The sequence below is a fragment of the Jatropha curcas genome, chromosome 3, assembly GCF_041381405.1.
Source record: "Jatropha curcas cultivar XTBG-Jc1 chromosome 3, XTBG_Jcur_1.0, whole genome shotgun sequence".
NCBI classification, from domain to species: domain Eukaryota; kingdom Viridiplantae; phylum Streptophyta; class Magnoliopsida; order Malpighiales; family Euphorbiaceae; genus Jatropha; species Jatropha curcas.
The window spans coordinates 3,556,003-3,607,679 of NC_143153.1; the positions used below are offsets into that span (position 1 = coordinate 3,556,003).

Consider the following 51,677-nt stretch of genomic DNA (forward strand, 5'->3'; position numbering starts at 1 on the left):
GACCATGTGGGCAGGTGTGAATGGCTGTGCAGGGATATTTTATTTTAAATTGTGTGAGATTCTCATGGCATGAGCAAGGGAATCTTATTTTCTAGTCAAGAATATTATTTTTAGACATAACACATGACATTTATCGTTCTTTATATATATATATATATATATATATATATATATAATTAAAATTTTAAATAATATTCAATAAAAATTACCATGTTTAAATAATTATAAATAAAATTATCTAAAAATAATAATTGGAAACAAATTATTAATAATTATTTTTACGAGGTTTAACGAATTTTGAAAATAATATAGATAGTTGAAGGAATAAATAGTTTTTTTAATTGGCAAAAATATTAAATTTTATTAATTTATAATGTTCAGAAAAAAATTATTTTATTTGAATATTAATTTGAGCCAATAAGCCTTCCAAAAACACTCAAAACAAAATCTAGTCAAAACATCAATACTCACTAAAACCATTAACTACTATCCCATAAAAGTTATAAAGTCAAAACAGCAAATGCAATGATCTTTAGTTTCACCAATAATTCAAAACCATTTCTTGAGATGAAAAATGAATAAAAAGAGTTAGCAAGCCAAGATCACATAGAGAGAACCCTAAAATTCAGCTCAATTCAAATTATATCCAAGCTAAAAATGGTGCAGTTATCTCAACTTTTTTCTTGGACATATAGTCAGCAAAATGATTTCTGCCTCTATTTATATGGTGAATTTCCATCTGGTCAAAAGAAAAACATTATTATATCGAATTTATTAAAATGTTCCTACCAACGCCAACGACGCTTTTGCTTCTGAATCGCCCACTGCATTTTTTTGAGTCAAACTCAATAATCAAAGGTGAATTCTTGTAAGGAGATGACCAAAATAAGCAAGTCTTTAATTAAGATAGATGGTTGCTTTAACATATGTAAACTTATAATCTTCTATAGAGTCTCATAAGCAAGGATAACAACTGTAAAATTCGCCACGATAAATTTTATAAACGGATCTTCTCAAGTTTTTTGAAGTAAACTATAACAAGCATAATGCTTTTGAATTTTTTACCTCTTATGATTGTTTATCCATGATTTTCAAACTAAAATTGAATTTATTCGGAAGTCTATTGAGTTGGATTAGTTGTTTGGATAAATTTATCAGCATATTGATAAAATAAATTGAATTTACTCAAAAAAAAAATTTATTTACCCATGAAGAGAAAGCTAAAACTGAATGTAAAATAGGTGTTTTCTTTTTCTTTCTTTTTTTCTTTTCCAAATGATAGTTAAATTAAAAACATATGTTCAAAATCGTTAATTCCGTTTTTTCGTTGAATTAAAAACATATTTAGTTGGTAAACCGTTGTATGATAGAAAAACGACAAATTAATTGTTAGTAACAAGTGTTCTTGGTGCAACGTAATGGGACAGCCAACTATTTAATTAAAGATAATAAAATTTAATAATCTCGAATCCGAAGACTTAAAAAAAAAAAAATAGTTGGATTAAATTATTTTGTAATTTATCAATACATGTATGTCAGATAGAGCTCACGTTGCCGTTTATGTACAAATCTTGATTAACTAATCTAAGCTATGCAAACGACAAATTAAAGAGTAGTTTGATGATAGTGAGCATTCATTCTAGTCCATGAAATTTATTGTTCTTATCAGGATTAAATATTGAGAAGTGGAAATTAAAATAGAAAAAAGAAAGAAAATTGAAAGTAAAAGTGAATATGGATTGTTTTGAAAATAAATATAAAATTCAAGGGATAGAGATTGAATTTTGAAAATTTTAAGGGTTTGAAAAAAAAATATAAAATATAGGAGAATTGAAATTTAAATATATTCAATTTCAATAAATTAAATTTAAAGAATTGAAGTATTCTTTTTTTTTCTTTTTTCAATGTAAACACAAAAATTTAGATTTAAAAATGGATCACAAAATAAATTTCAGAACCTTTATAGTCATTTGTTCAAAACTGAAAGTTAATATGTACACAAATTGGAAGAAAAAAAAAAAAATACAGATATTATATTTGATCAAATAGATTAAAGTTAGTTAGCAGTTCACATTAAAGTCGGCCAACCAATAACAATATAGGGCCAGCTTAATTTATCAAATATCAAAATATAATATATTATATATAATTATAGGAAGGAAATAAATTAATTTAGATATTTTTTAAGTCTAGATAAAATTTTGAACATACCCTTAATTTACTTTTCACATTTGCTGATATTTTAAAATGTAAATATTCATATACGAAATTTATTTTTAAAATAGAAATTAAGCAATCGATCACATAGAAAGCAAAAAAAAAAAAAAAAAAAAAAAAAAAAAAAATCTATAGCCTCAAAAATACTTTGAAGAAGTAAGTGCATACTACATAATTTGAAAATTGAGAGTTTCACAAAATAAAGATCTTATACATTTTAAAAATCAAGCAAAGCTTCTTCAAAAAAATAAAAAATAAAATAAAAAATAAAACAAAGAACAAAAATCTAATAATTGAAAAGGAATGTACATTCCACGTGGAAACCACATCTGATATCCATAAATATGAATAAAAATATCATTATTTTTCCTCCAAAAAAAAGTATTATTGATAAGATTTAAATTTTAATACTTTATTTCTAAAATAATTTTCATTGGCACAAATTATATATAGCTTTTTACATTATGATAAGGTGACATTATGAAAAAAATTTGCGCACGCTAAATCCAAAAAAGGGAAAAAATACCTTTCATGCTAAAATTGAAAACAAATGAAGCAAGAAAGGTTGCGATTTGGATAAATCAAAATATTGCATCATAATTAATAATTAAAATAAAAAGAATGCATCCATGAACCTATAAATGGAGCTTAAATAGTTTCATTTATCTATACATTTTTTCTCAAAAAAGAAAGAAAAAAAAGGTACATAATACTAAATTCAGCTGGTCTAATCCGATAGTTTCAAGCCGATTTTACATCGGTTAGTATTAATTTCAATTTCAATGAAGTAGCATAGTTTAGAATTTTTTTCTTTTTATTGAAATTGATTAGAATCATCGTTATTAGGTTTAACTTAATTTTGATTTCAACGATAATAATAAATATATAAAAATCAAAATTAAACTCGAAAAACTTATAATTTCTTTCTTATTCAAAATCAATACTTTTAAATTAATTTCAATTTTTTTTTTCAATTTAATTTCAATTTGAACCAGACGGGCTAAGAATTGTATAATCTAAAAATTAATAAGAAAATAAGTAATATAAAGAAAACCAACAAAGAAAATATCCACCGAACAGAAAAAGGTTCCTTATTTTAAATAATTGTTTCTACAAAACTCTTTTTTATCCAAATACTAATTTGAAACACCTCAACAATCAACATCAATGTGAAGAAGATGGGCGCTACTCGATACTCCAACGCGGAAGGTTCTTAAAAATATCGGCGGTCTTAGCCCTTAAGGGCTGTGATCGTTCTTACGCCTTTGCTCTGTGACTTTGTCTGATGGCTGGATCCCAAGTCAGGAAGTTGCTTGGTCTTGGATCTTTCCTTTCCTTAGGCACCTTTAATGGGTCACGTGTCAGCTCCATGTAAACTTCTTTTGTTTCTTTCTTGTTCTGTTCTGGGCCAACTCACCATGATTCACTTTGATCTCTCAGCTAATTAATTTCTTCTCTTAAATGATTCCACCTTCTACTCCCGTAATTTCTTCTGCAATTTGGAATTGTGAACTCCAGGTTCTTCTTCATTTCCTTTTTCAGCTGTGTTAGAAACTAAACCTTTTTTTTTTTTTGATACTTATCTGCTGATGCGTAGATTCCTATTCTCTAATTAGTCATCTCTTGTTTCTAGAATATTTTAGGTTTCGTGTAAGTTTTTTTGTTTATGTCATGTTTGTGCTTTTTTATTAAAATTTTCTGTATTGGGTATTGCATTTCTCATGGTGGGTTATCTAGAATTAGTTCATATTTTGCTTTTTCTTGGTGCTTTCTTCATCTCTTGATTCTCATAATTATATACTAAACTTGGGTTTTTGAGTTCTTAAAAGGGCAGATGGGTTTTAGGGCTGTCCGTTCTTGGACTTTGAGTGGTCTTGTTGTGGCTTTTTTTGATCTTGCTGTCGCTTATACCTTGTTATGTGGGTCGGCTTTTGCGTTTGTTCCATCAAAGTTGTTGAGTTTCTTTGGTCTTTATATGCCATGTCCCTGTAGAGGGTTATTTGGGTACCAAAACAATGATCTGTGCTTGCACAGATTGCTGATTGATTTACCAATAAGAAAAATTAATACTGTAAAAGAGTTGGCAAAGAATAGATTTCCTTATGATTTTATTTTGTTTGAGCATAAATCTTGCAATTTGCATGTGGAAGGGATTGGAAATAGAAAATATGGAAATGGGGTAATTGAATTGGAGGGAGAAGAATGTTCTAGTGCACTTTCAGGTCCAAAATCTCAAGGTTCTGTTGATAGGGAAAGTGGGTATGATGCTAAGGGGAAGAAGATTATGAACCAGAAGCATAAGTCTGGGATTCGAAGGCGCAGAAGAGCTGCTCTTGGTTATGGAAAACTCTCTGCTGCTTTGTCTTCTAATGGCACACGTTCAGTTAGTTTAGGTGTTCCCTTCGCTCTTTATGATGATGGAAGCGGAATGAGAAGCGAAATTGGTGAAAGTTTGGATCTTGGAAGTGGAATAGAAGATCGTTTCCTAGGTGAGTGAAATATGCACCTTAAAATTGTCCTTCCTCACATCACCCGAAACGGGATTCCTTTTCCCTTTTTTACCTCATATTTTCTTCTTCAGTTTTATGCATGTCATGTTGAATTTGTTGTCAATGATTTCTGCTATATGTATTCACTTATTAACTACCAAATTGGAATTAAAACAGGAAGAATCTAGATTTTTGATAGCTTGATTAGAAGATTAAAATATCAGCATCTTGGGAAACATATGATTAAAAAATATGTGTTGCACCAAAATGCTGATGAAAATTGGTAATGCTTGTTTAGGTGATCAAATTGTTGCCAGTTTGAAATTAGATGGATCCCATGAGAAGGGTAAAGACATCAGCAGGGATCAATTACGTGTTGAAAAATTTAACTTTGATGTGGAAGGCAGTGCATGTGATGTTGGAAATGTTGCAAATGTGATCCTAGTGTTGGAACAAGCACTTGAAGAAGAGAAAGCTGCCCGTGCAGTTCTGTACCAAGAGTTGGAGAAGGAGAGGGCTGCTGCTGCAACAGCAGCTGATGAAGCCATGGCAATGATATTGCGGTTGCAAAAGGATAAGGCATCAATTGAAATGGAAGCAAGACAGTATCATAGGGTGATTGAAGAAAAATTTGCATATGATGAAGAAGAGATGAAAATTCTGAAAGAGATCCTTGTTAGGAGGGAGAAAGAGATTCATTTTCTAGAGAAGGAAATTGAAGCTTATGAGCAGATGCAGATGAACTTTTCAGGAATTGACCAGGTGGAAGATGATTCAAGCTATAAGATAAATAGCAAAGAACAGAGGCGTTCACCTTCCATCGATTCAAATGAGACTCCATTACTTATGCCACAGTGGATTGAGAAAAGTAAATCCATTGCTGAGAAGGAAGTGGCAATCAGTGCAAAATGGCCATCAAATTATGAAAATAGTCATACTTTTATTTTGGGGAAAGAAATAATGTCAAAGCATAAGGAGTTACCTTCTGACTTTTCTTCACAAGGAATGGAGCAGAAGACTGTTAGCATTCCAGGGAAAGAAAAAACAGAAAGGGATATCAGCATGATATTACCTGATTCTGTTTTAACCATTGGAGAAGAGGTAGAGAAAGATGGGGAACATTGGAATCAAGAGGACTGCAATATGCATAGTCCCATGGTTGAAACAGAATCAACTGTTTATGATGTTCATGTTATTGATGATAAAACTGTACTCTGTAAGGAGAATGACGGAAAAGAAAGTCGACCATTGAGTTCTACTACTTCATACAGGGTTCAGACTGGTAAATTTTTGACTGATAGTCCAACTATTAGCATGGAAGAAATTGAGCCTATAGTACATGAAAGCAGTTTTGATATGCAAGGCAAGTTGCTAATGTCTGGTAGTTCAGTATGCAAAACCTTTAATATCGACTCACGGAGACATTCTCCGTCTCCAGTTGATGATGAAAGGTTGAAAATTGACAATGAAGTTGAATGGCTTAGAGAAAGGCTGCGAATAGTGCAAGAAGAAAAAGAGATGTTGACTTTCTCTGCAGAACACAGGGAAAAGGTAAATGTACAACTGAAACTTGTGGAGGATATATTAAAGCAGCTTCAAGAGATTCAACAGCTGAGAGAGCCTAAGCGGCAGGCTTCTTTACCCTCATCGTCTTCCAAGGTTTGTTATAAAGAATACATTGTTGGGTAGCTATGAATCTTTCTGCTTCAGAAAATCATAGCGGATGATTATGTTTCGTGATTTTTTTTTTTTTCTATCCTGACCAAATACTCTTTACTTTCAGGTAAACTTGAAGAAAAGACATAACCGAAGTGCATCTGGGGAAAACTTTGCTAGTGATTAAATCACTTTGTGGAATCAGCAGAGCTGAGAAGAATCTGCATTTCATTGCCTCCTGTATCCTATTAACAGAAGCCAGAAACCTGTATATATTTTGTATCTCTGTAAAGCCACAACTGTTTGATATTGTAGAGTATAGAGAACCTTGCTTTGTAAATTTTGAGAGTTGAATAAAAATTTGTCCTGCCTTCCATAGTTAGTATGAACTTGGCTTCTCTCTCTCTCTCTTTTTCCACAGGCATATTTCAATTGATTCAAATGTTCTTACACGATATATTGTTGATAACCTTGTGTTTGTTGTGTTTGTTCTTCTTGTGTATATTTAAAAATGGATATTCCAGGAAGCAGGATAATGTTAAAACCACACTGATGTATATGTTTGTAATTTGTCATTTAAATTTATAATAACAATTTTTTTTTTTTTTTTTTTTTTTTTTTGGAGGAAACGAATGTAAAGATTTGTTTCTAAATAAATTCTGAAGATTTATTCCTAAAAAATGCGGCCTTCTAGTGTAATTTATCCTTACACTGATGTCCTACTTGTAGCTTGTAAAAGGGATAAAAAATTCAAAGAATGGAAAAATTCAAAGTTTTTGTTCAAATCATATATATATATATATATATATATATAACCCTAATATAGATGATTTAGAAACTAGGGTTTGATGTTCATCCAAGAAGGGAGAGAGAAAAGAGTTATGGAGAGAAAATAAGAAGAAAAAAGAAAAAAGTATATTCTTTATTGATAATTGATTAATGCAAGACAAGTCATTAATATACTACTGCTGATGTGGCTTAGACATCATCGTGTATTGCCATGCAAGCACATATTTAAAGTAATAACTTGAAACTAAATTACAATTAAGTCTCAAAGTATTAGTTTCATAAAGTCCCCATTCACTAATCATACTATCATGTCCTAACAGATAACATATCATGTGATTCTTCATAGTAAACATTTTTTTAATTATTTATTTATTTTGTTTACATTATATGGCTTTTTTTTTTTTTTTTCCCTTTGTTTAGCAGAAAAATCTTGCATTGCATCCAAATAAAACAATTAGAAGCTCTGAATCACTTCAGTAGGCTTACTTGAAAAGTGATTGAATCTTTGTTTTCGTATGGAAAATTTAGAAAAATGGTGGACGTATGTTATTACAAATAGTATGGATCTTAGCGATAGAATAATTTTGAAATTAGGGTTTTCAATAGTAGGATGAAATTTATAATAAATAATGTAAGAAATAATAAATCAATTAACTAAATAAACTAACAATGAAAATAAATTAAAATGATGTTATATTATTTGTTTTCTTTGGACAACTTAATTAATGAAATTAATTCATGATTAAATGAAAATAATTAATTTTAGTATAATAAATACTACTGTTAAATAATATAAAAAACGGTAATCAATTAAAAACAATAATTTGAATATTACACACCAACTAATTATTACTCCTCTAGCTAAAATTCCATATTGTTATACCCTTAAAAGGCCAAACTTCAGCCACTGCTGGAGCATAATTACCTAGATACAAGCCACAAGCAGGACATCAGCCATCAATTACAATTCCCTTTTGCTCCAAGGGCAGTTTTGTAAGAACAATGTTTCAAAATAATTAAAAATATTTAAATTGTTCCACACATTTTAAATTTTTTTAATTTTATTAGGTTTAAGAAATTGACAATAATGATAAACTGAAAGTAAAAAAAAAAAAAAAAAATGTATTTTACATCATAACATTTTTAATGCATAAAATTCCCTATTTATTACTAACTAAAACAAAATCTTGAATGGCTTTAGTAATATTTCAAATAATACTCATGATTAAAACTAATATCTTAAACATGCATAGTAATACTACTTTTGTGACTAATAACACGTTTTTACTATGAATCATGCAATCCTTATTATTTTAGCTCTTTTGTATCAAGAAATAATAAGATTTTATAAAAATCATATAATAGTACATCAAATGAAGTTTAATTTAAGATATTGGAGATAACCAAATTTTGGTGGACTAATTATTACTTGAGATACTGGAGATATTGTTGCATGAGCTATTATGTTACGGTTCTTCATAGGAAACAATTTATTTGTTCGTTTTATTTATATTATATTTATTTTTTTCCTTTGTTTTACAGAAATTGCTTCAATTGGACCCAAGCAAAAGAATTATAGCTTCTGAAGCACTTGAGAACAATTAGTTGGAAGGTGTTTGAATCTTTGCTTTGATATGGAAAATTCTAAAAAATTGTGGACACATGTTATTGCAAATAGATATGGATGTTATCAGCAGAAGAAAATTCTGAAACTAGTGTTTTCAATGGGAGGAGGAAATTTGTAATGGTGCATTTATAGGAATGTGACCTTTTCAAAGTATTGATATTATAAATAATATAAGAAATAATAATCAATTAACCAAATAAATCGAGAAAAACAAAAATTATAGTTATATTATTTGTTCTCCTTTAATAATTTAATTAATGAAATTAATTTGTGATTAAATGAAAAAAATAAGTTTAGTTCAATAAGTACCATTTTTAAATTCCTTTCAAAAAAAAAAAAAAAGTGCCATTTTTAAATAATACAAAAAATGATAGCCGTTCAATTTAAAGCAATAATTTGAATAATATACAAGAACTCATTCTAATAATAATTACTTCCTCTGTCATACTGCTCTGCCCTCAACCTACCTAGCAATTTCAATTTTCCTCTGTTAATTTTTCCCTTTACATTGTTATTCTTTTGTAGATTTTGCAATTGGCAATAACATGTCATGTTGTAAAGCATTAGTGCAATTTCTTTTGTTCCCATCTTCTTTCTTTAATTTCTTATCTGGATAGTCATTGTTTTCTTTCTGTATTTGTAACTTTTTACTTCTTCTTCTTCTTCTTCTTGCATGTCTGTTGCATTTAGAAGTTTTGGTGAGTTGGTTATTGGTCCACTAGATCTTTAGTGCACTGGCACCGTCCTGATGATGACACCACCTTTGGCTAATTGAATCAAAGAATGGTGTTATTAAATTGCTTTAATTTATTCTAGGACTGGTAGATAGCAATTGAGGCAGTTATTCTTACACAGTTATATTAAAGAATATAAATTCTTTTTGCTTACGAAATACAATCAGTTCTTTCATGTCTTTTAGAAAATAGACTAAGATATCCTTGTAGTTTACTTCCGTCAGACTATAAGGTATTTCCGTCTAATTTTTGTATTTTTCCGCTAAGTACTTTATGAAATGACAAAAAATGCCTCTTTTATTTTTAAAAAACACAGGGATAAACTAGTTATATCTTTCAAGCCATTAGGATCATACTGTAATTTTTTTAGTATAATATTTAGCATCTCTCTTTTGACCTTTGTGTTTTCTTATCAATTTAATGAAAATGATGCAAAAATTGGATAGAAAGACTCAATAGTATAGAGATAAAAAAATAAATTGATATGTTTAAAAAAGACAATAATAAACTAGTTGTATTTCGCAAGTTACAGTAATCGTAACGTAATTTTTCCTTATATTAATTGATAAGATTGTTTTTTTCTTCCATAAATTGAAAAATGAATCTTCCAGGAACCTGGCAAATATAAACTGAAAACTATGGGGATGTATTTGTAATTTGTGTTTGTTGGATGAAATGAAGTATTTGATAGATGTGCCTTATGGTTGAAGTGTACAAATAAACAATAATTAACCTAGCCTCAATAATAGGTAAAACGTTGACATCATTGGAGTTGGACAGTCTAGAAGTTGAATGATAAGGGATTTGTTGGTAGACATTTTCTGCATAATGTTTGTGGCAATGAAGCATGCCTATTTTATATTGTTAATGACAAGGAACATAAACTAAAAATAATCTAATATAAATTATATCAGTTCAACGTATATCTTTTTGACTAAGGGTCTGTTCGGTAAAATTAACTGTTTAGGTGTCTGATTAGCTGTTTTTGATAATTGTTAACTGTTTTAATAATGTTTAGCTGGTAAATTTTGGTAGCTGTTAACTGTTTAAGTAGTTTTTCATAAAATGTCAATAGCTAAACATTATATCAATTAACTTTCTTAATACGCTACCTTAACCTCTAAAAGTTAGTTCAAATATTAGATTACCAAACACTATAAAAGATATCGTTTAGTATTTTGACTTGTCAAAAAACGCTAAAAATTATTTAAAAAGCTGCCAAACACAACTTAAATGTGGACATTCGGTTAATCGAGTCGAACCAAACTGAATAATTTCAATCTTGATCTAACCTGGTGCATTTTTAGGTTCGGTTTGAATCAAATAAGCTATATTGGGATAAAAATAAAATCGATTAGTTATATAATTAATCAAATCATAAACTAAAAATTAAATAGTTTTTCTCAATAAAATTTTAATATATCTAACCAAATCGGATCAAAATATATCGATTTAATTTGATTTTCGGTTAAAAACCGAAACTCACGCCAAAACTAGACTTTTCCTAATTTCCGTTACTTACCAATGTCAATGTGCTTTATATCCGGGGAGAAATGATTGATTCATGTTTAACGATGATCAGTTTTATTTTTTCAAAAACCCATTACCACGTGCTCCGGTGATTGAGTTGTATTCTTTGCCTTTTGAGTTTTCTTCTCTCAACTTTGTCTGTAACCGGTTGTAAAGTCAAGTGGTGGACATGTTGAAATGCTGTCATTGAGGGGCTCCTATATCCCATATTATTACCTTCTTTGTTGGAACAAATTTTCTGTCTTTTAACTCAATAATAAATATATAATATTTGTAATGAGTTTTAAAAAGTTCAAATTTAAATTTTCGAACAAATTCTATAAAATATTATATTAATTTATGACTCATCAAAGGGACAAATACTAGAAACCAAAATATATTACTCATTCAATTTAAAAAATAATCAAAAAAAGAAAATTGTATTTGTGTAAAAAATTAATTGTTGGCAAAATTGCATTTTACTACCAAAATCAAAAGGCAAATTAAGTTTTATACCTTGTTTTAAAGTTGATTTTCTTATCCTTTTAACATTTTACAAAAAGTAGACCATGTAACGTTTAGCTTTTAACCTTTCGTGAAAATATTATATTGCAACAGTTAATAGCTAAACGCTATTAAAATAGCTAACAGCTAATTTTGCTGAACAGTCCTTTTGGTTTATTTGTTATATGAATTATGGTTATTGTTTGATGACATCAGAAATCAAACTTAACTAATTTTGTGTGTGCCTTAACGAGTTTTTTCTTTTCTTCAGGAGATTAATGATTTCTTTTTGTCAATTATTATAAAACTTTGTGATTAAATTGCAAAAATAGGTTATTTATGGACTTTTAATTAATTGAGTTTATATTGGAAGGCAAATTGAGTTTTCTTCCTAATAAATACGGTTACATTCAAAAGTTAATGGAAATAAAATTATTATCACGTGGCACAATTTAAGTGGATGGTTACGTAGTTGTAGCAAACACACATTCTTTTTCTAGAAAAAAAAATTAAAAACAAAAAAGAAAGAGGAAAAGTTAAGCTCGTTTGTTGCGCACGCGTAGCGTAATTACATGAGCACCTAATAACTAACGTTCTCCGTTAACAAACGGCAGTTTGGATGAAAAGAATCAACCTCCACCGGCTTCCTCGCACAAATTAAGGTCAAACGAGACGTTAAGGGAAACTATCAATGAATAATGTTCTATGTTTTCTTTAAACTATTAACAATACAATTCATTTAAATTAAAATTTTAAATCGATTTTATCAGGAATTTTTATAAAAAATAATTTGATTTATTTTTAATTAAATTTATATTTACTTTCACTCGATAACTTGGTCGATATAATTATTTCAGTTAAAAATGATCCAATTAATCTTCTAATTGAAAATTATTGTTAAAGTTAATATGAAAATTAAAATTTTTAAAGCAATTATATCACATACTTTTAAATGTTAACATAGTTGACTTTCAATTGGTCAACGTGTTTATTTAAGTATATTATTCATTTTCATTCAATAAAAATAAAACTGTTTTAGTAAAAATAACTAAATTATTCTTTTAACTGAATCTTTTATTAAAATGGATATAAAAACTTTAAGAAGGAAATTCATAATTACTCTAACTAAAGATTAATTGCAGCATTATCATGTTCAAATCATTTAAACTTTTGATACTTATAGGTATTCAAAATCTATTTAAATTTCATTTTAAAACTCATATCTAAATTTATTTAAAATTTTAATATCTGCATCTTTCTTGAACCTATTTAATTAATACCTAAATTTGTTTTAAATGCAAATTAATTATTATAAAGGAGAAATATGAACAAAAAATAATTTTGGAATTCTAGTCATTTAAAAATTTTTAATATTTTTTTGGTAATTAATTTATTTGACATTTAATTAATACTTGCACTTATTTTAAATGGATTGGATATAATGGCAAATCCACCCGCTTCCGTCTCTAGTTACAACTATTAACTAACGACCTGAAGCGCCAAACAAGAACAGCAGCGTTACGGTAAGAAGAAACTGACGGAAGCAGAGAAAGCGGGTATTTCACAACACATCGTCTCTAAAGAAAACGCAATTGAAAACGACATGCTTTTCCTTCTCGTTACCTGAAAGCAACCGCTGCAGCTGCGTCCCTCTGCTCCCGTATCTGTTTAGTAGCAGCAAATATTCTATTCCATTCTAGAGAGAGAAACAAAAGCAAACAGTTTTTTATTTTATATAAACACAACCTTTTAGAGAGAGAAAAAGCAGCAGAAAGTATCAAAATACCAACGTAAGTTGAAAGCAATTTCATTTTATATATACAAATAGAGAGACGGACTTGCATTTCCTCTGTATATTTGCATATAATCACAGTTTCAGAATCCTAAATCGCTTGAATGCGATTTCTGTAAAAAAAAAAAAAAAGGTATAGAGTTGTTAATAACGCCATTGATGAATGCTGTTTCTTATTTAATTTCTTTTTGTTTTGTTTGTAAATTGTGATTGTGATTTCTGGATCTTGATTTTGTTATGCCAATTCATGTCTTATATTTTATCGATTTTTTATTTTTTATATGGATTTGAATTTTCTTTTGTCTGTAACAATTGTTGTTTTAATGGGGAATCTGTTAGATCAGAGAAATCTATTTAGACATTTTTGGCTTTATTACTGTTTTATAAATTTCTGAGGTTTTTTCTTTGTTTGATGCAGATTTAAACTGAATTATAGATATATTGGACGTTGAAGGAGAATGACAGGGGAGGCGATTTCGGTTCAGGAGAATGAGAGGGCTAAAGGTGTGGATCTGGAGACTTCTGAGGACGAGAAACGAAGAACCAAGGTTAGATCTCTGAAGAAAAAGGCAATGAGTGCATCAAACAGACTCACGCATAGTCTTAGGAAGCGCAGCAAGCGCGTGGCGGATTGTCGATATGCGGCGATATCGATCAATGATGTTCGGGACGCAAAGGAGGAAGCCGCTGTGAATGCGTTTCGCCAGACATTGATAGCAAAAGACCTCCTTCCTTCTCGCCATGACGATTATCATACCCTATTAAGGTAATGTAGTCTCTTATTTGATGAACTTTACTCAGCACTAAGTGTGAAATTCAATGCTTAACTTTTTGTAATTGATTGTATGTTAGACGAATGATTCTACTGGTGTTTGAATGTCAAAATTCTTCTGACTTCTCTAGTGACTAATTCAGAACTGGAGAACTGTAGTTTGCATTATTAAACGGACCTTGCTTATTTAATGGATTTTGGTATTGGTGCAGGACTTGGAAAACATTACAATAGTAATTGAATATAATTGAAATTGCTAACAATCAAGTAATGCTGGGGATTACTTTCTGGGCCTTTTTTTTTCAAGACAGAGCGGATATTTGGAAACAAGTTTGGGATTAACTTGTTGCTGTTGTTGTATTGTGGAGATCTGGAACATAGATTTGGGCCTATTACTGAGTGGAATATAATTAGCAACATGATGGGTTTCAATGCTGCCTGACTTTTAGCTTATGTAGTAACATAATTCCAAGAAAAAGCTCTTGCAGTTGTAGTGCTACCATTATTCTAGAGGTTATTTTTGTCTCAAGCAATTTAAGAACTGTGGGATGAAGTTCTGTTATAACTATCTCTTTGTACATTTTGCTCTTTAGAAAATATGTAATTTACTTGTTCACAGGGCTGAATTTCTGTTATTGCAGGTTTCTAAAGGCTCGAAAGTTTGACCTTGATAGAACTCTCTTAATGTGGTCAGAAATGCTCAACTGGAGGAAAGAGAATGGAGTAGATTCTATCATACAGGTAAAAGTATAATTGTAGCATTGCTTCTTCATTTTGAAAAGTGCAAATTGGTTGTAGAAATAGTTACATGACGAGACAATTATCTGATGCATGAAAGCAAGCCTTAACTCTGGCATTACACAAATAATGCTCCCTTTCTTGGTTGACTATTAAGTAGTTGCTACTGGAAGTTTTATACTACCCAGAAATTGTTTTTTGAGTTGGGCGGGACATGGAGTTGAAATAAAATCACTTGATTGTTGTCATAAAAAATATAAAGATCAATAAAAAATTAGTTTATTTGGCATTTGTTTTTACAAGATGAAATTAGTTTATTTGGCATTTGTTTTTACAAGATGAGGAATTGGTACTAGTGAAATTATAAGATACGAGGAATTGGTACTGGGGAAATTATAACCCAAAATTCACTCCTAAACAATCTCATTACTTTCAGTTAACTGGGAAATGACTAGATAGTGTGGAAAAGAATTGATATACTATAGAAGTGAAAAAAGTGCAAAAAGTAGATAGGTTGCACTAAATTTGGTTTTAATAAATATATTGCTCTCTGTTTAATCTAATCAGGTCCAATATTTGGTTTTAATTTCTTTTTTGTAGAGTTAAGATGGTTTTACCTTATAATTATTGATCCATCTTATTATATGACTTGGCGAATTTTTATGCTAAATTATTAGGTTATACTGCAGAGAATCATTAGTTGTAAACTTTGTATAAGTTGCCTTTTGCTCTCCAAATAAAATTTCCTGGCTCTTCCCTTGATAATATCCTACCATTTATATTTATTTACTAGTTGTTTATTTTCATTCTACAACTTTCTATCTCATAGTGTGACATGCTGTTGCTTGCTTAGGATTTTGTATATGATGAATATGAGGAAGTTCAACGATATTATCCTCATGCTTACCATGGTGTTGACAAAGAGGGTCGACCTGTTTACATTGAAAGACTTGGCAAAATTGAACCTAGCAAGCTAATGAGTGCCACCACAGTGGATCGGTTTCTAAAATATCATGTTCAGGGATTCGAGAAGACTTTTTCTGAGAAATTCCCTGCATGTTCTATTTCAGCCAAGAGGCACGTAGATTCTACAGTAACAATATTGGATGTGCATGGCCTGGTAACTGCAGAACCTCCTACTTTTATTTATTGCAATTCCACACTTGAAACGCATTTTTAATATGCTGATGTTACTTGATATTTCACTGGTTGTGCAGAATTGGGTGAGTTTCGGAAAAGTTGCACATGATCTAGTTATGCGCTTACAGAAAATCGATGGTGACAACTACCCTGAGGTGGTTTGATGTTGAAATGAAACTAAATTAAAGGTTGCCTGAGTTACTGGTCTATTCATTTGATGATCACTTCTGGTATTTGCTCTTTTTGTAACAGACATTACATCAGATGTTCATTGTTAATGCTGGCAGTGGATTCAAATTTCTATGGAACACAGCAAAAAGCTTTCTTGACCCAAGGACTACTGCTAAGATAAATGTATGGGCTCTTGTTATTTGTTTTCTTTTGCTACCCAAAATTATCTGAACTAATACTAACTCATTATTATTTGATTCCCTAGGTTTTAGGCAATAAATTTCAAAATAAGTTGTTGGAAATTATAGACTCAAGGTTAGAATTTATCTTTTTCCATTTTTTTTTCGAATATATTTGATATATAGCTGAAAGTTTTTCTAACCCGTGCTGCATATTGTTTTGGCATTTTCTTGCAAAACAGCCAATTGCCAGATTTTCTTGGTGGATCTTGTTCATGCCCAAATGAAGGTGGTTGTCTTAGATCTGACAAGGGACCTTGGAATGATCCAGAAATAATGAAAGTATGATCCTTGTGGGTTTCGAGCAAAATTTGAGCCTGTTCAGTGGGCAGCAGTGATCATTAAATATTGATGTTTGAAAATTGCACACTTCAATAATTGCTTGATTGTATCATATGTTGTTGAGATATCTGTAAACTCAAGTCACCTTGTTTTGCTTGCAGCTGGTACATGCTGGAGAAGCAATGTACTTAACAAAAATGAAGAGTTTTTCTGATGATGATGATTTTGAAATCAAGTTGTTCGCCTCTAAGGTGAGTTGTAGAACAATTATTCAATTCATCATAATTTATGAGCTTCATATATACGGTTATACAAGGCTTATTCACGCAGGTTTCCAGAAGCGAAATATCTTCTGCTGATTCAGGATTGGATATAAAGCCAAATACCTCAGGCTTCATTCAAGAAATGCCACTTTCTGAGGAAGTAAGATTCTACAGTTTGTTTTTTGGGTTTCTGGATTTTGTTTGAATGCTAGTTGTGATTGATTAATTTTTTTATTAATACCATTTATTTTTTATATGTTGAACTGGGTAGGTCACTAGTAAACTTGGCTAGTTTCATGTTTGAAATAGTATTGAATTTCATACATAGAATAGTCAATTTTATTTTGTTGCAATTAAATCTGAAATACACCTTTTCTAAATAAAATTTGTAATTGGTGGAGTTCAACTAAAATTTTGTCAATCTAATCTGCTTTCTTTCCTGTGCAATCATGAGATAAAGAGAGAGAGAGAGAGAGAGAGAGAGCCTCTTTTGGTTTTGAAGATGGAGCCTATCAATCTGTAAAATCCAATCCCTTTGCAATCCAAGCAGGAAAGCATAAGAATTTTGTGAAAGAAGTTCAAAAAAATCACCCTTCTCATTTTAATTCGAACAGTTATTAGAGTTGTTTGCTAGCAGAGACCATGACTAACAAAATCAAGAGATAGCATACATTGAATGGGAATTCAAGTTAACCTCTGTTTTAAACACCAATAATCTAGTCAGGGATGATGATCTGTGGTTATGTTCAACAATCATACTAATCAATGAAACAATGTTTTTGACATTTTCCTCCCTTGGGCAAAAGTTTTGTTTCTCTTATTCATCTTAGAATTGATATTAATTTGATCAGAGCAGATATTTGATACAAAGGATTCATATAGTCAGCCCCAACTAGTTTGGAACTAAGGCTTGGTTGTTGTTATTATTGTTGTCAAGTGAGTACTGGTGTTAAGGAAAGGTGAAAAGCAGTCATAGACAGTACTTTGTAAAACCTATTTGTGTAAATTCTTCGTTTTGAAGTAATTTGGCAATTTATATCAAAGGATTTTTTTGCTTCCTCTCAGACTTGTGCAATAATTGCAAATTTGGAGGAATGTTAAAATTAGAAACTAAAATTTTTACGTTTGTTGGAGAATGCATAAGTAGGCGAGGATGCCATTTATGTGTCTATTGCTATTCCATTTTTTATTCATTTGGATTGAGTGGGAATTATTCTGCTTTCAGTGTAAATTTGTCTGAAAATATGGTTTGACTTACAGTTAAATGATATGACCTACAAATTTGTAAATTTGTCTCAACTATATTCATTTTTCAGTTCTCTTCTGAGCTGTCATTTTATTGTATAACTGTTACACTTCTCTATGCTCCAAATTATTCTAGGGAAGAACGGCTGATCATGCTTCTGTCTGCAGTCTGGTTGAACACATCCCAGCAAGGATTGAAGATTCTAGTTTGACAAGTAGGTGATTTGGTGATTTTCTTCTTTTACCTTTTTCCTTTGATACTTTTTCTGTGTATTGTTGGTAGTCCAGCCAAATAACTAGTTTACCAGCTATAGTTTGGCATAGTCATGTGCAGGGAAAGCTGTGCCCTGTCATCCAGAGTTAGGTGGATATATAAGCCTTTAGCCTATTCTTTGCTTGATTGTGCGTGACGAAGCTTATCTAATATTTCTGGTGGTATTGCCATTTGAATTTTCTCTTTACTTAATATTTGGGAGTAGACAACAGCGAAGTTCATTTGTGCATTTTGACTTGTATCTAATTGTACATGGTGCTGTTTGTGAGAAAAAACTTTTAATGGTTTCAGCAGCTAGAATAGGGCCAGCAATAACCTAATAGTTAGATGGCACTGTACCTTAATCATTTTGGCAGCCTTAAAGGTGCTTAAAATTTAAAACTATGTGTCTGTCAAATGGCATGGAACAGCAAGGCGTCATTCAAAATTTTTTTTGCACATTTAGAAACTAATAGGAGAACCTGACTTGGTAGTATAAGGACTGTTGAGTGTACGTAATTTCAGGTAGTCTAAGTTCTAACAGTTGCTGATTATACTTGGATAGATTTGTTGAAGTTGATTTCCTATTATTGCATAGTCATCATAATTAAGGTGTAATGATTTCATTTATCCTCATTTTCTCCTCTCACTGTGAAAAAGCTAACCATTTGGTGTTATCTATGAGTATTCCTTCTGCAAGCATGCATTAGACATTCATGATCTGATATTTCTGACAGATAATTCTACCAATGACGTCAGCACAAGAATGGTGCAAAATAGATTCATTCCCCATGTAACAAGTTATGTAGTTTACTTCATGTTCAAATTGCTAGCATGGATATATCTTCTACTTCCAAGGATGGGGAGAGTGTTTACATCTAGACGCACAGAGAGACCATTACCAAGCCAACCCAACCTACCACTTGCAGATTCAACTTCTCAAGAGCAACACATTCCACGGGAAACGAAAGAGGAAATAGTTCATCCATGCTTTCAGAGGCTGCAAAATTTAGAAGCAATGGTAAATGAGCTGGTTAATAAACCGACCAAAATTCCTCCTGAGAAAGAGGATATGCTTCTTGAATCATTGAGTCGGATTAGATCTATAGAATACGATCTACAGAAGACAAAGAAAGTAAGACATCATTTATTTTTCCCCTAAACATGGACAATACAGAAGTGTATATCACTAAAAATATAATAGTTTTTGGCCTAAATTCTTTATTGTTGGTTGTTAAAACTAAGCTTTTATTTTGCAGGCACTGCTAGCAACAGCATCAAAACAGGTGGAATTGGCTGAGTCACTGGAAAATCTTAAAGAAAGTGCTTTAGCTGTAAGTTCCTAAAATTCATTAGATGTAGCTTTTCACTAACATAACCTAGATTTGGCCTTCTGCTCTAGTATATCAGTCTAATTGCTCCATACATCTAACTGCCATCAGTCTGTTGTAAGCTGGGGATACATAATCCAGAAGATGAATAAAATGAAGTGTTGGAATTACAAATGTTTGTAGTTGCAGGGTGGAATTTATCTGTTGGGTCTTCCGCAGCTGAGTATAGGAAAATTTGGGAAACATAAGGATTTGCTATAGCAATATAAGCCTTCACATAATTGTACAAATCTTATGTGCATTCACTTCATAATTTTGGCTCAAAAATCCCCAAAGATGAAACAAGAATGAAAATCGTATGCTACAAAATGCTGCTGTTAGATTTTTTTTTCACTGGCCACTGGTCTAAGGCGAGAGGGCAGTTTCATTAAAACCACAATCTCCACATTTTGCTTAGTTTAACAGTGGCAAGATTTAACGCTTGTGAGTTTTGCCTGTAAAAGATTATTTTATCTTCCCATTTTTGTAATACCGAACTTATTTTATACCAGAATGGTTGTTTACCATGTTACACAAAAGTCCTTGCTGACTGTTCCAAGACTTTGCCAATTTCAGGGAGTAAACTCTTGTTGGCCAAGATACTGCAAACCTTTTCCCCCAGAAAGATGAGATGCAATTTTTTTTAAAGCAAGTTTGCCAATGTTTCCGTCGCACATGCCTTGTCATTCTCAAGTATTCAGATATTGCCAGATACAAATTAGCTTTAGCAGATTCAAATGGATGAGCACTATAGGTATCTCTTTCAGTTGATGTGGCTATTCATTCTATCATTTGCACTTGCAGAATCTCATTTTCCTTTTTAAATTTACCTCAGGTTCTTAGCTTATAGAGGAAAAGAATGTCTCGCTCTTCCCCTGGCCATGGATTTCAAGCTATTTCAGATAAGCAACAGAACACGACACTCGTGTACCATATTCATATTTCTCTGTACATAGCGTGACAATATTTTTTCCCCCCTTTTCAGACAGACAAAAATATAACCACATTGATACTTGAAAACCCGAAGCTCATTTTGGAAAGAGCTTTATACCTTTTTTTTTTTTTTTTTTTTTTTTTTTTTTTTTTATTTTATGAATTGGGGCAATTTTAATTCACAGGTCATTGTTTCAACTTTCAGCCATAGATATCCACAATAATGTATCTCTTTTATTCTGCTAAAGGACTCGGCTTGAATTTTCACTTTTTAAAGCATTATTGTGTAGTATCTTTTGCTAAGTAAAATGTTTATCATTCAAGCCATGAATCCCGCGCATTTTACGCTTACTGTCGTTTTGTACTTGTCTTGAACCAGATGCTTGTGTAATTTTATTTGCTTACAGCTATTCCAGCCAGTTGGGATGTTACGGTAATAATCTAAACGTCCAATCAGTTTAACTTAAAAGAAAATGAAATCTTATTGAACAAACTAAATTAGAAAATAACTTTTCACCAAATCTGTTTAGCTGATTGGTTAGGTTTGCAACATACTGATTACTCACTGTCAACATTTTAATTTTTCATAATTTTATATGATTAGTAAATTTTAGGTATAGATTTTCAATTATCACAACTTTTTATTTGTTTACATGACTCAAAACTAATTAATAAGAAATTAGAGATAATTTTTTCAAAGAAAAGAAAAGGTAAAACATTTTGAAATTTTTTATTCTCGTACTGTTCCAGGCCGGTTCGAAATCATGAGCCCACGATTCCGGTTCTCCGACTACGGTAATATCACAAAACGATATGTGAAAATGCTACCCAAATAAGTTTGGGTTCTAAACAGGCCTACAATAATACAAGGCCCAAAAATAAAACATTATATGAAGGCTGGGTTCAAAACATTTTTTGGGTTTGGGTCCAGTTAACCAACCCCTCATGCGCCCAAGCTTAGCTGGCACGTTTTCCACCTAATACCAGCCACCACCACCTCCTCCTCCGCCGCCGCCACCACTTGCACCACCCAATACCCAACAACAAAACCACACTTTCCAAACCCTAACCCTAACCCCCCACATTCGCACAATGGCCACGCCATCACCGTCTCCCTCTCCACCACCGCCGCCAGAATCACCATCATCAAAACCTAAAGGCAAGAAACCCCACCCTGTGCCCTGGACCCACCAAGAAACGGTCCATCTAATCCAAGCCTACCAAGAAAAATGGTACTCCTTAAAACGAGGACAACTTAAAGCCAACCAGTGGCAAGAGGTGGCTACAACCGTCGCAGCACGGTGTGGCTATGACTACAATGGTCACCCAACCAAAACCGTCATCCAATGCCGCCACAAGATGGAGAAGCTCCGGAAACGGTACCGCGAGGAACGACGGCGTGTGTCTGTTACCGGCGTATGCTCCTGGCAATATTTTGACCTCATGGACTCCTTGGACCGAGGTCCAGTGCCTATCCAAGCACGGCCTTTGTCTTTAATACCACCCAATGATACTGAAGAAGAAGAAGAAGAAGATAGTGAGGAGGAAGGAGAAGAAGAAGAGGAAGAAGAAAATTATGGGTATAGAAGTAAATCAAGGAGTATTAATTATATACTGAGAAAACCAACTATTGTTAATCGTTTTGCAGGAAGTGATTCTGGGTTTATAAGGGCAGCGGTGGCTGCGACAAAGAGAAAGAGAGAGGAAATGGCAGCAGCTGTGCAGGTAGTAGAGGAGGAGGAAGTGGAGGAAGATGCGGCGGGATTGAGTTTGGCAGGAGAAATAAGAGCTTTTACAGAAAGAATGGTAGGAATGGAGAGGAAGAAGATGGAGATTATGAAGGAGACTGAGAAATTGAGAATGGAAATGGAGAATAAGAAAATGGAAATGATTTTAGATTCTCAGAGGAAAATTGTTGGTACGGTCTTTGCAGCTTTTGGGCTGAGAGAGGACTAAGAATTTTTAAGGTTCAGTACTCTTCTAATTTTTAGCTGCAGTATTAGGATTATGAATATTATTCCTCTTGATAGTCAAATTTGAATTACTACTGCCAACAACAAGTTTTTGATGATGATGATGATTTTATTCTATCAGATGACGGAATGAAATAGCTGTAGTTATTTGATATAATTTCATCTGAATTGTCTTTGCTATTCTTGATTAAAAATGTAGTGAATTGATTTCAGTGACTTGAACAGCAGCTAACAATAACATGACCAAAAATTGAAACTATAGTTGCTGAAGGTTATGTGTTTATGTGTTGGAAATTGCATCTTCATTTTCTTTATCCCTATTGTATTTGTTAGATAAGAGTGGAAAATTATTTGCTACTTTTTCCGAAACATTTTTGTTATCTTTCTCTTACTACGAGTTTGCAGATTTCTTTAAGAAGAGTTGTCTGTCTAAATACTGCTTATAATTGGATTGGTTTTGAACCATATTCTTCTAGTTCAAGATCCTGCCCTGCCATCCATCACGAGTCATAAATTAGTGCTTCTTGAATCTGAGTATGAAGGTAACCATGCTCTCTTGACTTCATTTTTAGCACTTCAGGCTATTAATCATTAGGATTTCTGCCTTTAAAACCTAATAATTCCACATAATTGGTTTGGTAGTTATTTTGTTTTAAGCAGATGAAAACTCCAATCAGTGTATGCTGGAATCTTTTTTTTTTTTTTTTAATGCATCAATACTTCTATGGTGAAATATCGTCTTAACTGCCAGGATTGGTTTCTGGTAGAGAATTTTTTTGGAAAGTAAAATTATTAACAGGCCGAAGTTCGATTACATTCTGGAGAAGAGTGTAGTATTATATTCCGCTTATTTAGCTCTGGCAGGTAGCTTTGATTATTGCCTTTTGAGGCATTTAGTTATAGCTTTAGTTATTTTCTTTCAGTAAATTGCTAAAGCGCATATCCTTTAGCACGTTTTGAGCAAGATGAGATGGTAGCACATGCCAAGTTGTAGGATGAAACTGAAAAAATGTTACCCTATATTTTGTTTACCAAGATGAATCGATCGAACCCAACTGTATGCCTGCTCTCTTTTTTTTTTTTTTCTCTCTCTCTCTCTCTCTCTATTACCTAAATTAAATTTGATTAGAAAAATCCTGATTACCAGCTGAAAGGGCTACCATCATATCTATCATAAGGTAACCATCCTTCTAGAACTCGAATCAGTTTTACGGAGCATACTCCTTATGATATAGTATCATAATCCAAAGTCAAGCCAAGCTTACAAAAAAGGAAGACATTCCTAAATGCGTGTATTTAAGATGTTGACAAGAGATCATTAATTTAAAAGTACAATTAATAATGAATCTTCAAAACTGGCTTTCTCATCAGCAAATTAAGCAGGGCAACTCACTACATTTCCACTGCATTGCAAAACCAATAACTGGGAAACAAAAAATTGGAAGACAACAATTGGCTATCAGAAATAACAATTTGGCCCAGATGGCGAAAGGGGAAAAGGGATCGGTGATTTTCATTAAGAAACTATTAAATGTAATCCGTAGTAGCAAAAACTGCTACCACATGCTTTTACACGTTCAGTTGTTTACATATGTACAAGGAGAGCTAGGCTTGTTGAATCCTGCAAATTTAGATGCCAGTAAAAGTCAGTTAAATTTTAGAGCAGAGATTTTCATTCACAAAATTTCCGAAGGCTTTTTTTTTTTTTTTTTCCCATTAACAATGAGATAACTACCAACATCATCTGCAAGTGTAAGAAATACATGCACTAATCTACTGGGGCACAAAAAAAGAAATAGGCCCCTCTGCACATGAGCAGGGAAACCAGGCCAAAGGTGGTGATAAGTACAAGAACTGGAGAGATGAGACCCTGTACACATACCTATATCTGTCTCCATCTTCCAAAAGCCCTAGACAAGTGGTAATTTACATGATTTCCCCCAATTTTTAATTTAAAAAGGAAAAGAAAGAAGAAAAAAGGAAAAGAATTTGGCCCGTAGACAACCCTTTAGTAAATAACAAAACCTGCAAATAGCAATCATCACCCCCTTCGCATGTTGCACTGCCCTTGTGGAGTTATCAGCCTCATCTGCATGAAATCCACAGAACAATACATCATTCTCCCTTCTTAACCAACTATTATAGCCGTTTGAGATACCCAATTAAAAACATGCCAACACTGAGATTAAACCAATTGAAGTATAATGCACATGATCAACAAACCTATGAAAAACAAACATTGGAATGTAATGACATCCTAAATTACTTGACAAAGATAATTTAAATATTAATTTGTAATTTGAGAGAAGGAAATAAAAGCAGGAAAATTTTAGTAAAATCTACTCTAATTCAGTTAGGATGAATAGCAAAGTAGTTCATAAAACCATCATAACAAATATAGTCAGATTAGTGGTGCATGCTAACTAAATGCCTATCAAATACAGAATTGATGTGATAAAATGCCAAATTTACCTGTACATCGCTGCTAAAAGGGCATGCAAACCAAGGCTTAGCAGCGCCGACTGCTTCTGGAACCGTTCAATCAGTTCGATTGCTTCATTCCAACTGAGGATTAGTAGGCCTGATATACAAACTGCCTTGTGCTGATTGAAGATGCTGCGTTTGTTGCTGCGAATGCTGCTGCAGGGGCAGCTGTTGCCGTGGTGACTGCTGTTCTTGTTGTGACTGCTGCTCTTGTGTCTGGAATAGTTGTTTAGAAGAGGATGGTGGTGGTGGTGGTGGTGGTGATTGTGGCAGTGTTGATTGTGATAGTTGTGATTGCTGTTGCCACTGTGTTCCTAGGCTCCCATGTTGGGACAAGCCTCCTGATAACTGCCTCTGCCCTAAACCTTGGTGGACAGATGCCACAGGCTCACTTCCAGCTGATTTAGTTAGAGGTGGGCTCCCAATAGAACCCACTTGGGAGGCTTGATTTGGCATCACAGAATCACACAAGGGTTCTGATGGTTTCCATTGTGAAGCAACAGAGGCAGCGGGTACCACATTAGCTGAATCATTACATGCTTGAGACACTGATGTAGATGTACTTGTATTGATCTGGGAAACATTGCTCATAGGCTGCTGTTCTATATGGCAGTGATCAGTTTGAGACTTGCTTGGCAGATCAGTATTCAACTGATGATTCTGTTGAAGCATTCTCTGAACAGTTGGTTGAGCTTGGCCAGCCTGTTTCTGATGCATTTGTGGCTGTGGTTGTGGCTGCAGATGCTGATGGTTTGAAGGAATAACTGCCTTTGGAAGAGTTTGATTAACTGTAGATGGTGCATGACCAGAAGGTACTGAGAGGGCCTGACCTTGAGGAGTATTATTATCAGAATGAGAAGGCATCTGCTGCATTTGCTTTGATGACGGTGGTGCTGAGGCAGAAAATAACTTCTTCTGTGGCTGAGAGTGGCTTGCGGATTGAGTAACCAATGGTTTGGATGGTTGTATTGAACTCAAGCCAGTACCAGAATATAAGCCTTGACCTGGCATCAAGTGCATGATGTGTTCTCCTTTCTCTGCACTTTGGTTTCCTGGAGGCACAGAAAGGCCATTCATATGAGAATGATCAGCAGAAAGGTTCTGATGCACCACCATATTCCCTCTTCCCATTCCCTTCAAAAGTTTAGATTGCTGCGGGGAGTGTGAATGTTGCCGCTGCTGAGGATGAACCCGGCCAGATTGTTGAAACTGCTGATGCTGCTGTTGCTGCCGCAGTCTTTGCTTCCCCATCTGATTAGTCAACCCACTGCCAACAGGTTGAGAATTTCGGTTGATTCCATGATGGGGCAATGCATGTTTCTGTTGCTGCTGCACCGACATGGGAGTCATTGGCGAAGTTGCTGTTAATGGGGAAAGTGATACTGGCTGTGATGAAGTTTGTGGCTGAATCTGGGAACTATTTTGCATAGACGACGATATGGGTAGTTGGGGCTGAGGTTGAACATGTGGCATTAAGGCACCAGATGCAGCAAACTGCTGTTGCTGTTGCTGTTGCTGCTGCTGCAGAAGCCGCTGCTGCCTTTCTTTAGCCAAACGAATTGCATATGCTTGCTGCTGTGACCCTGTAGCATGATTGGAGCCCTGAAGATGAGGATGATGAGGATTACTCATCAAATGGGATTGCTGTGGAGGCATTTGATGTTGCTGTTGGGGATGAGCGGTATATGTCTGCACAGCTGGAGGAGTTGTTTGATTGGCAAAAGCAGAACTCAATCCATTAAAAGCAGGAATTCCTTGGCTGCTTCCTTGTGTGACCTGCATTTGTAGATCTGGTACTGTCATCTGTCTTTGATGCTCTGAGTTATGGCCACTCTATGAGAAAATTAAATGCTTTTGTCAAATAATATAGAAGTACTGATGCACTATAATGTAGAGAGAAAAAAAAAGTATGAGAGTGAAATTGCAGTATGGCGGCATAAAAAACTACTACAGAAATTTATTGATGAATTTGGATACGAAAGATAAATCGAAAAGATTAGGTTTAATAAAGTTATTTTTCAGATAAAATTTATTATATTTATCTCAAAGGCCAAAATATGGAGTTTGACACCTAAAAAAAATTTAAACATGGAGTTCATAAATTGGAAGTCTATATTTGCCAAGAATCATAAAAAGTATTAGAGTATCATAGCTTTTGCATATATCAAGTCTTTGTACAAGACATGTTAACATATTAAGAAGTCTCAATTGGGTCATGTGAGCTGATGTTTTCTCATAGGCGTGCAATACATAATACACATTGAAAAAAATAAAACCGATAAATGAAGATTTATATCAATATGCCTGAATAGATAAATTCACGGAATCACAAGTACAAAAAATTTGAGCATATGTCAGCATTCGTTTCTTTGTCCATTTTCTATCATAACTGTATATCTACATTTGCAACAACTATCATATCAAGCTCAACAAAAAAATAATAATAATAATTAAAACTAATAATAGTTATGTAGCTTTATTATTTGTCACAAAATCATACAAAATCACATGAGACAGTGACTAGTATACATAAAAGGAACTTACCCGCATGATGTGCAATCCCTCACGAGACCTCATCATTGAGTTCCCTTGACCGGAGCCACTTCCAGACGGCATAGTTACAGGGCTTGGCATCCCAACCATACCAGAGGAAAGCATACTACCAGAATTCATCATCGATGATGAGGCCATTCCCTGAAAGCCTGGCCTTGGCACTGACATGCTTCTGTTCATCCCAGGAATCATGCCTGCAGGATTTCCACCAGGAAGAACGCGGACACCTCGATCAGCTCCGGAAACAGGCAAGTTAGATTGCTGCAAATTTCTGTTAGACAACATTTGATTATAATGTTGTATTCTCTGCTGCTCATCAACTGGTAAAGATGTTCTTGGAACAGCATATCTACCATCCCTGACAATAGACCCAGTGTCTCAGCATGCAGAATATAATATTTAAAACACATACATCTATAATGATAACCTCAAGCAACACCACCTGATAGGAGCATTTAGTGGACCAGATGGGGACAAGTTATTGCCTAGAACAACACCAGGAGATGCTTGCAGCGAGGAATTCGCCCCAGATGTAGGAAGAACTGATGGTACAGAACCTTGATTTGGCATGGGTAAACCACTACCATGTGAAGTTTGATACGCAATGGGAACATCTGGGCTAGATGCATTTGTATCACAGAGATCAAGGGGCCTACATTCACCCAACAAAGTGAAAGTACTATTACAATTGCTTGCATAAGACAAGCAACCACATGTATGCCAAAAATGATAGAAAAACAAGATTAGGAAACTTGTGAAGATAAACACTTGGAAGCTGAATGTGTAGAAGGCTAGATAGCAAATGTGTACCAAGCACGAAAACTTACGTTAAAGCACCTCCATTTTGGTTTGTGGGTACTTGGTCGAGAGCCGTAACGTGAGAATGGTGAACCGGTACTATCTGTTTAGGATCCTGGTATTCATTCTTCAAAATATACATAAACCAAAAATCATAGTCAAGAAATAAATTTGTAAACAGAAGATGAGAGCAAATAAAAAAAGAACAGTAGATCATTTCAAATGTCAAACATCTGCTTAGGACATACAAACAGAAGAACACTGCATAATTTAATTTTCTCTGTTTTCACTTGCTTTATATTATATAGGTTACAATAACTGTTGCCAATGAAACATGCTAATGTAGCTTAGAGCACTCAAGCTTGTATCAAGCCATGCACTCTCAAAACCATGGGATAATTGAGAGAAAAAAATGCAACACAAATTTTCATCACGTATATGGAGGCAATAAACCAAACTGTAGCCGGGGTCATGTTCGGATTTGTATGTCAGAAGTAGACCTGTTCATGGTCCCGAGTACCAGGCCAGCCAACTCTAATTTACTGGACTTGGACATGTAATTTTTCCCTCACCCTAATCTGGGCCAAACTCGTAGTGAGCTCAAATTTCATATGACAGGCTTGCATTTATTTTAAGGCTTGAGCTTGGCCCGAACATATTACATAATTAATAAGCAACATAAACTGATCTCTCATACATGCGCATGATGGATCATAGACAAACCTGACACCTCCGGAAATGGTACTTTTTCCCGATCAAAATAATCTTTTCAAAATGAGATTTGAGAGTATCCTCTTCCATCGGACCTTGTAATCGTTGAAATAACTGTCTGGCACTGCCCTGTACGAAATGCAACAATATAAAACAACCAACCAAATGGGCCAAAAAGCCTCATATTATACTCAGAAAGGAAAGAGTTTATCAAAGGTGAGAGTGTTTATCAGAGTACAAATAGTCTTGCCTTCGGGATGCCAGGCAACGTTGATGGATAAGATTGAGAAGATCCTGAATCATCAGCACTATCAGCCCCATCACCAGCACCCTTATCCATTAAACCTTTGTGACGCTCTTTACATTCTTTAGGGTTGCGAAATATACACTGAATATGCGGAGGCAACCAACAGAAAATCTTTTTTTATCATAAAAACAAAAAGGGGGAACAGCTTGAATATCTAGAAAGTAAAAGGATAAAATGTGCTTTAGAGTAGGAGAGAAAAGGAACAGGAAAAGTTTCGAGGCAAAAAGGAGTATGGTAAATACTGTTATCCACAATAGCCAGAAATGTATGCCAATGACAAAGCAAGCAAGGAAATTGAACACACATGATTTACCTTAAATTGAAGGGTGCTGTTGATGGCATCACTTACAAGCTCCCAATTAGGACCCATATCATGAACCAGGACCACCAGTGCCTGAGTCAATAAAAGTATCACAAGGTACTTAATCACAGCTTTGAATACCACAGATGATCAGATTCTAGATTCTAGAAACACACTCGAGGTAAACCAACCTGATCTTCAAAAGGTGACCATGGACTTCCAGATCCTGTCTGCCCAGGAGGCACCTATAAAGGAGATAAAAATGAACTCAAAATGGGACACCTTGTAAACACTGAAAGTTGGGAACCTTGCCACGGCAACATCAAAGTTTACCTTAAGCGATTTAGGTTTTCTGCCCCTGTCTCGACCAACAACCAATTTCATGATTTTATTTGTGCTGGGCATATTACTCATTTGGGAAGCTGCAGGAGAAGGAATAGAACCACTCATTGGAGCCATGTTGTCAAAAGTATCTAGTGATTGCTTCATTATCTTTGGTTTCTTCGCAGTATGTTGCCCATATAATAAACCTTAAAAGGAAAATATTTGAAACTTTTAAGAACATAAAACACTATGTGCACATGTTGAGCAGAATTGGATTCCTATATATCCACTCACCACTGGTTCCATTAGAGTCAAAATGATGATTCTCCAGTCTCTTTTTGGAATTATCCCTCTGGAGGAAGAGAAGAACCAGGAAAAATAAAGAACTGTTTAGACAGTTGACTCTAGAATGCAAAAATTTGTTCATAATAACTGGATAATACACAAGTAACATTAATCCAAAAGGTGTAAGACTACATAAATAAATGTCTTAATGATATATTTGCAAAAGAATGGACAAGCAAAAAAAAAAAAAATGAATTTATTGGAAGATTTCTCATCTCCATCACTGAGCTAATGGAATGGTCATTGGTCAACTCTAACATTTGGTCCTTCAGAAAAACTTTCAAATTACAAATCCCTCCAGCCTCGCCGAAATGAATAAACAGGAAAAACTCACAAATTTGTTTATGGTTTATCCAGTATACCTAACAGTATGACATACCACACAAACATCCGTATGATGTATGAGAATATTAAGCAAACGATTAAGGATGATTTTTTTTTCAAGATATCACTCTGCAAATGCATACAATAGTCAAACAGGTAGGGAAAAAAAAAAAAGCAGTAGCAGTGATTTAATAGATAATTTGATGTGACAAGAAGAAGAACAAATGCTAACTCTAGCAACAATCTAGGACAATCATCTGACAAGCTGATGAAAGTTTTTAATTTCTTGACAATGAAACAACTTTCCAGAAGATAATTTGGAGTTCATTCTATTTTTCTCTTAAAAGTTGTTCTGAATCAATGAACTATTTAAAAGAAAAAAAAAATAAAAGTTTCAGGAAGAGTAAACTAGCAACTTAATCACCTGTTCATTATGAACATTTGAATCTAGAGGCCAAATTGGCTCGTAAGCAGAATCCTGCAACCAAGTAGAATTATGCAACTAAACAAGCAGTCCAGGAAGAAAAAGAATCAAGGAAAAACTCTACAATACAAGTTCCAGTGTCCCATGAAATATAAAATCCCCACATACCATATGTTTAGCCTTCTTCTTCTTTTTAGGCTTTATTGATGTCTCTGCACAGTCATATGGTAACTGCTTTTCAAAATCCCCACCTGACTCAACCTCCACACTCTTCTGAATTTGGGATCCACCATGCAAAGTACTCTGGTCGTCCTGAAAAGAACTAGTATCTCCACTCGAAGCATCTGTCCTTGCAGGAGTATGTAGAACCCCAGCAACTCCAGCACCAAAAGGACTTGTAAACCTCTGCCTAGAAGCAGCAGTGCGGATGCGCTTTGTTGGAATTGAACCAACATGAAGATTACTTGCAGGCCTTTTCCCCATCGATGTATTCTGTTGAGAGCCAGGTGTGAAATGCCCGTAAGCCAAATCAGGTCCCATTTCATATGATCTTGCAGAATGCGACTTCACCAAATTTTTCCTTTTCTTCTGGTCATGTTTCGCTGACTTGCTACTTTCAAAGACTCCATGCAAATAATATGTACTTGTTTCTCCTTCCTCCTCATCATATGCATTCTCACGATATCCAAACTCTGAATTTGATAATTAATTTGTAAAAAGCACACGATTATTGAAGAAAGAATTCATATGAGTAAAATAGCTTCAACATTACCTGCTGCAGCATCATATATAGAAGTATCAACTTCCTCTTGCACGCTACTGCCAGTCTTCTGAAAGGGGGAGGAAACCATTTATTGAATAAGCAACAATAAAAAAATAATAAAGCAACAACAAGAGCATTGGATAGAGTAAAAAATTCATCAGAAGTTTGTATAACAATTATGTCAATCCCTTTTCTCATAAAGCAACTATATCATCCCCCAGAATGGCCAACAAAATGTGGATTCATCAACATAAACATCAAAATATCCAGCCACATTGTGCAAGTCATTTTTCAATATCATTCTCTCCTAATTCTCAAAAACTGTCTTTCTATCAAGGGAAAGCAAATAAAAAGCATTGACAAAACACACTACATTATTTATTTACCTCACACTGAACCAAATGAGATTCAATTGACATTCTGTAGGTTTCCATTGCCCCTGAAGGAACCGCATAGAATAGGCTTTCCTGCCAAAGTACAAAAGCTCAAGGCATGATTAATGATACGAGTAACCATGTTTATATGTATAATAAAGATATAACACAATATTACAAGATATCAACATCTATAACCTATAAAACTAACAACAACCATGCGCATAAAACACTAAAATAGGATGGCAGAAGTCAACTTTGTGGGAAAACTTAAAATGGAAAAGATAATGCAGGATGTACATACTTCTGTAAGGTGATCTTCCCACGACATTCCAATAATGCCTGAATCAGCTATTCTATCAGGAGTTGCTGGAGCTTCTGCTTGAAGAGATGGAACAATAGAGCTGTTACATTTTAAAAATCTTACAGCATATCCCTGTATTGGACGTGCAATATTCTTTCCAGAATTTTGTCTCTCTAACTCTTGACCAGTCTCCTATTGGTAAACAGAAGATCAAGAGGAAATGTCAATATCTTGGCACACATGAAATTAAAACCAACCCACTTCTGCAACTCAGTGCAACTACAAACTCATAAGGAGAAAAGCAAGTTTATTGCACGTAAATCAATGTTCAACAAAGAAATACTTAAATCATCCACATTTGGAAGAACCAGATAACCTCACTGTATTTTTCTTAAAAAAGGATTCCTCTGCTTACTAGAAAAATTGTCTTCATATTTATCAAGGATCCTAGAAACTACAGTCCTATGACAAATCAAATAATACTATAAGTGGAAACAGAAGGTAAAAAGAAATAGAACGACAACCAGGTGGATACATATAAAGATTGACTGGTTATTAGTCTCTCGAACAGGAAACAAACTAGCACCTTATCAAGTTTTCCAAACTTGTCTTTTGAAAAGTCATTCCCTTCAGACCTCCTTGGATCATGTTTGCAGCTTTCCAAACTAATGCTTTGATCCTCCTTATTTAGAAGCATCTCTGCTGAATGCCAGAACTGCATGACAGCCTTTGCAAGAGCATAAGCAACCTTTTTAAGCTTCCAATGTTGATTCTGTTCTTCAACTCTCAACCGAGAAGTAAAAGCAACCCGGCGGCATATTTGAGCAGCAGCAGTCATTTTCCAAAGACGCTCCTACAAGCAAATATTGAACAACTTAAAAGAATTAAACATCATAAAATCATCAATCCTCAGCATGGAGAAAAAACTTCCGAAGAGAATTCAATACAAAATAATGCAGAATATTTTTTTTTTTAACTGTAGCATGTATCAATAGCCATACCTGTGCAAAATCATTTGCCAACCATGTCATTTCTTCGAGCACAAAGTCCCAGTGAGATTTTCGGCGACTCTCCAAGGGAACAATTCCAACAGATAACTCTGCAATCCTCTTACGTTTGGCCTGTTAATCACAGTACAACATATCTTCAGAGCTTTATAAATAATTAAATGCCATTCGCACAATGTTTAACAATCAAATCATGCAGTATGAGAGAGCATGAAGAACCAACCTCTATAATCCGTGCCTCTTCCAAGATAGAATCTTCATGAGCCTTGTCTATCATTATCAAAGGACTATCAGAACAAGACTGAGGATCACGAGTGATAGAAGAGTTTTTCTTTGACAAGGTTGATTCATGGGACTCTGGAACAGAGAGATCAGCAGAGCCCCGAGATCCACCAGAGCACACAATTTCTTTGTTAGGACTGGAATCATCATCCAGCACATTACACAATTTTTTATCAGTCTTGGATGCAGCATTGCCACTCCGCTCCAGTACATCAAAGTTAGAACATTTCAACTCTTTTTGCAAATCAGAACAACTCTGAATTTCCTCCTCAATTTTGAAAGAATCATTGACAGAGTTGTTTTGAAGCATTAAATTGTTATCTTCCTTTATGACAGCACTCTTGTCCGTAGCTTCAGTCTCATTCTTTTCATTTCCCATCTCACCAGCCACTAAAGTTTGCATTCTTTCAGATTCTGATGTTCGGTTCACAAGAATTCCATTACTATCATTGTTTTCGCCATTAATACACACATCACTCTCATTATTTGCATCCAAGCATAGGCTGTTTTGTGTGCAAGAGGATTCTGAATCTAATCCTTTTGTTCCTATCGTACCATTGGCATTTTGACCTTCATTGCAATCTCCTTTCAAGTCACCAAATCCATTTAACTGGGTAGAATCATTTTCATTGTTAGGTTTATCTGCAGTTGCATTAGGTGGATATTCAGGAGCAGCTGAGATTACCTTTTCTTTTCCCCCAACATTATCACATTCTCCAGAAGCCATGTCCATCGGTGTTTTCTGAGCATCAACTTCTGACAGTTGATCACGTTGGTTATCCTTTAAAATGTTAGTCTCAGTAGCATCCAGCCTATCTTCAGGCAAACTACCTTTAGGCGAACTGGATTTTGCTTCCATAACCAGAGCACCATCCAGCTCCATGTTTGACTTGACATTTGTCATCTCAATTTGAGAAGCCACATCACCATTTGAAGTGGTGCATTTTGTGTAAGAAACAGAAGGAATAATCTGGTCTTTCTGATTGTTTGTTTCAGATATTGACCCCTTCACATCTTTCAAAACTCGATGAACATGTAAGAGAGATCCATGACCACCAGAACTTTGAACTACATCAGTTGAACTTGACCGTGCACCATCACGGTTTGGTCTGGACCTGTTCCTTCGAGCATATGGGCGAACAATAGCAGAATCTTCTGATTCCTTGGGATTTTGTGTCCCATCCATCTGAGAAGACTGTTCGGATGGAATAATATTGCTTCTCCTATTAGGATGTTTTGTATGCCTATTGCCTTCAAGAATCTCATTCTCACCATCAAAATTATCAGCACTATTGGGTTCACAAACTGTGTGAGCCCCTGGTCTGCCGCTACTTTCCACAGAGTCCCCATGAGGTGATGCAGTCAGTGCGAAACTACCTTTAGCTTCACTGTAGTTACAAGATGAAAGAGAGAAGAAGAAGCATCAGCAACCAAATAATTTACGTATTTACAAAACTACAATACAAAGAGATAGAGCAGGAAAACGCATATACCTAGTCACAAAATGTTCAGTGTGGTGATCGGTGAGAGAAGTAGACTGGACACTAACAGAAGCTGCACTCCCAAATTTAAAGTCTAATGGATTGCCACCCTGCAGGTATTGAAATATGTAAATTGATTATTTATAATATAAAAAGTACAGAAATAGTAAGAGATTGACTGAAATGCCATACTTTCTCAAGAAACTCTAGCTCCCTTCTCCTTTCCTCACGAACATCATACTCCTGTCTGTTAACAATAAATATTTTCTCTCATTTATCCAGAAATAACAAGAAATGCAATGTCATATCACTGGGAACAGAAAATAACGTATTAGGAGCAATGACAAACAGAAAAGTGTATGCTATTATCACCTAAGCTCTGCCTGAGCTCTCTCAATTGCTGCTCGGCGCGGAGAGGTTTTGATGCCAATTCCAACTCCGCCGTCAACAACCCCTCCCATGGAATCAACTTCAGCATTTACTAAGAGACCAGATCCTGAACAACATCCATGCATTCCTACCTCAGTTACAACCTTTCCCCTCCCATTGCTTCAGAAACTGTCAAATTTCTCAACCAAACATAAGAAAGAAATGTTGGCATAAGGTAAAGCAATATCAGCACCAAAAAAGCACTTTCCCGTCAATGAGCCGAAAATGTAGCAAGGGTCATAGCGTAATGAATAAAGTCCCCATTTAAGTTAAAATTGAATGGCTCAAACAGCCAATCTTGACTTATTTGAACTGCAGTTACTTATTACTGATATGGAAAGCATAAATATGACTTATTCTGGAAATCCAAGATGAGAATGTAAGTAGTATAAATACCATTAACAAAAAGTAGCAAGAAGAAAACATATTCAACAAGCCACCTTTGACCGAATAGGTTAGGGAAAAAACAAGCAGGCATGTGAGTTCATGATAGGTAGCTTATAGCTAATTAATGTTCATCACACTAGTCATGCATGCTTCTTACTATTCTACTAGGGGCATACGAGCCTTATTAAGCTACAGAAATGTAGATTGACTTGGACATGCTTTTGTTCAATATTTGAGATGATTGAGAAGTTCTTAATGAAACAAAAGTAATAAGAATTCAAATTTATGCAGCAGCTCCACAAATCTGGCTGTTTGAATATGTCAAATATGTTCGCAGAAGGATCCAATGTGAACAAACAAAGTACATATGTTTTAGCATCTCTGCAACTACGCCTGATGCTCTCAACAATAAGTGTGCTTAATACACACAATAACTTCACAACCAAATTAAGTATTAAAACCATTAAATACCTAAAAAAAACACAATAGAAGAAATGAGAATCAATGTTGCAGGCATGAAATATCAACAATGTCATAAAAAAATTATAAGCCCTTTACCTATTAACTGCAGTATGAAAAAGTAAGCATCGTATGCAAGCACTTTTATCTTTACTAGCATATTACTGAGCTTAGAGTAACACTCATTCAATCCATAAACCCTAAAACATCATTTTGTAATTGAACAACAACTGTTACACAGCTAATTTACCATGTTATATCCACTGCAAACATCACAAATATCAGAACAAGCTTGCACAAATAGAAACGCATTAAGTACCAGAATCCATATCTTATGATTAAGGACGAAAGTATGATCCTAATAGTTCAAGTTCCAAATGTCTTTTGTTTAACAAAGGACGTGGATTATCCATTGAAACAAAAGCAGTAACTAGTGATTGCATGACAACGGTGAATGAGCCCAGGAAGTTGAACATGTGCATGCAAACATGCAATAAGAGCAGAAACATGTTTAGCGCCAAGAAGTCCCTTAAAATTCCGACACAAGCACCGCTTTAGAAACTCAAAAATGCATCGAAAGCAATTTTCAAGTTTAGAAACAATAGCAAACCAAGTGACTGCATTTAATTCCTCCTTCACATGAATTTCTACGACTCAAAACATAAATCCGCGAGCACTCAACGAAAATGCGTAACAAAACCACAGGACAAACGAAATGAAATCTCCTGTACCTCACAAAGAAACCCTAATTTCATCAAATCGACATATAATTTGCACAAATTCGACATTGCACCCCAATTCTAGGGTTTCCAAAGCACAAGGAAACAAACCCAAAAATTGGAGCAATAATCACCTGAATTGCAAAATTGGGGAGCTAGGGCACAGCACTGAGACAATTAGGAAACGTCCCTCTCTTGCAACACTTTCTCTCTCCTAGGGTTTTGGAGCAGTGAGCAAATACCTCAAAATAAACAAGGGAAATTTGCCCTAGAATTAGACGCGTTGCTGCAAATGTCAGCCATGAAGACGTGCTATGAAGTCTCTGTAATTCTCTCTGTGTCTCTTCAAAAAGTCCTTTCACTTTTCAATTTTTTTTTTGGGCAATTATGTATCTCGCTCTGTTTTTTTTTTTTTTTTGTCCTTCTTCTTTCAGGTTTGCTTTTCGAAGGGGGTACTATGCGAGAGCTCGACCTCTCCCTCTCCCTCTCTCTCTGTGCCTGAGTAATAATGGGCTTGGGTTTTTCGCGAAGAAGACGACGATGAAGGGGCCTTTTTCTGTGCCATTTTGGGCTTTTATTTTTATTATTTTTATCCTTCATTTTCCGTAGTTGCTTTAATGGGGATGAAATTTGCAACAATTTTACTTAAATTGGCATAAATGATTATGTTTTTCTTTTTATTTAAAACAATGAAATAATTAATTTCTAATATTTTGTACATTTATACGATTAATTAAAAGGATAGTATATTAATATAATAGAATTTTAATGAGCTTTGGCTTAATAATGGATATAAAAAGAGAGAAGAAAATAAAAATATATAGTTTTCTATTTAAAAACTTTTTTTATTGATGAATTTATATAACATGCTTCTTCAGTCGCAACGTTCCATGATAATATTTCATTTTTCCTTTTTTAGGTGTTTTAAAATAATAGTTTTATTTTCAAAAATAGAATTTTTTTTTTTTTTTTTAACTTTGCCATAGTATTCCTATATATATCCATATGTATAGTTAAGTAATGTTGCATAAGTATCTCCATAAATATGAGCAGCCCCCATGAATATTTACTACATCTTATGCTTTGATTGACAAAAAAAAAAAAAAAAATCTCAAATATGGTAATCCATGTAGTCTTGCTTTATCTGGCTTAATTAATTTAGTCAACTCATTTAATTAAAGTACATGAAAAAAAAAATTCAATTAAACTAACGTAATCATTTACCGTTAAACTACTTGAAATAGATACGCGATTATTGTTCTGAAATTGATTAAAAAACTATATTCCATTTATTATAATTTTTGTTTGATTAATTTATCTCACTTGGAAATATGGAATGTAACAAAATTTCATGAAATTCATTTCCAACTTGATATTTACATTGTTGAAATCTTATTAATTTAAGTTTTTTTCTCTTTTTTTTTTTTTTTTTTTTTTTTTTTTTGCTCTTCCTCTCCCCTCTTGCTTCTCTTTTTGTCAATAACTCTTTTTCTTTTTTTCTCTTCTCTCTCTCTTTCTAAATTTCTAGCTTTTCTGTATTTTTTTTTCTTTTAATTTATGTTAAAATTGGATAAATATTGTAATTATGAGGTACATTTATTTTTCTTTTAACAATTTATTACTACATTAAAGGTAGTATAGAAGAAAAAAAGGAAAAAAAAAAGGGTTTAACTTTATATTTATATGAAAGTTTGTAATTAAAATGAATTTTATATTTAAGTTATACCATTCGAAATACAAAAATAGAGGCAGAATTAAACTTTAAATATTAAGGGACCGAAAATTAAAACAAAATGAAGGCAAGATTAGAGGGCCTTATTTGAAGTAATATATAAAATTATAGGTGAGAAGTTGAATTCTGAAAAATTTTTGGAGTCAAAATAACTATTTTTTAAAATAGTATAAAATTTCAGGAGAGAGAATTTCAATTTTGAAAAACTCCCCCAAGCTACGAGGTGCATCGGCTCCGTACAAAAATTTATTTATAATAAGATTTATTTATAGATGAAAACATTTTTAATTCATTTGTTTGAAAAAAGCACTAATGAACTTTGACTCAATAATGATGTTGAAGTTATTTTAACGGGAATAAGATTTTTTTTGTTTTTTTTAAAGAGAAACGCAACTAATGCATTACCTTAAAGGAAAAAAATTTCAATAAATATGGTGAGATTGAATCCCAAATTTAGAAGTTGTTATGATAGTAACATGTTCGAGTAAGAGTGTGACCACTTACATTAGTTTGCCTTCTAATTCAAACAACATGAACATATTTCCTACTATCTAAAATAGATTTGCAATCTAAGATAATTAAGCCTAAAGCTGAGTTATTAAATGCTCAGAATTTAGAGCAAAGAATATTATTTAAGATTCAAAATAAATAAAGCTCTTCCCAAGAAAAATTGTTGATTGACAAGGCATTGCCTTATTGCCATTGCCTCCACAATATCCGAGTTGTTACCATCTTCTTCAAACCCTGATACAGCCCTGAGAAAACAATCATCCTCATCCTTGAAAGTGACCTTGAATCCAGTAATACCTGCTAATTGGAAGATGGCACCATCAACGTGAGCTTGCCATTCATTTGAAATATAAAAAATTCGTGCTTGCTAGACCATATCATGTAAGTGTGAGGCTAAGCTATGTTTATGATTCAGCGTTTTCCAGTTCGGTATTTGGCAAGCTGCTGCCAGAGCCCCATCGTGAGATGGCCGAACTTTATTTCACTCAAATCTATTATGAGAATACCATATATGCCAAGTTACCAATGTAAACAAGTTAGCAGCATTTCGATCCAGAAACTGCACAAGTCTCCAAATATTTCTATCCCTAATGCACCCCACTAAAGCATGATCTATATCCTCCACCATGCCACAGAATGGACAGTCTTCACTAATATTAATCCCTCTGCTTTTAATTCTCTCCTTCGTAATTAGCACGCCCCTCAAACTTCTCCATATAAGATCTCTCACCTTTGGTGGGACATTCAATTTCCATACCCTACCCTAAACGTCCCCGTCTCCTCAAAAATTTTCCCTTTCCAAAGTTTTCATAGCGACTGCGTACCATGAACTTAACACTATAAATACCCCTCCTCTCAAAATTCCAAATGAGTTGGTCTTCTCCATCCATCAAACTAAGGGGAATCTCTAGGATAGTCCTTGTGTCTCTAGCATAACATAAGTTCGTGATTTTTTCTATGTCCCACTTATACTCATTAATCCATTCACTCTCATATTTGGATTAATAAAACCATCCTCATCACTTACTTTAAACAATGGAAAGCTAAGGATCCTTCACAACATTACTACTCAATCCAACGAGAATAAGATTTAATATCTTTTCATCTAATTATAATTATCACTTTAATGTCGTGCAAAAATAAGTAAAAAAGCAATTTTTTACAAAAATTATAAAATAATAGTTTTCACTGTTTTTAATTGATAAAAATATTACTATAATTATAGGTAAAAATTATTGTTTCATTAAAATAAAAATATTAGCTATCATTGTTTTATTATTTTTCAATACAAGTTCGTGTTTTTAGTCATTTGGTGCAAAATTAATGTGGTAATTGTATAAAAAATTAATTTTGAGTAAATTTTATATTGTGCCGAGTTTAGGGAGTAAGTTAATTTTGAGTAAATTTTACATTGTGCCAGGGAGTAAATTGACCTTTCGTCCTTTATAATACTATGATAAGGTTACATGTCTAAAACATCATGAAACTTTGTAATTTGTTCCAATAGCACCATATTTTAACTTTTCTGACATGGATACCATAATTATATTTCAAACCTAAATTAAATTTAGAATTTACATCTATCTATATAAATGCAGAGAAATAGAACTATATCCGTTTACATGATTTTAGAATGTTAAAGTACTGACATGGCATGAGAAATACTTTTTAAAGTGCTGAGTTGTAAATAAATTATTTTTTAAAATTTCCTTATTAATAAAATTATTAATTTAATTCCATTGCATTAATTATTTTATCAAATAAAGGAATTACAAACTACACTAGTGAAGTTAACTAATGAATTATAATATAATTTCATTAAAATTTATTGCATTGCAATTGAATCTCTTTATATTTCTTAATTATAAATAAATTATTACACTAGTAACCATTAAAACTAAATATATGAGAATACATAAGAAAATAATTTAAATTAAAACTATATTTCTTGACTTCTATTGGACCTTTCTTCTTCACACCAGAATTTCTAATTTTCCACTGGATATTCTTTCTCCATTTCTATGAATATATTCTTGAATTTCTTCCAGTGTTTTTCCTTTGGTTTCTGGCACAAACTTCGCCACAAATTGAAAAGTCATCAATGAGAATGCTGAGTACAAAAAGAATGTACCTGAAACACAACCAAATATTACAAAATACTCAGTTCGATATTTTAACATTGCATATCCACTTTCTGTGCTTTTCTTGGAAAAGTTCCAATTTACCTGAGAAACTCCAGCTAATGAGAAAGTTAAAAGTGTAAGCAACTATCCAAGCACCTAGCCAGTTCACCAATACCACCAAGCTCCCTCCAACTCCTTTCATATTTATTGGGAAAATCTGCAAAGAAACAATGTAAGTACTTCAATGACATAAATTTTCTGAATGTCGGATATTGCAGTTACTATTTAGTTACCTCAGACATTATCCCCCATGGAACTGGTCCCATTCCAATTGCATATGCTGATATGAATATCTGATTTCATCGCAAAAGAGAAACAAATATATGAGAAATCAAAATTATACGTTAAATTCCTGGAGTTGCGGAGTGATTTGATGAAATTGGAGTAAAAAATTGTTCGTAAATTTACCAGCAATCCTGCAACAGCTAGACCAGGTACCCATTCGAGCAACAAGCCGTGTGACTGGTTAAAAAAAAATCACAACAATAAATTAATCCATTCAAAAACATAAAACAAAATATGCAATATTTTTTTTCATTTATTGAGACTATTCTCATTTCGGGATTCATGACTACCCTCCACTCTGCAAAAAAATGCAGTATTAGTAATCGCAAGTTTTTGGCATTTTTGGACTTACCTTGAGAAGGAAAGAAATTCCAGCAATGGAGCAGCCCAGAAATGTTCCAACTGCAGAAAACTTCACATATGCAAAAGCATGCTTAGTAATTGTTCAAGTGATTCCTCTGTTAATATATAATGTAAACCAAAGTAATTACTTCTTGGGAAGAAAAAAAAGGTCTACTTATATACCATTATCAGTGGTTTTCTTCCACATTTGTCCATTAACAGTGCTCCCACCATTGTTGCTGGAACCTGAAGAATCAATTTTCAAATGGATCAGCATTCAGCAAAAAATAATAATAATTGATTTTTTTTTTTTTTTTTTTTTTTTGGAAAATACCTCAACACAAGCATAAGCAGTGGTTCCAATTGTGGCAGAAGAAAGTCCTGCAGGTTTCATAATAAAATTATTAGTCAATCAGCAAAGACAAAAACTAATAAAAAAAATCACAGAAATTGGTTTACCAGCTGCCACAAAAGTTTCCCTAGTATAATATGCAATGCCATTAATTCCTGAAAATTGCTGCAACATCATTATTCCCCCTGCAATCTGAACAGTTCAGGGCCAAGTTTCCAAGTTATAAGAAAACCAGACAAGTTTGATGGTTCCTGATAAGAAAACCTGACAAGTTAAAAAGGTAAGCAATCTACTTACAAATACAGCCGAAATGTATTGCCTTTGGAATAAATCAAGAACTCTAGTCTTAGGAAGGGCTTGAAGAATTTCAACAGAATCCTGTCAAGAAACACAACTCATAAATACCTGAAATGCACAAGTTAGTGCATGACTGGTTTTTTTAGTTAGTTTAATCAAGGCAAAGTACTTTGATTTCATCCGCTTCACGTGTAATATCAGCATCTTTGCCACGAAGTTTCTGTAGTGCAACTTTGAATTCCTTATCTCGGCCTACTTTTGCCTGAAAAAGTTAAGAGTTTTTAGTTTCATTTTTCTCTCATTTTGCTTAACAGAATTTGAAAAAGATTGTTTATCTGCTTACCAGCCATCTAGGAGATTCCGGAACAAAAAACAGGCCAATAAGCAGAAAAATGCAAGGAACAAGACCTTCAAATAGAATTAACAATCAATACTAATTTTCTGTTAAATAAATTCTGCAGTGAGATTTTTCCTTTCTCTATAGCAATTTGAGATTTTACCAGTTAGAGCTAATGCTCTCCATGATATAACACTTCCCAATAAGAATGCAGTGGATGCCCCAGTAATATTCAAGAGCTGCATATAAAAGTAGTAACGGTTAGAGTTCAGTTCAGTTCAGTTTATATGGACTGTTTTTGAAATAAAAAACAAAAGAAAGCATTTTTCATTTGAATTTCTACCTGATTTAAGGCTGTAAGCCCTCCGCGAAGATTCTTTGGGGATATCTCAGCTATGAATACTGGAACCTGTTTTTTTTTTTTTTGAAAAAAGTTTATTGTTGTTTGAATATTTACGGTGCTGAAAATAATCTGAAATCTAAGGACAAGATCATATATTATCAAGTAATTACCACAAAGGAGAAAACTCCAATGCCATAACCAGTGACAAACCTTCCCATGTCAAGTGAAAAATTTTGCTGAATAAAATCCATAATAAAGGATTAATTGGGTAATTTCAGGGTCAAAAAATTATGGGAAAAAATATAAACTTTTCAATGAATTCTCAAGAACCAAAAAACTTACTTCAGAGAAGAACACAGCTAACCATCCTGCAATGCAGAAACCAGCTGACATTCTCATTGCCTGCTTATCATATTAAGTAAATTAGAGACTAATCACTAATTATTAATCATTTTCTAGAAATTTATTAACATACCCCTTTTCGGCCAATGTGGTCTGCAATCCGGCCACTTGTAAAAGCACCAAACATTGCACCAATAGGTAATATTGAGCCAAACACTGAGTACTGCAAATTGAACAGAAAATATATATCAATTAGTTGCACTTTTCATAATCTGGTATTATAATTACAAAAAAAAAAAAAAAGGTCACCTGAGATGTGCTGAGATTAAGATCTTTCATGATTGCAGATTGAGTGGGTGATGAATAGCCCACCTGCCAAAAGAATAGCTTAAGCTAAAATTACCTAACCTTTTTTTTTTACACTTTTCTGTGTTTGTGTTTTTGTTATCCGTTCCTAAACAAAAAGGAGGAGAAACAAAAAAAATAGAGAAGAAAAACACATTTAGTTGCTAAAACCAGGAATATAAACTCCATCATTCCGTCCTCTAACAATCTGAAAAGGCTTTAATTAAACTTTGAATCATAAAGAAGTTTAAAGAACTTACACAACAACCCATTTCAATAGACCCACAGACTGCAACAAATACGCTAAGCAGAACCATTCCAATGGAACCAGTAGTTTCCTCTTCATTGGGAGTCCCATAATTATTTTTACTATCAGAAGTACTATATTCTGATAGAAGAAATGATATTCCCAGATCTCCAGAAATGCTATATTCTGATTGAAGAAATGGTATTTCCAAATCTTCAAGGCTTCTGATTTCTCTTCGTTCAACATCTAACTCGTGTTCCCCAGTTTCCATACTTAACTTTCAGCTAAAGAACTGAAAGAAATAAAGCAAAAGGAGATATGGGGAGATAAGCAAAGACAAAAACCTTGCAAGTAAGGACTTTCTGTGATCTTTCAACTTTGGGGTAGGGCATATATATGCATGGAAAGATGCAAGACCCTCAAATTATACGAATTTCTTTTTAAATTAAATTCGAAATTTGGAATTCCCACTGTTAGATACATTCCAATTCCTTGACAAGTTTGCTAATTAACAAGTTTGCTAATTAACAGACTCTTATATATATATATATATTGTTTTTTTCCTGTCTCACTTTACCGATAACCGGAAAGATTGGTTTTAATGGTAAGTGTTTGTATGATTTAGCAATAGATTCATATTAGAATACTCTTTCTCAATACTCAAAAAAAGAAAAAAAAAAAAGAACTTTTCTTTTTTTATCTCAAACTTCACCAATCATTGAAAATATTAATTTAACAGGTTGCAAGTTGCATTATCGGATTTGATGATAAGACTTTCTTTGACGTATGAGATTGCTTATCCATTAAACTAATAAATGGAGAGTTTTAAGATTTGTTATGATTTTGTCTTCATAGATAGAAATGCTCTCTCATTACAACCACACAAATAATTTTGGATTGGATTGATGTATAACACTTACGTGGATCATTAACAAAAAAAAAAAAAAAAAAAGAATTTTAATTATTTTTAATCTCAATAATACAATATAAATGTGAATTTTGAAGAAAGTAATAAATTTAATCCAGCCAAAATAGAGTTATTATTAAATATCATTTAAAATATGATAATTACTAAACTTAAATAGAACTCTTTTAAATATATAAATCTATGTATTTTTATCTTGTAAAATTTTTACGGAAAAGATAATTGTCCATAGTTTATATTTATATCTTAAGCTAAGCTTGCGTGCTCCTGATTTGTTTTGACGTTGGATTCTATTTCTAACCTTCTAAGCATAAAAGGAAAATAGACAGCGCATGATGGGATTCTACTTCTAAGCTTCTAAGCATCATTTCCAACGTTGGATTTCTGTCAACTTCTAATTCTTCTTCTATGGAAATATATATATATATATATATATATATATATATATATGTGTGTGTGTGTGTGTGTGTGTGGTGAACATAGTAGTATTATCTAATTCAATTATTTTAAATACAATCTGGTTCCTAAATACTTATCGAGAGAAAAAACTATATTCTAAAATATTTGTCATATTTATAGTTTTAAAGAATAATAATTTTATGTTTACTTTTTATATATGACAAATAATTATTGCTCTAATTTTAGATTGATCCCCCTATCATATTCCCTCATTTCATCTGTAATATATAAATTGCCCTCTAAACTTACGTAAAAAGAGTCTCTTGGCCCCTCATACTTTAGAAATGATTATATTGCCCCTTAAACTTACAAAATCGTTAATATTGCACCTTCATAAACCTCAATGCATGTAAATTTTAATTCTCTCTCTGCGCGTGCCCCTCTATAAAACTATCCCGAAATAACATTTTAAATCCTTAAAAAACATTTTTTCTATTGCTAATTAATTAATATATTATTAAAACTTACTTTTTTTTCTCTCCCATCCTATTTTCTCTCCACAAATTCATATTGGTTTGGATATTTCCAAACGCCAATCTCATCTCTCCCTCTCTCTCTTCTCTCGTTTACCTCTCTGTTTCTTTAACTAAAGTTGGATTGGGGTTCTCTTTCTTCTATTGTGGTTTTGAATTTCTTTTTGGTTTAATTTTGGATAAAAAATTTAAAGAAATGAGAAGAGAAAGAAGAAGGTTTGTGTTATTTGAGTTTTAGATGTGAAGAAGCTAAGGTAGTTTCAACTAATGTCTCTTAATTTCTTGATTTCTTTATAACTTTTTAGCAAACACCCACTTGCTTCTTTAGCATTGGCAGTGGTATTGGTTCCAAAAGGGATATGTTGGACAAGAACAGCAACGATTCTATCAACAACGGGCAGCGATTGAGTTTGGGTTTTGGGTTGGAAAAGAACGGGATGAGGAGCAATTTTTGGTTGTTCATGGCGTTTTACTATTGCACCTGGGAAAAAGTCATGTGTTGACGGTGGAAGTACAGCGAATGAGTTTTAAAATTATTAATTAATCATTAATAAGAGTATTAATTTATTAATTAATTAAATTACGGACATAAATCAACATTTCAAATTAAAGGAATATACAAATGAAAAGAAAAATTTAAGAAGTCCTCTTTTTCAGCATGAGATCCAACGTGGCAAAATTAATTTTTAGAATAATACTAAAATCAAATGCAATGCTAATGCTTAAATTGTATTAAATGAAGAATACTATGCAAATACACATAGAAATTCCATTCCAAATCAGAAATAAAATCAGAGGTTCAGAAGCCAACATCAATGCAATTGTTTGTTAAATGCTCAATACAACTTCAACTTCCAATACCCACAAAACCAAATCTGATAAGATGGATCCAGGCAAACAATCTCATACACCTAATTTACACCACCTCTAACAATACCAATCATTTCTTGTTTTTTCTACCTACTTGGCCTCCGGCATTATTGCCTCCTGCAGCCGCCTGAGCAGCCTTCCTCGCGGCTTTCTCTTGTAAAGCTTTTGCATCCCTGTCCATTCGAAGAAAACACAAATCAAGAACAGAACTAAACGAAATTTAAGCAATATAAGGAGATCGTAACGAACCTTTCACGGCGTTGTTCAGGAGTCAATCCGTCGTCTTTAGGGTTCTTGGACTTATGTCCAGCCCTAGCTTGAGCTCTTTCCCGATCTCGCTCTCTCTGGTTTCCGCGTTCGCTTCAGTTAAAGTCAAACAAAGAAATCGTAAACCAAGAGTAAAAGTTCAAAAACAACAAATTCCCTATACTCCGTCTGGTTGCTTCAGATTAAAAAAAGAACTTCAATCACAACCAAATAAGTAATAAAAGAAACTTGTACAAAAACCAAACAAAACACAGAGATAAAGAGGAGGAACAAAACTGATCAGCAAAGGATATGACTCATTAAGGATCGATTATGCAGCAAGCAGATTTCCTGGAAAATTGAAGCAATTGACAAGAAGGAAAAGAAAATACTACGGAATCAGTTCTTTCTATAAAAATCAAAATAACCAATCGAACAAATGAAAAGGAAAGGTATTGATTGGCTATTACCAGCGACAGAGGAAGCAGTGACGATGCTTTGAATTGGAGATGGAAGATTGGCGCTTTGTGAGGACAAAGAAGAAGAGGAGGAGAATTAAAAAAGACCGTCTTTCGAAAGCAGTTGATCTATGGAAGACTCGAGAAGCCGCGGAGATTCTTCCAATACGGGCGTGCCAAATCGATAATTGCAAAGAAGCCCATAAACTTCCCTATAATATATATATCAACGGTTAATATTTGAAAATTAACAATTTTAACTCGTACATATTAAACAAAGTTTTATTTATGATTTTATATTTTTAATTCAACAATTAATTATATCTTAACCGAATTTTATAAAAACTGACAGGATTAATATATAAATTCAAAACTTAAAATAAATTAATAAAATAAAAAATAAGGTAAAAATTAATAATTTCAAGTTAATTTTAAGCATTCAAACAATTTTACAGAAATCGAAATAAATATTTTTTTTTCCAAATAAGCTTTTTGTAATTATTTAATATTTATTAATCCTATCCAAATTCAATTTAAATTTGAACTCAAGCTATTTTAATATAGAGCGGGTATTTAATGGATGGATATTAACTTTTACTGAGGGGTCGAATACGGAACCCGAATTTAACTCACTCCACGAAACTAACGCAAATATGAAATTTAATAACAATTAAATTCTTCATGAATTTTTGATTTGTGAATAAAACACTTAATTCTTCCAAATATGATGTCAAATTTAATTATAATATATAATTTTAAAAATTTTTAACTATAATTTTAAATGTAATTAAAATATAAAATTTTACTAATTTAAAATAGTAAATATCAACATATAAAGTTAAATAATGAATAACATAATAAAAGCTTTTCATCTAACAACAGTAAATTTTATTCCTTGAATTCTTACTTCCAGGCTTATTTCTTCCGGCTGAAGCTTTGACGATCATGTCTGTACCGCTTACCACAGTACCCATAATGATTGTTTTGTTTGGCATTCGACTCCGAATGGGAGATATAAGGTTCGGTATGGTTACCATTTGATAGTACAACATCATCTACCGCAAGCTAACTACCCGTTAGGCCCAGTTCGACGAAGATTATGGTTGTTAAAATTGCAACGAAGATAGCTTTATTTATGTGGCGTGCTTGTCGCAACTTGCTACCAATGAATAATCGCTTGATAGAGAAAGGGGTGTCTATTGATCCCAAGTGTCCCTTCTGCAATGAGATTAAGACGCTCTGCCATGCTATTTTCTCCTGTCAAAATGCTCGCCTTTGTTGGCTGATGACTCCCAGTTCCATATTCCGCACGATAACAATTCTATTTATGCTATTTTTGAGTCGCTGCTTCATATGGAGGATACTGCATTACAGGTATTTTCTACTTTGGCTTGGAATGTGTGGAATGGCAAGAATGCTTATGTTTGGCAATCTACCCACCGATCTCCATACTCGATAGTTACTTTTACTAAGCAGTATTTACGAGAATGGGAATTAGCATCTTCTGTGTCTACTCTCTATCCTCCTCCGAGTTCGCTTTCTCAACCTGCTGTTGCTATTGATGTTATATGGACTCCTCATGCTATTGGGTAATTAAAGGCAATGTGGATGCTGCTGTTTTTCAGGTACAGAACTATTATTCTTATGCTGCTATTTTCCGTGACAGTAATGGACTTTTCATCTCAACTATGTCAAGCCATTCTCCTGACAGCGTCATTCTTGCTATGGCGAAGCCTTGGGTTGGGTCTACGCAATGTTCTTGCCTGGTTTTTCTTGCAAGAGTGGGGACCGGTGATTTTGGAGGTTGATTCGTTGCAGGTGGCTTCTGTCGTGAATGGCACATATGATAGTGTTTCCGACTGGGGTAGGGTGATTGTAGACATCAAATGTTACTTGCATCAATTGAGAAATATTGCTATTTTTTGGGTTCAAAGGTAAGTAAACATGTGTTCCCATGCCCTTGCTAGGGAGGCATGTAACCATGCTACCTTTCACGATTGGGAAATTATTCCTTTATGTATCGAGGAAATTGTAAACTCTGAGCTTGGTTCTAATTAATACAAATTTCCTTTTCATGTCAAAAAAAAAATATATATATATATTCCTAAAAAGATAAAACAAAAAATAAATAAAAAGCTTGTGTTTTCTTCGCTGGATACGGCCCTCAGATTTCTAGAAGTCAACATTGTGGACTGGACTCTTTGCTGGGCTAAGCAGGCCCATCATTTCTATTAGATGTCCACCAAAATATATATAACTGGAGATTTGGGCCGCAGGAGGGTTATCAAACACCAAAGCAAACCTGAAAAGCAGCTTCTTAGGCTGTATTTGGTAAGTGGGAATCAAACATAACATAATATAATTAAAAATATTTTTAATGTAATTTTTTATACTAAAGATGTCTTTAATTCCATTACCACTCACTAAATGTAGCATGATACTTCCACTTTTTCATATGTCCACATTAACGCAATATTTTTTTGATACATAGGAGGTCTGGTAGACTGGAATAATATTATGGGCTACATAGCAGAGCTAACACTCCTCGTTTAATAACATTCATTAAATTGAATAACTTTTATAATGGAAAAAACTCGAACTCGAAACCTCTCACTCCTATATCTTCTACAAAATATGGTTAAAATAATCTACTATATTAATATAATTAACATTGAACTGGTTTAACTATTTGTGATAGATTGTAACCACTGATGATACCTAGAGTGAGCATTCGGTTAACCAAACCGAATTAGCTCGGTTTCGATCTATTCAAATATATTTTTATGCTAACCAAATAGTATAGTAACTGATACAAAATAAATTAAATTGGTTTGGTTCAATTTAGATTGGTTATTTCAAACTAAATTATTTATTTTGCACTTAAAAATAAATTTGATTAGTCATATATGGTAAATGAATTTCTAAAAGTAATTATCCAAATCCGATTAAAATAAGTCCTCTTAATTTGGTTCTTGGTTAAAAATTGAGAATTGCTCATCCCTAATTATAGGGGTTAACCCAAAGATACTAATTGTTTAGTAAATTTTAGTATTGATTGTTATTGAAATATTAAATAACTATCAAAAGTGTAATTATTTTTGTAAATTATCAGATATAATATTTTTTTTTGTTATGAATGTGAATATATTATATAAATAAAAATATTAAATAATTTTTATAATAAAATTTAACAATTATTTATTATTTTTAAATAAAATGATACTTTCCATATCAATATATAAATTATTTAAAATTTTTGCAAAGAGATAAAGGAAAACAATTAGTTCTCCTAAATTATAACAAAACCAAGCGTAATACGATAAAATTATCATTTCTCTCAAAACCAATGGTAAATTGTGAATACAATTATTATATCTAACATAAATAAGAGTAAAATTAAAAAAAAATATTTATACTGTTTAAAATACTCAACACGTCTATATTTCGAACGAAATAATC

General features: G+C 33.2%; 6 protein-coding genes and 1 long non-coding RNA gene across 14 annotated transcripts in view; 3 read left to right on the forward strand and 4 right to left on the reverse strand.

The window, feature by feature from the left end:
- LOC105644392 (uncharacterized) overlaps positions 1-24 on the reverse strand; it is a 6,102-nt gene extending 6,078 nt beyond the window's left edge. For both annotated transcript variants that reach the window (XM_089718964.1, XM_089718963.1), the window contains exon 1: positions 1-24. This exon is cut by the window's left edge and continues 270 nt beyond it. The gene's annotated coding sequence lies outside the window, so the exon portion shown is untranslated.
- Positions 25-3,351: 3,327 nt separating this feature from the next.
- On the forward strand, positions 3,352-6,751 carry LOC149497355 (uncharacterized). Its single transcript, XM_089719623.1, has 3 exons — positions 3,352-4,706; positions 5,005-6,365; positions 6,490-6,751. The coding sequence occupies exons 1-3, from the start codon at positions 4,052-4,054 to the stop codon at positions 6,547-6,549; spliced, it is 2,076 nt and encodes a 691-aa protein (XP_089575749.1). The 5' UTR covers positions 3,352-4,051; the 3' UTR covers positions 6,550-6,751.
- A 6,285-nt stretch (positions 6,752-13,036) lies between these two features.
- LOC105644389 (Sec14p-like phosphatidylinositol transfer family protein) lies at positions 13,037-20,999 on the forward strand. 2 transcript variants are annotated; one of them, XM_012229710.4, is made up of 15 exons: positions 13,037-13,315; positions 13,736-14,083; positions 14,731-14,830; positions 15,681-15,947; positions 16,045-16,122; positions 16,220-16,321; positions 16,404-16,453; positions 16,560-16,659; positions 16,821-16,910; positions 16,990-17,082; positions 18,304-18,382; positions 19,158-19,555; positions 19,680-19,754; positions 20,367-20,544; positions 20,626-20,999. In XM_012229710.4, the coding sequence occupies exons 2-14, from the start codon at positions 13,776-13,778 to the stop codon at positions 20,418-20,420; spliced, it is 1,794 nt and encodes a 597-aa protein (XP_012085100.1). In that variant the 5' UTR covers positions 13,037-13,315; positions 13,736-13,775; the 3' UTR covers positions 20,421-20,544; positions 20,626-20,999. The 2 variants fall into 2 exon arrangements, with proteins under 2 accessions (XP_012085100.1, XP_089575494.1); XM_089719368.1 differs by having other exon boundaries at positions 13,311-13,450.
- A 654-nt stretch (positions 21,000-21,653) lies between these two features.
- Positions 21,654-23,067, forward strand: LOC105644388 (Homeodomain-like superfamily protein). Its single transcript, XM_012229709.4, has one exon. The coding sequence runs from the start codon at positions 21,816-21,818 to the stop codon at positions 22,677-22,679; it is 864 nt and encodes a 287-aa protein (XP_012085099.1). The 5' UTR covers positions 21,654-21,815; the 3' UTR covers positions 22,680-23,067.
- A 1,298-nt stretch (positions 23,068-24,365) lies between these two features.
- LOC105644387 (chromatin modification-related protein EAF1 B) lies at positions 24,366-37,962 on the reverse strand. 5 transcript variants are annotated; one of them, XM_037639593.2, is made up of 24 exons: positions 37,607-37,961; positions 35,851-36,036; positions 35,671-35,725; positions 35,491-35,588; positions 34,683-35,385; positions 33,939-34,607; positions 33,710-33,829; positions 33,295-33,561; positions 32,709-32,900; positions 32,417-32,497; positions 32,040-32,097; positions 31,436-31,959; positions 31,268-31,321; positions 30,469-30,526; positions 30,184-30,380; positions 30,042-30,095; positions 29,863-29,943; positions 29,493-29,630; positions 29,255-29,371; positions 28,561-28,658; positions 28,176-28,385; positions 27,725-28,091; positions 25,169-27,013; positions 24,366-24,785 (listed from the first exon to the last, which is right to left on the reverse strand). In XM_037639593.2, the coding sequence occupies exons 2-23, from the start codon at positions 35,991-35,993 to the stop codon at positions 25,253-25,255; spliced, it is 6,045 nt and encodes a 2,014-aa protein (XP_037495521.1). In that variant the 5' UTR covers positions 35,994-36,036; positions 37,607-37,961; the 3' UTR covers positions 24,366-24,785; positions 25,169-25,252. The 5 variants fall into 5 exon arrangements, with proteins under 5 accessions (XP_037495521.1, XP_020539176.1, XP_020539175.1 ...); XM_020683517.3 differs by having other exon boundaries at positions 25,169-26,956; positions 33,939-35,385; positions 37,607-37,962; XM_020683516.3 differs by having other exon boundaries at positions 33,939-35,385; positions 35,851-35,974.
- Positions 37,963-41,531: 3,569 nt separating this feature from the next.
- LOC105644936 (sugar transporter ERD6-like 16) lies at positions 41,532-45,307 on the reverse strand. Of its 2 annotated transcripts, none has more exons than XM_037639599.2 (18): positions 44,801-45,307; positions 44,505-44,567; positions 44,329-44,418; positions 44,196-44,255; positions 44,024-44,089; positions 43,854-43,919; positions 43,674-43,749; positions 43,517-43,581; positions 43,343-43,435; positions 43,174-43,254; positions 42,984-43,068; positions 42,859-42,905; positions 42,708-42,770; positions 42,535-42,594; positions 42,306-42,359; positions 42,131-42,190; positions 41,940-42,054; positions 41,532-41,845 (listed from the first exon to the last, which is right to left on the reverse strand). In XM_037639599.2, exons 1-18 carry the CDS (start codon positions 45,056-45,058, stop codon positions 41,688-41,690), a joined length of 1,560 nt encoding a protein of 519 aa, XP_037495527.1. In that variant the 5' UTR covers positions 45,059-45,307; the 3' UTR covers positions 41,532-41,687. The 2 variants fall into 2 exon arrangements, with proteins under 2 accessions (XP_037495527.1, XP_037495531.1); XM_037639603.2 differs by having other exon boundaries at positions 44,505-44,649; positions 44,801-44,935.
- A 2,045-nt stretch (positions 45,308-47,352) lies between these two features.
- LOC105644386 (uncharacterized) lies at positions 47,353-48,383 on the reverse strand. Its single transcript, XR_005178339.2, has 4 exons — positions 48,231-48,383; positions 48,075-48,111; positions 47,764-47,869; positions 47,353-47,687 (listed from the first exon to the last, which is right to left on the reverse strand). It is a non-coding gene; the product is annotated as an uncharacterized LOC105644386 (long non-coding RNA).
- Positions 48,384-51,677: the final 3,294 nt, after the last annotated feature.

What these genes read in the sequence shown, in the direction of transcription:
- LOC105644387 (XM_012229707.4), bottom strand. Translation starts at nt 35,993, where the DNA reads ATGCATGGATGTTGTTCAGGATCTGGTCTCTTAGTAAATGCTGAAGTT. An exon ending in ACTGAACATTTTGTGACTAG is followed by an intron (nt 35,386 to 35,490) that starts GTATATGCGTTT and finishes TTGTAACTACAG; the next exon opens with TGAAGCTAAAGGTAGTTTCG. An exon ending in GGGAAGATCACCTTACAGAA is followed by an intron (nt 32,498 to 32,708) that starts GTATGTACATCC and finishes GTACTTTGGCAG; the next exon opens with GAAAGCCTATTCTATGCGGT.
- LOC105644388 (XM_012229709.4), top strand. Translation starts at nt 21,816, where the DNA reads ATGGCCACGCCATCACCGTCTCCCTCTCCACCACCGCCGCCAGAATCA.
- LOC105644936 (XM_037639599.2), bottom strand. Translation starts at nt 45,058, where the DNA reads ATGGAAACTGGGGAACACGAGTTAGATGTTGAACGAAGAGAAATCAGA. An exon ending in CTGCTTATGCTTGTGTTGAG is followed by an intron (nt 42,771 to 42,858) that starts GTATTTTCCAAA and finishes TTGATTCTTCAG; the next exon opens with GTTCCAGCAACAATGGTGGG. An exon ending in GAATTTCTTTCCTTCTCAAG is followed by an intron (nt 42,360 to 42,534) that starts GTAAGTCCAAAA and finishes TTTTTTAACCAG; the next exon opens with TCACACGGCTTGTTGCTCGA.
- LOC149497355 (XM_089719623.1), top strand. Translation starts at nt 4,052, where the DNA reads ATGGGTTTTAGGGCTGTCCGTTCTTGGACTTTGAGTGGTCTTGTTGTG. An exon ending in AATAGAAGATCGTTTCCTAG is followed by an intron (nt 4,707 to 5,004) that starts GTGAGTGAAATA and finishes ATGCTTGTTTAG; the next exon opens with GTGATCAAATTGTTGCCAGT. An exon ending in TACCCTCATCGTCTTCCAAG is followed by an intron (nt 6,366 to 6,489) that starts GTTTGTTATAAA and finishes CTTTACTTTCAG; the next exon opens with GTAAACTTGAAGAAAAGACA.
- LOC105644389 (XM_012229710.4), top strand. Translation starts at nt 13,776, where the DNA reads ATGACAGGGGAGGCGATTTCGGTTCAGGAGAATGAGAGGGCTAAAGGT. An exon ending in ATGGTGACAACTACCCTGAG is followed by an intron (nt 16,123 to 16,219) that starts GTGGTTTGATGT and finishes TTTTTGTAACAG; the next exon opens with ACATTACATCAGATGTTCAT. An exon ending in AAATGCCACTTTCTGAGGAA is followed by an intron (nt 17,083 to 18,303) that starts GTAAGATTCTAC and finishes AAATTATTCTAG; the next exon opens with GGAAGAACGGCTGATCATGC.